Source organism: Natator depressus, chromosome 10 (assembly GCF_965152275.1).
Source record: "Natator depressus isolate rNatDep1 chromosome 10, rNatDep2.hap1, whole genome shotgun sequence".
Taxonomy (NCBI): domain Eukaryota; kingdom Metazoa; phylum Chordata; order Testudines; family Cheloniidae; genus Natator; species Natator depressus.
The window spans coordinates 20,077,591-20,149,679 of NC_134243.1; the positions used below are offsets into that span (position 1 = coordinate 20,077,591).

Below are 72,089 nucleotides of genomic sequence, written 5' to 3' on the forward strand. Positions count from 1 at the left end.
AGGTGAGAATTTCAAAAGCATAAACATTTCGGGAGCCAATTTATGTACTTGAGAATTTTTAGTCAAATCAGAAAAACAAAGAGCTTTGCAAGAATTTCCTTGACTAATTTTTATACCAGTTTAAGATCCAAGTGTCTGTGATTTGCTTTTGTTCACTTAGTTGGGGGGGATGAGAGGGGAGGGAAGGTGTTTGTTTATATTTTGTCTAAAGCTCTCAGATTTCCCAGAAAAATAAAAGCCCAGAGATTTGCAGACTTAATAAAATTTATTTAAATTTCATGCATTACGGTAGCTACAAGTGTAATCATATGAAACTGAAGGACAATAACTTGTGCTGTCCATACAATGTAGCCTTAAGTGAAATGAATGGGAATTCCACAGTTACAAAGAAACAAGAAGGATAAAACTCTTTAAAATTTTGAGTTCTGTAAACTGAAACAGTCGTGTGACTGTCAACTTCCAGGGAAGGCAACGGTCACCACTATTTCATTTTACAATTGCAAAATATTTAGTTTAAGGAAAAGTATTCTGAAGAAACTCTGAAGTTAATCCTTTAATCTAATAATGAAGATTTCCATTAATACTTTATTTCTCTCATTTCCCATTCACCCTCTTTCTTATTGTTTGAACCAGGATGGCAACAGGAGATAGTCCACTTTCACCTACAACAACTATGTAGGGTTTTAATATTTAGCTCCTTCAAGTTGTATTGAGGAAGCTTAATTTGAAACTAGTTATGGCTTTATTTTCTAAAGAAAGCTCTTCACCAGTCTACACAAGCTTAAATTGGCTTGATATGCAAAAATTTACAGACTGTACTTGATTCTGCACCTCCTAAATTTCAATATGTGAAAACACTTAGGGTCTTAAATAGTCTCTCTCCTTCAATTCAGAAAGATCTTTAAAACAGCAAGGATTATCCAGCCTTCTAACAGAGAATGAACTAAGTAACTTGTAGAACTGTCACTTTTTTTAACTGGCCCAGTTTTCAGACAAAATCTAGCTCTTATAAATACCAATGCAGGCATTATTGCCACAATTACCATGTTTTTGCAACTTCCATTGATTTACTGGTTGTTAGCATTTTCTGAAGGTAAAAATTTGATTATGCTGTACTTTTTATAAAGACATAGTATGTAGTTCTAGCATTCAAAACCAACTTACTGTGTCTACGAAATTATGTTAAGTTGACTTAGGTTTGCTGTAGATATAAACCAATGTAAAGCTAATAAAGTAGTGCCACATTTGCGGAAAGGTATTTAATTTAAAGAATGCATTAAACACCATTAGGATGGGGCAAAACATTCCTTTTATACAAACTTGGTCAATTGTCTAATTACCTCATTTAAAACGGGGGGGGCGGGGGGGGAGGAGGAGGGAGAGAGCCTCTGAGGAGGTTAGAAATCTCCAAGTAATCGAACATTTAGAATACTTGGAAAGTTAAAAAGCTAATGCAACAGTGTTACATCTGGATAAAAAACATTATTCAAAAGCAATTCCAATACCAAAAAGGATTTCAAATTGAATAGTTTATTAACATGGTAGTTGTCTTTGTAACATGTGTACACACACTCACACACTGAGTGATCTGCCTGGAAAAAAGATGTCTTAATATGCCAGGGGAAATTAAACATTAAAAATCCTTTAGATTTTCATAATTATAGGCAATTATGTCCACATCACTTACAAAGCTATTGCCGAATCTTTGCAAGGAAGCAGAATTTGAGAGAAAAAAAAAAAACTCTTTTTGGGAAATTCAACAGTGGCATAGCAGAGCTCTCAATATGAGAAAGCTGACATAATGTGGACCTTTGCTGTGAAATTTGTCTTTGCAAAATATGGGGAGAAGTTTATCAATGGGCAGAAAATAAGAAGGCGGTGTGAAGTAGGCTTTTGCAGAGTCAATTTTCCTCACAGTATTGTGCAGGGTCGTCAAGAAAAATGCTTAGTCCTTCTCTGGAACCAGTTTCAGAACTTTTCCAATTGCAATGGTCTTACCTAAACCAAGGAGAAAGATGCTTGTGTTAGGTCTTTATTGGTGAATAATGCACTTATATCTAGAAGTGTGAAAGCTTCTAAAACATACAGATTCCTCATGGTGTCAGAGATAATTATATATTAGAGGAAATTACTTTTCATGACAAGAGTACAATAGTGTGTTAATGGGAGCAAAAGTGCCACTCTCTCACAGGAGAGATCAATGTAGATACAAATAAATTGTTCTACATTCATTTGAATTTTTGCTTGCTAAGAGATGCTTCATCATAAGTGCTTTAAGTTATGCTTTTCCAAATTGTACAGGTTGAAGACACCATTCGTGCAAGTTACATTCTAGGACAAGGGAGTACATGGAAGAATTTAAGTAATCATTAAGGGACAGCTCTTAAGGAGCAAAAGCATGTTATTTCAGGAAGTAATTCCATAAGTTTTGTTATGGATGCATACAGCCGGAAGTCGAGAATGAATGGCAAAACAAAGATTGCATCAAGTCATAATATTTTGTCACCAAAAGGCATGTTTTGTCAGGTTAGTGAAAAGTTGTTTGGGAATACCACCTTTTCCTTCTTGTTTGTAGTTCAGCTAGCAGCTGGAGTATCAGTTAGCTCCTGTACTCTGCTTTACCAGAAACACCTGCTTCAAGCTAAATGGATTTAAATAACGTAATCTTAAGTCATTTTTACTTGACGGAGATGTCACGAGAAACTTTCTGTGCAGGTATTCAATACCCAGTTATTGGCACAGAAAAACTGGGGCTGGGGAAAAGGGAAATACTTTTCAGTGTCTGAGCCCAGCAAAGTTTGCAGAATATTATTAGGGCTTCAAGTGCTTAAAAAAAATTAATCACACTTAACAAAACTGATTGTGATTAATCATGTGTAAAAAAATTAATTGCGATTAATCACACTATTAAACAATAATAGAATACTATTTATATAAAGGCAGCACAAATGGAAGGAGGAAACACAGCATAGTAGAGAGACAGGTACACAGAGTGTGTGTGTGTGTGACAGATATGCATTGCCCCTGTAAGTACGCTGACCCCATTCTAAGTACACTACCTTTTTAAGTAGAAGAGCAAGTTGAGACAGCAGCTGTTGCCAGCAAGCTCCCTCCATCCTGAGCCCTGTCATGTCCCCCACCCTGCTCTGTGGAGATCAGGTAAAGGAACAGGGGGTAGGGGACACTCTGACATTAGCGCCCCGCCTTCCCCTCCAGCAAGCAGGAGGCTCCTGGGAGCAGCTCTAAGGCAGAGGGCAGGAGCAGCACATGGCCTGGGCAGCTGGGGGAGGGGATGGACAGCTGAACTGCCCAGCAATTGATAGGCTGCTGGGCGGCTGCCGCACGGGGAATTTAGGGGGCTGCCGGTCCACCCTGATTCCAAGCCCCCACCACCTAGCTCCAACGGGCTGCTCTTCCTGCAAACATTGGACAAAGCAGGCAGCTGCCAAACATTATAAGGGAGCATTGTGAAACTTTAAACAAGCATGTTCTCTAAACGATCAGCAACGAAACAACATTAACCAGGACGACGTTAAGTGAGTTACTGTATCTTTAGTATGCAATACCTGTGAATGCATTTCTACTATTAGCAGCAGCCCTGTTATCTCCTCTCTCTATATACCGTACAATGGCATATCTGTTGTGCAGCAGGAAGAATAAGGAACATTCTTCAACATCCGATGAAGTGAGCTGTAGCTCACGAAAGCTTATGCTCAAATAAATTGGTTAGTCTCTAAGGTGCCACAAGTACTCCTTTTCTTTTTGCGAATACAGACTAACACGGCTGCTACTCTGAAACCATTCTTCTACAGAGAATTTTCTACTAAGTATTGCAGTTAGAAAAGGGACAGCTAGTATTTCCATTTCCAGTTTCTCATTTCAGTATTTTCAGCGTTTGAGATTTCTTATTCTAAGAGTAATAAGATGGTGTATATATACAGAAGCAAACTTTAATAGTTGCACAAGTACTCTTACCCTCATCTCTTAAGGTAAAACGACCCATCTGAGGGAACTCTTTGAATGTCTCAAGGCAGATGGTTCCTGCTGTCCTTAAACGGGCAATGCATACTTGATCTTGTTTCACAAAACGCGGTCGTGTCTTACTTTTTTCTCCTGATTTTTTGTCTACCAAGCAGATTAAGGCCTGTACAAGAATGAGAGGTGTTAGCAAAACACAGCATCATTGACAATTATATTTTCCCCTCAGACATAAAGCCTCAGTATTCCCCAAGCCTCTTTAAAAGTACTGTCTACTTGAAATTGAGTCAATTTTGAAAAGGTAACAGTGGTTTACCTAACACTTGCTTATGAAACACTCACCCCCACCAACTTCTGTGATTTTATAATAATTTTTTTCTGCAAATACCCCTCTCCCTTGTTACTGCAGGAAAAGCTACACAAATTGACTATACTTGGAATACAGTGAAACTTACATATAAAATGCTGTCAAATGCACAAGTAAACAAATTGAAAAAGGGAGAAATATCCCCCCCCCTTTTTTTGGATAGTTTTAGGAAGATATTCAGACAAAAGTGTGACAGTGGACCATATCCTTTTATGATATCAAGTTTGAACAAACAGTAGCATTCAGGACTCCCAAAGCGTTCAGAAGATTTATACATGATGCTTATTATTTGCTGTGTTGTGTTAATGCACCAGGGTCCAATCTGGATTGGAGACCTGTTGCACTATTTTCTGTACAAACAATTGAAAAAAAAGTTCCTGCTCTGAAGAGCATGCTGTCTTTAAGTTAAAGCATTAATATAAACTCACTGTTATCTCGACTTCTTCAATACAGGTATGAATGTGCAGCACTGCATTATAACCAGGGCAGATGATGGATTTGTGCTCAATTATCACTATCTATAAAGTAATATAAAAAGTTATAGTAAACTGCATTCCTCACATATTATATTCTAAAGAGGCAGAGACTAACCAGTTAAGGGCTAGCTATCACACATTTTTATCTAGAACTTCATATACGTGGCATGTCATGTCACTGAATAAAACTTTTCAGAAGCAAACAGCCAACCCCTCACGCTTGTTGGAAAAATGCTGGAAAAATGACTGAATGTCTTATAATACAGAAGTATGCTTACTGAAAAATAACTGATCTATAAGTAGGAAAACAGAATTTTGCTTTAAGATTAGTGATTTCTGAAACTTCAATTAGAATATTCACATTCGGAGTACATTTGTTCAATTCACTCATGACTTTTTTTAAGCAATGATTTTAAATCTTGGATTAAGATTTATGAAATCACACAGTGGTTTTACAGTAGCTGTGAAATTTCTAACTAAATTTCAAATGGTATAGCCTTGTTTAGAGTCATTCACCATCATTAGATACAAGAACCAAGGAATTACAGAACTGTATTTCAGCTAGTGTACCTGGGCATCAAATGTGCGTCCAGAATGACAAAGGTTATTAGGGTCACAGAGTATAAATCCTGGAAGGATCTCCTCCTCTTCAATTCCTTTCAGTCTAATCTTTAGGTTTTCACCTGGGGCTACAGAATCAGTTTCTACATCATCGGAAAGGATTCCAAGAACTTCCACGTTGTGCTTAAAGAAAGCAAGATTTGGATTTTCTGATATATGAAATGTTTTACTTAACGCATGTCACACAAAAAAAATATATCACTAACACAAAAATGTATATTAGACCTATACAGTTTGTCAGCTACATCTCTGCTTCTTCAGTTTAAATATGTTGCACTAGGTGTATTATTATTAGGGCTGTCAATTAATCGCAGTTAACTCACGCGATTAACTCTAAAAAATTAATCATGATTAAAAAAATTAATCGCGATTAATCACAGTTTTAATCGCACTGTTAAACAATAGTATATCAATTGAAATTTATTAAATGTTTGTGGATGTTTTTCTACATTTTCAAATATTGATTTCAATTACAACACAAAATACAAGCGTACAGTACTCTATTTTTGTTACAAATATTTGCACTATAAAAACAACAGTATTTTTCAATTCACCTCATACAAGTACTGTAGTGCAATCTCTATCATGAAAATGCAACTTATGAATGTAAATTATTTTTGTTACATTACTGCACTCAAAAAACAGAACAATGCAAAACTTCAGCGCCTACAAGTCCACTCAGTGCTATTTCTCATTCAGCCAATCGCTATGACAAACAAGTTAGTTGACATTTACGGGAAATAATGCTGCCAACTTCTTATTTACAATGTCACCAGAAAGTGAGAACAGGCATTCACATGGCACTTTTGTAGCCAGCATTGCAAGGTATCTACATGCCAGATATTCTAAGCATTCATATGCCACTTCATGCTTCAGCCACCATTCCAGAGGACATGCTTCCATGCTGATGATGCTCATTTAAAAAAATAATACATTTGTGACTGAACTCCTGGGAGAATTGTATGTCTCTGGCTCTATTTTACTCCCATTCTGCCATATATTTCATGTTATAGTAGTCTCTGATGATGACTCACTACATGTTTATTTTAAGAACACTTTCGCTGCAGATTTGACAAAACGTGAAGAAGGTACAATTTGAGATTTCTAACAATAGTTACAGCACTCGACCCAGGATTTAAGAATCTGAAGTGCCTTCCAAAATCTGATCGGGATGGGGTGTGCAGCATGCTTCCAGAAGTCTTAAAAGAGTAACACTCCGATGCAGAAACAATAGAACCCGAATAACCAAAAAAGAAAATCAACCTTCTGCTGGTGGCATTTGACTCAGATGATGAAAATGAACATGCATCGGTCTGCACTGCTTTGGACTGTTATCCAGCAGAATCTGTCATCAGCATGGGCGCATGTCCTCTGGAATGTTGGCTGAAGCACGAATGGAAATATGAATCTTTAGTGCATCTGGCATTTAAATATCTTGCGACACAAGATACAACAGTGCCATACAAACCCTGTTCTCACTTTCAGGTGACATAGTGAACAAGAAGCGGACAGCATTATCTCCTGCAAATATAAACAAACTTATTTGAGCGACTGGCTGAACAAGAAGTAGGACTGTGAGGACTTGTAGGCTCTAAAGTTTTAAAACAGATTTTATTTTTGAATGCAGTTATTTTTTTCTACATAATTTTACATTTTCAAATAGATTGCACCACAGTACTTATAAGAGGTGAATTGAAAAATACTATTTCTTTTGTTTTTTTACAGTGCAAATATTCGTAATAAAAAATATAAATGAGCACTGTATACTTCATATTCTGTTATAATTGAAATAAATATATTTGAAAATGTGGAAAATATCCAAAAATATTTAAATAAATGGTATTCTATTATTGTTTAACAATGTGATTAACTGCGTGCTTAAACACGATTAATTTTTTTAATTGCTTGACAGCCCTAATTAGAAACTTCACAATTTTATGAAAAACTTGAGCACAGAAGGAAATTTCCTGGTATCACTCAGTTATTAAAATATAGTCTAGCACTTTTTCTGTCCAAAATTCCAATTTATACAACATTGTGATACAATGTATTTAAAATGTTAGTCTAGAGCAAGTTTCAAAAGGCTTCCATCATAGCAAAAGGCACATACATTTATGGAGAAGATCATACGCAAGAGATAAGTCTCATTCACTTTGGGGAGTATATACTGTGGTGTTCTAAATATGTATTATATATCATATTAGAACCAGAACTAATCCAAGTGTCCACAACAGTCAAGTTTTAAATTTCTTGAGAGCTTTATATTCAAAAGATGAAAAGCTAGTATGTGCCAAGGTAACATTTTCTAAAACATTTTCAGCACTCTGATAAAATGAATCATACATCAGAATAAATGAGTGCAGTGAATTTGTTTGCAGATCATATGAGAAGATTCTGTAGAGCTTCCTAAGCAGATTAATATAAAATCAGGATGCAGGTTTATGAATACTTTCAATCAAAACATCATATAATCTAATTTATAGACATCCCTTTATATCATAGCCTGTCCTTTGGTCTCATGCCTTCACTCACCAGTAAGGACCAGTGGGGAAGAATTAGATTAATTTGAAAAGGAGTAAGTGAAAAGAATAAAAAGATTCATCCTACCGGCCAAAGAGTAAAAGGTTTACCACTGTTCACTTTTGTAAGGTTTTAGCTCACTACTGCCATGAACCCAATCAAAGATATACTCAACATCCAGAAAAAAAGTTAACTGCTAAACTCAGATATTAAGCACTGATGTTCCCCCCATAAATTTTACAAGTTTCCACCCAACACTTGTCAGGGATGGTCTAGATAATACTTAGTCCTGCCAGGAGTGCAGGGGACTGGACTTGATGGCCTCTTGGGGTCCCTTGCAGTCCTATAATTTTATGATTTTAAAACATTGAATATTTTCAGAGGCAGTTATATAAAGCTGAATCCTGTTTGACACAGTGCCATATACGGAAGCGCTTAGTTCTGATCAAATTACTTACTGTAAACCAAATTGATTATAGCCTTAGAAACTTCTTAAATACGGAAGGTGAAAACTTGCCATACCTTGTTTGGCATCATCACAAGTTGCTGTCCTTTGCAAATAGAGCCTGATTCCAGCTTTCCCAGGACCACAGTGCCCATATCCTTTGTAAAAAATAAACACTATTTAAAAGCTTATTTTTCTTAAAATACTGCTCTACTTTACTGTTTAATCATAAATGTAGTCAATGCAGATGTAGTCAGTGCAAATGTTGCACTATTGCATTTAAGTTACTATTTTCCAATGAGAAAAGCATCTAAAAGCATGAAAGGGTCAGCATTAGAACATATTTAAAAGCAAATGTCACCCTTTTCAGTCAATCCAGTAGATCAAAAGGTAAATGACACCAGGCCCACCACATTTAAGACAGAACTACAGGAATCCTTTAAAAATAAAGTCAGAGTGGACTACATGGGCCATCTATTTGAAGGTAACAACTAATTTCAAATCCCAGTTTCGTTTTGTACCTTATATTTATCCACAATTGGCAGCCTGATTGGTCCATCAACTGAACGGTTGAAGTTTGGCAAATTATCCAGATATGGAATAAATGGTAATCCGCTAAAAGAGTAAAAATATTTATTTAAACAAACATTTCACTTTGGCTAAACTTTAAACTAACTGTATGGCTTATTCATTATAAGTCAAGGAAAGGATTTCAGCCAAACGCAGCAGAGGGAAAGAACTTTAACCTCTAAACAATGAAATCCTTAACACCACTAACTCGTGTATGTTAACATAGATCAACCGTGGTGATGCAAAGTGGTTATACTGCTTACATTCACACCATTTAATTTTAAAACCACATTACAAGCATTTTTTAGAACAGTTCATTAGTCCATTGAGACTCTTGCTAGATAGATATGCTAAATCTGTTCCAGGAGTGTGAACATAATAGGCTAGTTTTCACAGTGGTTTTCATTAACATGGTTTAATTGCCTTGAGCCATATCAGCAAACATAGCATTAAATAACTATGACCTGTGTCCACAATCTTATTAGGGTTCTACACAGACTATTCACATCGAACTGTTTTTCACCCTGGCCCCACACACCCAACATGAAATGACTGGAAAATTCAAGTGGCAGTACAGCACTTTCAAGATCTCACAAGGCAAGGAAAATACTCTGTTATGGTCTGTGGTAACCTTTAATTGAACATACAACAGAAATAGTGCTTTTGTAGCAAATTCTCTTCAACAGTGCCCAAATGATTCTGCTTTACTTCTTGGTCATATTATTTTCTATTTCCTTTGCAATGATAGTCTTCCCTCACGTATACGTTAGTCAATCAGATTGCTTCGGACTACAAGTTACAAACCTATACTTCCACCTAGCTTTATTGTATTACTGCCTATTAATGAACTATTACTATTTCCCCAACATGTTAACACTAAGTTACTTACATATACCAAGGACAGAAATCAGATTGCTCTTTAAGGTTTGCTCCAGTCAGTCCCGAGCAGGGCATAAAATGAATATCTTTTTTGGGATTGAAGCCAACTTTCTTCAAAAATGGCACCAGTTTCTCTTTACATTCTTCATATCTATTAAAATTGACATGCATCTCAATCATGTTGAATTAAGAAATTCCAGTAAAGTTCTATTTTTCTATTTGAAATCTAATATTACAATAAAAATTAAGAAATCTTGCTGATTAGATCAATATTCTGGATTTGATCAAGTTTTCTGGAAGTGACTTGCCAATCAATTTGCCACATGCAGCTACTTTAGCAATGTGTGCTTACTGCCCCCACCCCCAACAAGCTGAGGGAATAAAAAAGTTTTATATAAATGTGCTGAATGCCCTCTTAGCTTAGTTCCTGGAGTTATTCAAATTATTGTTGAAGTAGATGAAAATCTGGCAAACTGACTTAACACTCTCTCTCGTATATAATTTTTTTTTTTTTGAGAGAGAGAGAGAGAGAGAGAGAGAGAGAGAGAGATATATACACACACACTCTCCAAGTTTCAAGGCATTTAAAGTTTTCCTAACTCTCAACTGATATTAGAGGCTTGTGGCTTTGTTAGACATACATGCACAACAAACAGTTAAAATACATAATTATCTACTTTGCCAGTGGATGCTCTGCAGATTATGCCTGTATTCTCAGGCCCACCATCCTTCCAGTCAAGTATCAAATGAGGCTTTGGCAAAAAAAACAGCCCTAACTGGAAATTACTGTAGCTTGTAGCTCAGCTATAGTTAATTACATGAAAATACTGAAAAAATAATTTTTACTTCATAGAAACACTCACCTTTCATTACTCCAGTTTACAGTTGGATCATCCATTTTATTAATAAGAACTATTAAATGTTTTACACCTGCTGTTTTTGCTAACATGGCATGTTCTCTTGTTTGTCCCCCTTTTTCAAATCCAGTTTCAAACTCTCCTTTTCTTGCAGAAATAACCTAAATTTTAAAAAAGTGTTAAGTATTAAAAAAGAAACAACCCAACAACTTAAGAATTCAAATTATTCTCACTTCTTCTGCAATTAAATCAAAAGGACAATGCATGATTTACAGCCTTACATTCAATAGTGCAATAAACCCTGAACACACAAACATCATATCACAATCTAACTCAAAACCATTTAACAGTGCTGACATTAGAAGCTGAGTAACAGTGTACCTATCAGAACTAAATTACATACAAATATTACTTGATTGCTACATTAAGATTTGAAAATTTCAGAGACCACAACTGACCAGATATTCTTATAGATGTAATTCTGATCTAGCTATTTGTAGCAATACCATTAAGTGTAGATGTCCAATTTGTTTTTCTTACCAAAACAGCCAGATCAGCTTGAGAAGCCCCGCCAATCATATTTGGAACAAAGCTCTTATGCCCTGGGGCATCTAGGATTGTGAAGTGTTTCTTCTCTGTTTCAAAATAGGCACGGCCCACTTCTACTGTTTTACCTTTGTCTCGTTCTTCTTGATTTGTGTCTAAGGCCCAAGACAGGTACCTGCAAAAATACATTATTCTAGTTCTGCATTAAAATTTACTACACTAATATTTTGGTTTTCTTTAAAACATTGTTTATGAAAAACAGTCTTTAACTGCCTCAACAACACTGACAACTTTTAGCATTTCTAAGATCGAGGCATATAGATGTAAGATTTTGTACAGACAGGACACCCTTGTAGTGCTAAATCATTACTACTACAACATATAGCATTAAACTAATTATACTTCTGTGATGGCTAAGAAGATACTTGTATTCCAAATCCTTACTTTCATGCCTTAATTCCCTGAAGTTATGTTTTGAGCACATACATACACTTCATGCTTCTCCTCAGCTTAGAGATAAATTGCTATCTGAAGAAACTCCAACAGATTAATGGTCAACTTTATAATGGAAAAAAGTTTCAGTGCTTTCTTCCTTTTATGCACAGATAACAAAACAGGTTTTGACCTGGCACAAACAATCCTTCCTAGGGAATGTGCACTTTGTTAAGTTTAAAAAAAAAAAGTTAGTTATGAAATAAATATGACCTTAAAAATTGCATCAAAAAATTACAGGAAGTTGAGGTTTTAGTGCCTAGGATTTCAATTTTTGCCCACTCCTCTTAGGCGCAATTTTGTACACTCTTTCATATACATGCTCTTCTAGGCATTCAAATGCGATTGCCAGTGCAGAGTCAAATATACCTTTGCTTCAACTTTCTTTCATATTCACCACGCACTCCACTTCCAAGTCCCCAAAACTGTTGTCACAATATCAGAACAGATTTCACATGACTGGAAGTTCAGTTATTCTTCCCAATGCCTCAATTAATATCTTAATCCTTTAATGCTAACACCAGGTTGGTATACAATATTCCATGTGACAAACAAGGACAGAGTTAAAATTGGTATGACTACTGTAATTCTCTATTTTCTAACTTATGCATAAAAATCATCATAATTTCGTATTTATTTATTTATTGGTAAAGAATGGAAGAGTGTGCTGACCCAAACTTGGTGATGCAATTATAAAGTCCTTGTTTCAATAGGGAACCTTATAGTTTCAAATAAACGTTTATTTGACAAAGGTAAATGAAGAAAACACTACTCCAATCCATTGTTCATGTTGTGTCAAAGACTTGAGCTGTAGAGACAGTTGTTTCTTCAATGATGTTTTAATAGTCCCTATTTACTACTTGTATTATAAGTGGGTAGAACCTTGTCCTGGATATAAGGCAGAGCTGATGCCCTCTAGGAAGAACAAAAACTATGACACACACACACACACACACACACACACACACGCTGCAAAGACAGGTTTTGAGAGACCCAAACCTGAGATGATCTGTTCACCCCCAGTAATTGGTGTGCTACAGCATGTAGCAGGGATTGCTAGGATCTCCTGCTATACCCCTTTCAATAAACAAATTGAAAGTTATTTTCTTGACAGAAAGAAGAGATATTCTTTGCCATCTGAAAAGAACATTTCATGATCTCCCAAGGAGGCATACTACAGGAAGCCAGATCTTGCTTCTGAATCAGTTTTCTAGATCTCAAAGGTGAGCATGTAGACATGGATTCAAGCTTTTTGGGGGGACGGAGTGAAGAAGGGATGGGGAAAAAAGATAAGTACTTATCTGTATTGTAGCGGTTTGAGATTTGTGTGCAGACATGTACTCTGCTCCAGCTTTAGTGCGCCAGGCATGCACAATCTGAGTAGAACACACATATCTGCACCCACATCTCGAAGAACAGCAGTTACAATACAAGTAAACTTTTTTCTTCAAGCGGTAGCAGATGTATATTCCACTCAGGTGACTCACAAGCAGTTTCAGTAGGCAGTGAACAATGACTGCAGAACTTCTGTCCCAAAGTTTGCATCTGACCTAGATGATGTAGTGATAGCATAATGTTTGGTAAAAGTATGCATGGAAGACCATTTAGCATCCCTACAAATGTCCAATATTGAAGCATGACTGAGGAATGAGATCAATGTCACCTGGGCTCTCATCGAATGAGCCTGTAATGTCTGTGGGGTGTAGTCTGAGCTACTCCAAAAACCATGATCTGGAAATCTGCATTGAGATTGGCTGACTTTTCATCCAATCCGCATAGGAGACAAAAAAATATATTTGAGGTGGTGAATTAAATGGTTTAGTGCTTTCCAGATGGATGTGTAGTGGTGCTTGGCATTCTAACATATAGAGATACTACTCATCTGCATTTGAGTGTGGCTTAGGAAAGTATATAGTCAAGTAAATAACCTGATAAAGGTGAAACTACGAAATCACCCTAGACAAAAGCTTTGGATGTGGTTTTAAGGACACAGTCTTTGAAAAACTGACTAAAAAGAGGTTTGTAACTTCCTGATTTCTTGCAGATGTTATAACCACAAGAGTGTCTCCCTTCTCCCAAAAGATAGCCTACAAGTAGGTTGTCATCAGCTCAAATGGAGGAACCATGAGGGTGGCCAGCACAGTATTCGAGTCCCACAATAGGTTCATTTCCTTCACAGGAGGAAACAGGGAGACTATACCTTTCAGAAATCTCATTGCCATGGAGGAAGTGTAAAGGGTAATCCAAAATGTCCTGAACATGAGCCAACATGGGGTGAATTTCCTTAAATATCAACCAAACCGAAAAATGCATCCACTTAACCAAAGAAGTAGTTCTAATAGATGGTTTTCTACTATTAAGTAGGATCCTCTGAAGTGCTTCCGAGAATTACCTTTCTTTCTCCTCTCGCCATGTAGTGAGGTGTAGATTACTCAGTGCCGATGAACAGCCTGGCCATGGTACTGAAGCAGGTCAGAAGGAGGGGAAGAGATTTGGGTGGTCGAACAGACAAATTGAGAAAGCACATTGTCTTGGCCAAGCCAGCACACTAAGTATCAATTGGTCCAACTTCAGTTTGAGGATAATCTGAAAGGGGTTTGGAGAAAGGCATAGATCAGGTGCATTCCCCAGTACAGATGGAAGGCATTGGTTAAAGATCTTGCACTAAGTCCCCTCGGGAACCAAACTGACGGCTCTTCTTGTTGTCCTTTGTTGCACCTAGTTGATGAATGGGATTCCCCATTCCTTGAAAATGGGCTCACCGTGCTGCTTTTTAGAGATCACTCATGATTGTTGGAGAAAGTCCTGCTGAGATGGTCAGTCAACTGGTTTTGAGAGCCTGGTAAATGTGCTACCGTGGGTATGTCGTCTTCCTTGATGCAGAAATGCCAAAAATTTATTGCTTCCTGACAAAGTTGGTTGGAGTAGGCACCTCTCTACTTGTTCACATAAACACACTGCAGTGGTATTGTTGGTGAGTATGTGAACCATTGCTTCCCTCATCTGATCCTGGAAGGCACTGTAAATGACTTGAAACTCCACTACTTTGATATGACATGATGCTTCCTGCCCTGACCACAAACTCTGAACCTTTAACATTCCTAGATGTGTGTCCACAATGTGGGGGAGCATCAGTGACTACAGTTCTGGTTGGCAGAGGATGGGCAAAAGGAATAATACCCTGGTACACATTGTTCTGTTTTTCCTACCACTGTAGTGTCCAGTATCTCTGGAGGCCCTCAGACAAGCCTGTCCTATGACTCGCAGCTCACCACAGACCTACTTCAACCATGATTGAAGAGGATGAAGACAACTTCACGTGTTGAATCATGTAAGTAACTTCAGGCATACACGGACCATGGTCAGACGAGATTGGAGATCCAGACAACGAACTGAACTGTTTGCAATCATACATGTGGGAGAAAAGCCCTCAAATTCATGGTCTAGTAGGCCCCACAGAACTCGATTTGAGTTGGAGTCCAAGTCAACCCCAATCAATTGAAGAAGTCCAGTGTGAACTGAGGACTTGTTCCTCAGAAATGCCTTTCACTAGCCAATTGTCTAGGAACAGAAAGATATGAATTCCCCTCCTTCTCAGATAGGCTGCTGTTACCATTGTCATGCATTTGGTAAAGATGCACAAGGCTGACGATGGGCCAGTGGTGAGAACTGTGTACTGATAAAGTTGACTGGCGACAAGAAATCTCATAAATTGCCTGTGGCCTGGGAAAACTGCTAAATGGAAATAGGTGTCCTGAAGACTGAGAACAAACCCATCATTGTGATTCAAAGTGGGGGGAAAAGTAGCCAGGATAAACATGCAGAATCTCATAAACTTGAATTGTTGAGATTGCAGAGACTGAGGATAGGTCTCACCCCTTCCTTGGACTTGGGCATCAGGAAATACCGAGAGTAGAATACTTTTTTCAGATGAAAAGAAGGAACACCTCCGCTATAACTTCCAGAGCACACACAGTCTGGACCTGCTGAAGAAGCAGTTACACATGAGAGGGGTCCCTCAAAAGGAATGGGGAAAAGGCCTGATGTATAGTAAAGCTGAAGACATACCTCTCAATTTTCAAGCCTTTTAATGTGTGGCAAGTCACTGAAATATCTGACCACAAACAAAATCTGTGTTTCACATTTCAGTTGCACATCATGCCATATTTTAAGTTTAAAACTTGTTTTTAAAATATGTTCCCTCACTTTATAACTCAAAGCATTTCTGAAACAGGATATGGATGAGAAAGAAGGTCTCTGCCCAGAATACTCAGGATTTTGTTGGAGGGGCCCTACGTGGTTTTATCATGGGATTCTAATGGAAAAGGTGGTCCCTACATAGGCTTACCTCAATACAATTAATTCATGCCACCTTCTATCTCTCTACCTTATCCAAATACAATTAATTCAGGTCAAAATCTACCTCTCTGCATTACTTCATAGCTATTGCCTCTAATGAGGTCCACTTCTGCTGCACGCCCTCTCCATACCCTCCAAGAAGCAGGAGATGTTTCTGAGAGGGTACACAGCCACCCAGGAACTGTTGGTGGAGGAAGGAGGCCGCAAGGTGGCTCTTCACAGCCTGGGAGGCTAACAGTTCAGGGCCCTATTTCATTCACTCACCCCATTAGGTGAAGAGTTTTGTGATCCAACCTGCTCCCTCCCTCCCGAGCTTTCCTCCCTCTGACTCCTCTTTCATACAGTACTTATAGGGGAAGGGCAGAAATATGCAAGACCACCCCTTCTGTCTGAGGATGGTTTCCTTCTTCCATCACCCCTACCAGTCAGCTGCTATTGTGCAGCACCACAAATTAAGGCAATATTGTGTACGATATGGAAGCAAAATCTGCTCCAGCATGGAATGCACTGCATAATGTAGCACACATCAAATCCCTGGCTGGAAAAATTCTGGAAAAAACAAAAAGGAACCAAATACTATAAGGAAAACTTCAAAACAGTCTGCCCTCAGGAGCTAAAAAAGGATGCCATGTTATAGTCTTAGGTAAGATTCATACCAGGTTTCTCTGTTTTTCTCTTTAGCTTCTCTTTCATATTTCTCAAGTGTTCTTTTGTCAACCATTCCTGTTAAGTACCTGGGGCGTGAGGAAGGGGAAAAAAAAAAGAAAAAAAGACATTTTACATTAAGTACATGGCAACTAAATTTCTATTCAAATGGAGTATATCAGCAGTTCTCAAAGTGTGGCTCGGGACCCCAAAATGGGTCATGACCCCCTTTTAATGGGGTCACCAGGGCTGGCATTAGACTTGCTAGGACCCAGGTCTGAAGCTGAAGCCCGAGCTCCACTGCCTGGAGATGAAGCCGCAGCCTGAGGGCTTCAGGCCTAGGTGGTGGGGCACAGGTTACAGGCCCCCCCTGCCTCGCGTGGCGGGGCTCGAGCGGGCTCATGCTTTGGTCCCCCCCTTCCTGGCGTCATGTAGTAATTTTTCTTGTCAGAAGGAGGTCGTGGTGCAATGAAGTTTGAGAACCCCTGGAGTATATGATCTGATTACTCTGTAGATCTGAGGTATGGTCTGAAAATGGTAACAATGGAATTTCTGCTCTCAGAAGAGCAATTCCATAATTCAAAAAGTAAGGCATGACTATCTGTTAAGAAAGTAAAGGGCAAACAAGGCATAAGCCTACCTACTACATGAGCTCCACAGTTTAAAAGGTAAACAAATGACATTCTTAAAATAAAAAAACAGAAGGCTGTATATTACATTTTAAAATGCTTCAATTTAATAAATTTTAAAAGAGTACAAAATCTAATATATTCGTTTCACAGACATGACCGCCCAAGGAATGGTCTTCATTTAGAATGTCTTTTAATCAAGCAAGTACTATTTTTCAGGACTGTTTTAAAACAAGTGTTTAAAGGAAAATATACACACACACAGAGACATCCATAGTTAGAATACAACAGTTACAGAAGATTGGATTAGTCAAAACTTCCAATTTATTTGTTAAATCTTAAAACAAATAAATGTTAGAGACAATAAAACCACGTACAAGAGACACAAAATATAAAAGGAGAAAAGGAAAAGAGGTATCAGCAACTAAAAGCATTATATTCTAAACCAAACCAGATCATAAGTGACTGAGTCACTGCCCATAGAACTACAAAATGGTAATCGAAATCAGAAACCTTGGCATATAAGTTTACATAAAAGAAAAATGCTAACAGTTAGGTGAAGGCTAAAGACAAATACCTTTGACCAGCGCCTTTTTAAATTGGCAAGGAAAGGAAAATTGCATTTTTCCACAGATCTTTTGCATATTAAAAGCCTAGAGATCTATATTAGATACTCTTTGTATAATACTAACATATCAGTTATGTTGCTTTTCCTTAAAGCTTCAATCCGATCTTTTAATGGTAAGAATGGGTCTGTTTAGTTTAGAAAGGAAACTAGTAAGTGGGGAAATTATAGCAGCATTCAGAATAATTAATGGCTGAGAGAAGGTAGAGACCCTATTTACTTTTTCTCATAATAAAAAAGGGATATGCAACAAAATTTAAAAAGGCATACTTTTTTTTTAAAAAAAAACTACAGAACTAACTTATGCAACTAATTGACACAAAGTATCGACATAGAACTTTTAAAAATTAACACCTAAGTGGATAATGAGTGCTTCCAGTGACAGAGATTAAAATATACTCTTGTGGCTTAAGAGTGTGACATCGTGCGGCATAGTAAAAGCCAACTTCTAAAAGGCTGGCCTTATGAAAACACTTCTCCTATGGGAAAGGAATTTCAGATTTGTTCAGTACTTGTTTAATTTATATAAAGAAAACTGACAGTTTATAATCTGGAATTATTTAAAATCAATATCTGGATTTCAATATATGAATAATGATAATATCAAATGCTGAGCATATTCAAATCAAAGACAATGACTTACTAAATTAATAGACCTGGAGTGGTATTTCATTAAAAAAAAACAACAAAAAAAAAAACCAAAAAACAGATTAAAAAAACCAAAAAACAGTCTATGCTCACTAAAACCAATCATACTATTTACTTCCCATGCGTTATAATTCACAATATTAAAGACTGTAATAATTTAAAGAAATCTTATTTTTAAAAATTACGTACATTATTTGTCCTCCAATGGTTGATTTACCAGCATCTAAAAAACATACAAAACAAAGATACTTTAAAGTCATTCCATCTTAAGTATTAAAAAAAAATAAAATAAAATAAAAAAGAGAAAGTTAGGTCCATCAAACCCATTTCATGACAATATAGCATTGTTTTGTAGGACACGTTTTCTAGTAATTTGTCCTCCAGTACTTTAATGTAGATACTCCATTAAAATGTCTCAATGGAGTATCTACAACTTCTCTTGAAAGATTATTCCCCAATTTAAGATTTCATTGTCAGTACAATATATTCAGTCTGCATTTTTCCCATCACCCTTAATTATTATTTTCCATCTTTCATACTTTCATCCTTCACTTTTTTTGATTGTCTAAAAACACTTAGAGTGGGACAGTGGCATAGAAGTGTTTCTCTCAATTTCTGGTCAACTCCTCCATTTCTGTTGCTTCTCTCTGAATTCTCCAGTTTGTTAATAGCATTTTGATTGTGTAGCACCAATATTTCAGGTATGGTTTTACCAGAAATGGATTAAAAGAAAACATTTCCCTGCAAAGGATTTTTGTTTTTTTGCAGGAGAGGTTTTTGGGTAGTCTTCACCTAACCTACCAAGCCAAGAAAAATGCCAAGCAGATCCTCATCTGAGGCCATAAGTATGGATATTATTTTGACCAAGAGAACACAGGTTTTCTATACCCTTTTCTTAGATGTTACTTCACTATTTAAAAAAAAAAGCAGCATTATTAGAACAAGATGGTAGCATCACCTCAAAGCAGGATGCACACTTTCATTTCCCTAGAAGGGAGCAGGATTAATTTCTGGCATGGAACAAGAGCCCAGAAATTGCTCTACATATACAGCACCTGCTATGCAGTGGGCGAGAGAGAGGCCATCCAGGATCATTCTAAAGAATGTCATAAAATTGAACAGCAGCAGCATTTTTGTAAAAGAAAGAAAACGGTATTTCAGATATCAACTTTTATATTAAGTAGCATCAGAATATGATACTGAAAAAGCTATTAATAATCATTCATCTATGATGGGGTTATTCATGCAACCTAATTATTCTAGGCAAGTAAAGCCTCTGCCCCAAGGATTCAAATCTTCAGCCAAAATTGTACATAATAGCCTAGTTTATTAGATTCCAAAGAAATATTACTAATATTTGTCGTCAACCTTATTTAAAAATTATTCTGCCAATTCTAGTAACCTGTTAACCTACAAAGGGAGAGCGAAAGTCACAATTTCGATTCATTAAAGGGCAGAGTTATACAATAACTCATCATTGTGTTATCAGAAATCTCTATCCCTTGTCCTGCAGTTGTTTATCTGTAACTTACCTACATGCCCAATGAATACTACATTTACATGTTCTTTTTTAGGAGCACCTGGTGGTGCTACTACAGATTTAGGTGTTGGTATTTCCTCCTCTTCCTCCATCATTTCCTGGGCACTCTCCTCAGTATGCCCTGCATCTGCTGACGGGCCACCTCCCAGCTCTGCTTCACATGTTTCTTCTTTGTGATCCCATGATTCTTCAGGGGACATTTCTGTCTCTCCATTTTCTACTAGAATGAAATGAAGTACATTCAAATAAATTAAGAATGTAACTCAGAAAAGCTAGTCAATATTTTTACTCCAGCAATAACTAATTAAATTTTTTTTTTTTTTAAAGTCAAGATGCAACTTTTCTGCTCCTCAGATATTCAGTTTATGGATGTCCTACTATGCAAAGCAGGTACTCTCTGCTTCGTTTGAAATGGATATTACTGCTAGCATTCAAGCAAGCTTGTCTGCTGACATCAGAAAATTATGACTCTCAGGGATTGAAGAGACTTCTATTTTAACAAAGCAGCATTTTTATGGGGAAAAAGAAAACCCAAACAGACTTAGAATAGCATAATGGTCAACGACAGACTAATATTTGTACTGAAAATTGCACTGAAGACTACCACAATTTTAGCAGGAAAAGGGAACGCTGCATACAAATTCAGGAAAAATATGCCATCTTTACACTCAACACGTTATGACTTGTTTCGCTTACTCAAAAGGGAGCATGCCATGGCATGAAATATTGAGACTATTTTATAATTTGAAGTAGTGACTGTATTGAAGAAAGGAAGTGGAGAAAATGCAGCATATTCTTATTCAGTGTTCAAATAATCCCACTACACCTGCCACCACAAAATTTACTGCAGTGGCATTTTAGTGTCCCATTAAGTCTCTTTTCTGATTCAGGCACACAGCAGTGATACTGAGAGTTTTGTACCAACCAAACTGCAAAGGCCCAATTAAGGCAGCCTTCAATTTAGCTAATAATAAATCAACCCAAGTGATATTAGAAACTGTTAATGGCCATGTCTTACCAACAGGTTCTGAGACTTCCATACTAACAGCAACATTTGAACCTAAACAAAAAATTGAGGCATTATGTACATTTGCTTAATGTGAAGCCAGCAATATCAAACAAACAACTTTGGAATACCACCATGAACACTTTAATACTGCAATTACTAAAAATATCTATTTTTCTTTATCACATTTATTGGTGCTACAACAGATTTTCAAACATGAAAACCCAGTACCTTCACAAGATGTTGTTTGCTCCTCTTGAGAAGACTCTGCAGGTGCTCCTGAAACAAAAAAATGTTTTAAAACAAGAATCAGATGTTACTAATTTCAAGATTATCCCATAAAGACCAGAGTGCTATCAAATTTATCACGGCAACAAATAAAGCCATATCTAATAAAAATACTCCCTCCTCCCTGCAAGAGGACACTAAATACAACCTTCTAGTATGAAAGAATACTAAAGCTGGTATATTGTATTTTAAGAACTATGTCACATATGACAGTTTGAGGAGGATGTCCCCCTATGCCCCCTGCATCTAAGATAATGGTTCTCAAACTATTGTACTGGTGACCCCTTTCACATAGCAAGCCTCTGAGTGTGACCCCCTTATAAATTAAGAACGCTTGTTTATATATTTAACACCACTATAAATGCTGGAGGCGAAGTGGGGTTTGGGGTGGAGGCTGACAGCTTGCGACCCCCCATGTAATAACCTCATGACCCCCTGAGGGGTCCTGACCCCCAGTTTGAGAACCCCTGATCGGAGAGACTCCAAAGTAAATGTAGGGGAAGCAATTGCTGTACATGCGCATTTTACTTCACCATTCTTTGTGTGTATTCTAGCTATTTTAGATATTTGGGTGTTTAATACATTGAAATGTAACTTCACTATCTGCAATGAAGTAATCTTTTGTTTGTGAGGTCTTTCTATTGTATAGAAAAGTTATTCATCTTGTAGAATTTCTATAGTGCCCATCACCACAGTATCTGGATGTTTAATAGCTTCACTGCAAGATCAAATAGGAAATTGAAATGAGGTAGGGAACAAGTGAGCCCTTGTTTAAGCAAAGATCTGCCATAAATTACCAAACATAGTAAGTAATAAAAACAAGTGACTGGTAAATTTTTAAGCCTAATAAATTATAAGATCCTCCCTAATATCAAAGCTTCTCTCTAATGTTTTTTACATATTAAAGAGTTGAACCATTTGTAATTGGACCAGATTAAGCATAATAATTTATTGCATCCACACATGTTGAACTGATTTAAAATATTTTCCTTAATATTCACTTTGGCATCTTAAGCCATTTTAGTTACAATACCCTCTATCCTATAAACCTCAGTACAGTTCCAAGAAGAAATACGTTCTGGAAGATTTCACAGGGCCATCAGTGACCTGGAGTCAAGTTCAACCAAACATTTCTTGTACTGTTCCAACTGGTCTGCAGTAATGCAGTAAACTGGTCACGTTGAGTTGTAACTAATTACACCTACTCAAATAGCTCATTCCAACCAGTTACTAGACCATTTGACTCTTTGGAACATTTTTATATGTGAGTACAAAGTGTTCTATAAGTGTTCTGGGGGATTTAATAAGTTTAATTTTGGGGTAAAACAGACTTCAATGGCCTCTGTGAAACGACATGAGCAACAGCATCTCCATCCACATTGTTCCTTTATGTTTGGCTAGTCCCTTACCAATCCCATATCCTTTACTTGGCTGTGTTGTCACCCCCCCTCCCTCCATACTTAGCATGGAGCCCAGTCTCCTATACTACTTTAGTTATCTGAGCTATATTCACAAAAGACCTGAAAATTTTTCTCAAAGCATCACAGAGAGCAATGAAGAGAAACTGGACTCTCAGCCATGTGTTCATTGCAGGCTGTCATAGACTGGAGCAGTGCAGGAGAATCTGGCAGAATACTAGGACTATAAGACTTGCAGGAAGGGTAGGGACATGGGTCGTGCTGGGAGGGCCTAACAGGGCTGGTAGGCTCCCTAATTGGCTCTGTGTGGCTCCCAGAAGCGGCCGGCATGTCCGTGCAGCCCCTAGGTGGAGGCATGACTGGGGGGCTCTGTGCACTGCCCTCACCCTGAGCACCTGCTCCACAGCTCCCATTGGCCGGGAACCACAGCCAATGGGAGCTGTGGGGGCGGTGCCTGTAGGTGGATGCAGTGCGCAGAGCCGCCTGGCTGCACCTCCGCCTAGGAACATGTTGCTGCTTCCAGGGAACCCCCTAACCCCCCTGCCCCGAGGTAAGCACCAACCAGAGCCCTCACCCCCTCCTGCACCCCAACTCCCTGTCTTAGCCCTGAGCCCCCTCCCACACCTAAACTCCTGCTGCTGCTGGGGTGGGAGAGGTGCAATGGCCCAAGATTGTCCCAGCAGCGGTCAGTGCGGCTGGCCCAGGGGCTGCCCAAGAGGCCCCCAGGCCAGTCACACTGGCCACTGCAGAAGTCCTGGAAAGTCACAGAATCCGTGACTTCCATGACAGACTCACAGCCTTACTTATAGTACAACTCATCTGAATTGATGATCTGAGTATTTTTTATAAAAGTGGTTAAGACTCCCATTTTACAGATGGGAATCCAAGAAACAAAAATTGCCTTATTCACCCAACACTGAACAGTAAGTGGCATAGCTGGAACTAGACTAAGTCCAACTCCAAACCCCTTTTTCTAGATTACATCACTTCCCAAATTTCAGCTGGCAACTTAATAATGCATTCTCTGTAGTCAAGGCTGAAAAATCATTTCCATTACAATTTCATTTGCACATGCTTGTGATTTTTCAAGACATTCACCTTTAGGTCTGAAGTTTTCCACATGGTCTCTTGCCTGCAAATGAAAAATCTATCCAATGTTTATTGTACTTTCACTTGCCTTGAAATAGAAACACTATGATAAGTAGATCAAAGCGGTTTGTTTGTTTTTCCTCTCCTATAAACCACATGCACAGCAGCACACATCATTTGAGCAAGTTGGTAATCGGACAGAACATTTTTCATAGAAAAAACACCAATTCATCTAAACCAAAACTGTTAGAGTGATACCCCAGAAGAGCCAATATCCCAATGGTTAGGGCACTAACTTGGGATGTGGGAGACCCAGATTCAAAGTCCCTTCTCTGTCACATCAAAGATGAGCACCCTATTGGTTATTCTGATGACCTATTACCATGAGGCTATTGGTTATTCTGGGGTAGGTGTCTAATTTTTTCCTGCAACCAATTCAAAAGGTCTCTGCTTTCATCAGTATGCAGAACAGGAACATGTTTGAAATCTCAAAACTTTTTGCAGGATAGGAAAAGCCATTTTCTGTTCAGCTTCTCCCATCATAGGACTGGATCAAAAGCAAGCTTGCTGAAGCTCTGCACTACGGTTTCTAAACCCATAAGCACAATGGATTTGAGGAAAACAAGAAGAAAGCGACTCCTCCACAGAGAATTGAGATATTGGAAATGGGAAGTAGCACACAAAGAAGTACGGAATGTGGGTTGACCTAGTAGGAGCAGCACTGCTGCTATTATGAACTTCTATTAAGGTAATGTGACAAAGTCAGATCTGACAGCTATAAGAGAGTGGCTGAAGGCCTTAAAATGATGAAGGCCCTTTCCTCTCAGAGACACCTGAGTCAATTAAAGGCTAACAGTGACCTTTAAACACCCCTCTTCTGTTGAGATACAGGGAGGAGGGATGAGAAAAACTACAACAGGGTTAGTGGCAAAATGGAGAAAAGGCTTCTCTTGGGAGGAAGGCTGCTATCCTCCCTGTAGGGGAAATAACCGGCAACCAGAAACCAGCATAAGGCAAAACCCCGGAGAGTGGGCAGGGTATCTCCTTTTGTGTGTTGAGAGTTTTTGTTTTGCTTAAGAGAGCTACTTGTGTCTACCCTGAGGCTCACCTTGTAAATATTGAATAAATAAATCAGACAGAAGAATTAAAAACCTCTGGAGTAAGACTGATTCACTCCGGGCCCCCACTGTCTGAGGGAGAAACGCTGAGGTGGCAAAGGACATACCTTGCCACAGTAGTATCAGTCAAATTAGATTTGAAAGTACAATATAATATTGCAACAGGAAAAGAGCTAGTGCTACTCTGAGCTGCATCCACAGAAGTATTTCACAGAGCTAGGTGGTGGATATATACATTCTAGTATGACTGCAGCTAGACAATCAGTTCTGGGCACCTCAGTACTAAGGAGAAGATGACAAACTGGAGGAACTGTCTTGCAGTAAAAAACTGAAATATTTTAATATGTATAGCTCCACTAGAGCAGGAAAGGGATAACACAAACATCTGCAAATACATAAAAAAAATGTGAACACCAGAAAAATGTAATATGGTAGAAGATATAATTAGGAATAAAGGAAGCTAAAAATGACCTACCCTACAAAGAAAAAAGAAAAGGTTTGTGCATATTGACTTTGCGATGTAAACACCTTTCAGAAAACAGCTCCTCATTTTTTAGAAATGAACATTCTACCTACCCTGGAAGATTATGGTACTAGGAGGTTGGTGCCAAACATATAGGAAAGCAATATCTGATTGAGGAGAAGAGTTTGACAGACTTTCACTATGTGCTCTGTGTAAAAATGAAGAGGTCTACTGAAGAAAAAAAATCCTTTAAGACAGACACCTAAAAAGGTAACAGGGTAACTCAAGGAATTCATAATGGTCAATGTTACACTTTACAAAAAGACCCTGGAAAATGGCGTCTCCTCTGATGAGCTCCAAACAATTCCTAGGCCTAGCTGAGGCAGACTGTCTGAATGACTCAATGTGGGGTTAGGGTATGAAAAAAGTTGAAAGCCTATACTGACCAACTTGGGAGATATGTTCAGGGCAGGTTAATTCAGCTGGTTAATTCAGGTTAATTCACTAAGTCCAGACTTCATCAGCTGGAGAGAAGGTCACAAGAACATAGCACCACTGAAGGTAAAGTGACGCAAAGGAGGTAATGGGGAAGGTCTTAAATGATATTTCTTGTATCTTGTGGTCTTCTGTTTTCTCCGACAATACTCTAGCAAATACCTATGGTTTCTCATACTTCCTTAAGTTTTCCACAAGCCATATGAAGTGTCTAGACAACATACTATTAAGGGTTTACACTTTTTACAAGAGAGTTTACTAAAGCAGTCTTTAGTAGATCATGTGTTACATCCGCTATCATATACAGCAGACCTAAGTGAACAATATGAAATTTTTATCCACACTTCTAAATTCTGCCTGAAAATTCTAGCTCTTCATTATTTGTGGCAGTCATTCTGGTAAGAATCTTTACAATAAAGGTGTCATCAGCTTAGCAGGAAATCCAATTTTATCAGAATGTCAATCTTAATTCACACCAGGTGTTACAGAAGATCACCAAACACTGCAAAATTTTGCAATTACACATAGTTTAACGTAACAGAATTTGGTATTATGTATCATCTTTCACATTCTCCCCCACCCATTCTCAAAGCACGTTACAGTAGGCATTAAACATTGGTATTATAGTGACTGTGGAATGTGGCAGCAATAGCTAAACAGACCGTACAGTCTTCCTAGATGTTCGAGATCTGGAACATTGTTCAGGATAGTTTTATCACCACTTGATCTTTCCAAGAACAGACACGGGATCTTTAAGGGTGGACAATCAGAAAGGAAAGGATATAGTGTATTGCAGTCACCGTTTGCATTAGGTAAGAGCTCAGTTTCTAGAGCGAGCTGTGACTCTGCCGAAGAGTAAGTGTGCTCAGATTTAGCCTGTATAAAACTGCATTACAACAAAATGGATCATGCATCCTAGTGTTTTAAAGTGCTATTCTAGTGTCCCAAATAACTTTGCAAGAATGCACCATGTGGCCTATATAATCCACATTATTCTACCATAGCTGACATAGATCAGTTGCTTATTATTTATATTCTATTTTGTGCTTCTATATATTTCTGTTGTACAATAGCCCCAAGACCTTGGAATACTGAAGGGAGAAGAGAGGTAGGGTTCTAAAAACAAGTTATGCTCCACTTTCTGAAGTACGAACTTATTATTTTGTTCTTGTGGAGAACGATGAGGGTAAGTCAGCAAGTTGATAGCATTAGCAGTTTAGAGTACTAGCAAGGTAAGTTTCAGAAAGCTGATTTGGATTGATATTTAAATTAAAATGAAGTTAGATTTTTATGTCCAGAAAAGATACAGCTTGTGGAGACGGGCGGGGGGGGGGGGGGAAGAGAGAGAGAGGAGAAATAGTGGCTAAAATATAGGAATACAACTGCTAGTAGAGTCAGTGTAAGCTGGGATACAAGAAATAAATATAGCTGAAAACTGCTCAGTGACTGTTAAGCTTCTAACTACAAAGTCAATTTTGTTCTTGACTATATTTCATGCTCCACCTCTTTTGAACTGCTCCTCTCTTTTATGAGGTGGTTCTGGAATTCCTATTCTTTCCCTTTATTTTATTTACATCTGCCACTTTAAATGCCCTGCATGATAGCAACCCTTCCTTTGGTTCAGAAGGGCTTGACGTGGTTCAATAAATAGCCCAAAACTTCCTCTTCAACAGATAGGGGGAAGGAATCAATGAATTTTTCACTTCATCCAATAAATGAGAGCCCAATTCCACAGTACTCCTATTTCCTTCTGGCCCAAAGAGCAAGAGACTGATTTTGGTCCTAAAGTTGATGTCACTAGGCTACTGGTACAACTATCTTACTTTTGTCCATCTCCTCTCTGTTTGCTTGAGTCATACTCATTTCTTATCCCCCCACCCCTTTCATGGCCTCTGTAGATTCTCATCCTACATCTGTGCAGCCTTTGCACACAGCATATAACTGATGGAGAAAATCTGACCTGTTCTTGGTCACTTTCCCTCTGCTGCTCCAACAGCAGCACAAACACCATAAACTTCTTCATAGCAATTCTTGAAATACTGGAGGATGAAGAAATGCAAGATGCCCATACTGACTATAAACCGAGTAACCTTAGGACTTCATCATTGCTCTATGCTTGTGATTTGAATATCTGATTTGTGTACCATATTTACAAAATAACCATATGGTTTCAGCTGTTCTCATACAATTATTACAAATGTTTACCCTTCCTTGAAAAAGGAAATTAAATTAACGATCTGACTTAAAAGTATAAAAGCAGGAGAATCACAGCCAACAGTAAAAATAGTAAGAGACTCAGTTAATATAAGCAGTATTATCTAGTTAAGGACAGTAAGCACAAGAGCTGTTCAAAATATTTCACATGAACAATATTTAAAATTATAAAGAAAGAAAAACATTTTCCAAGAGAGTTTCTGAAATTCACTTCAGGTGAATAAAGCAGTTTGTAAAAATATCACTTACACTTGGGCCCTAAATGACTTTTTGAAAGTCTTGCTCTCTACCTCAAAACTTCAGGCCTTGTCTTCCCTAGGAAAAGAAACATGTTCTTTACGTGTGATAACAAACAGGAGGCAAAATCCCAATGAAAAAAAATCAAGCAGTTGTTTTAATGTGAGTTGGCAGGTTGAGGTAAAAACCATAGGCTCCCCCACTCCCCCATTAACTTTTACCTGCCAACATGTGGGAAAACTACAAACTGCCTTGTCCTCACTAGGCTTTTACCTCATGTTAGTTACCTTGCATTAACTAGTATGTGGCAAGACCCCCATTTCTTGTAGTGAAGTATCTTACCTGTTTCACTAAAACCTACATGTTACTACACAACTAGGCCTTATGAAAGCCTGTGGATCCTCAAAGAATACCCCATACACCCCCAGAGATCACTTCCCTTAAAATCAAAAATCAAGGCTCAATTGGTAGCACTCTTGCCTTTGAGACAGAAGATCAAGGAATCAAGCTCAGTATTAAGACAGTTCAGGGTTACAATTCCAACCTTCAAATAAAACATCTCATATCCCAGAGGGATTATGAGACAGATTTAACATTCCATGGCACTTAAAATAGAATCAAACTGAGTATCTTAACACTGACACTCACAAAGTTAGTTCTAATGTCCAAGCTATTACAAAGAATATAATATGATCTACATTTATTTGCCAATACTACATTGTACTTAACTCCTTGCTTTACACAGCTAACTGGGGTACCAGAGTATGGAGACACTGTCTAACTTCAAATTATATTCTAAGAATTACTAAAACTTGAGCAACTACATTTTGATGTAGGCATAAAGGCCTACTTAAAAACTTCTTGTCACAACATATCTATAAAGCAGCAAGAGATTATTGCAGACAAGTTAAACTCACTCTCTTTTAACCTAATATTGTTATAAGTAATAGGCAACATTACCATAAAATTAGATTAGAGGAAAAAAACCTCTTCATTTTAACTTCTTGTATTTGGCAAAACTTTGTTTACAGTGAGTTTCATTATTTTGCCCTGTAAGCTTCTTCTTTTGTTTGTATTGATATTTAAACACAACAAACTAGGGAGAAAAAAAAACCCCAAAAAACCTTAAAACTAGGAAAATGAAAATGTAAAACCCCAAATGTGCAAGGGGGATTAAGAAAGTACCCAAAATCACTTCTGACTGTTTTTTAAAACTGAACTTCAAGTTGACAGGGTCCCATTAAGTATCCAAGTTTGAAAATGCTCGCCTAATGTCAATCAACATAGACTTGGACTTGCTGCTATCTAGATGAAGTCAGGTTATCACCGGATTCAAGATTCCATTTTGTGCTAATTTAACATTTTTATACTCTGCACAAAGAGATGAACTGTTCACAAGTAATATGATACAGATTTGCCTCCATGTGACCAATCAATAAGACCTCAGTGATGCTGAAAACATGTACATGAAGTACATTAAAGTTTGTGGAATCAATTCTGTCTGTGAAAGACAGCTAATATGTGAATATTATAAATATACACATTAATGAACTGTATATAAACTAAGCCACTATATAATTTTGATCTGAGTACTGAACTGTTGGCCTCGGGCAAACTCATAATTTGTCTAAAATGCAGAGGTGTTAATCTGCAAAGGTGCAGAGTGGGAGCTAAATTGAACAAAGACTGGTGGTCACTATGCATATGATTTTGGAAAGATGTTTAAAGAGCAGATGGCCTAATGTTCACATAAGTTATACAAAGCTCGAGAAAACAAGACACGTGCCAGACTAAACTATTTTTGAGAAAGTGATACAACACATAATTTACCACCTTATTTCCAAAATGGTGGGCTTTGACAGAAGACAAAACATGTTATTTAATGTCTGGTTGAGAGCGGGTCATGGGTGACCTAAGGGCTAGCTGGCTGAGGGAGGGCAACCCACACAAGACAATTAGAGTTGACAGGTTAGGGAAACCAGAAAGATGGAAGTTCCCTTGACTGAGAGAAGAGATGTTTCAGGGTAACAGCCGTGTTAGTCTGTATTCGCAAAAAGAAAAGGAGTACTTGTGGCACCTTAGAGACTAACCAATTTATTTGAGCGTAAGCTTTCGTGATCTACAGCGAGTGTAGCTCACGAAAGCTTATGCTCAAATAAATTGGTTAGTCTCTAAGGTGCCACAAGTACTCCTTTTCTTTTTGAGAGAAGAGAGTTTAGTGTTTGAAACTGAAGGTCTCCAGCTGCTCCTAGATAACCATCTCCAAAGAGTGTTGAAATGACAGCAAAGGTATGTAGAGAACCAACCCACCTAAAGGGTGTTTGACCCTTGACTGTTTTCAACCATGGTCTGCAAAACAGTACTGTTTAACCTTTTTGTTGAGTCCTTGCTAAACACATTCAGAAATTTGCTTGAAGCAACCAAAAGCCATTGAAAAAAATGTTAGTGCCACTTAAAGTAACTCAACATCTTGGCTTCCTCTACAACTTTTGCCCTCCAGTTTTTGTTCTCATCACCTTTGTATGTAAAATTCTCCTAAATTTTACATACCACAACCACAGCAATCTTTAAAAGCCATTTTAAAGTGAGTCAAAAATACAATACACACACAACAAACATCATGACTACACCAATTAGGTTTTATAGAGTACTACAATAAAAAAAAAAATTACTCAAGACAAGAGTCTAACTCACTTCTGTTCTCTAGTTGCAAAATACATGACTTTTGTTTCCATACCCATTTGTCTGATAAGATTGCCAAACAACAGTTTTAACCCTAAGGAACACATCCTAGATCAGTGGTTTTCAACCTTTTTTAGTTTGCAGATCCCTAAAAAAAAAAAAAAATTCAAATGGAGGTACGGAGACCTCTGGAAAACAGACAGTCTGTGGACCCACATTGAAAACCACTGTCCTAGATAAAGCATTTTCTTTTAACTGCTTCCTCACTCCTTAAAGCATAAACATCTCAAATCCTCTAAAGATACAAAAGTAAGGAACAAAGCATGAGCCCAGAAAATCACTTTTATATGTATTTAGGAAAAGCAATAAAGCATGATGAGAATTAAATATATGCTATAGAATGGTGAGATTAGAAATAGTGATTACTTGTGGACAGAATTGTTCTGACGCCCATACACCATAAACTGTAGTTTTAAGATGTACTTTCAGCTCAAATTAATTTAGTTCAGCTTAACACTTTAGAGATGGCTACATAAAATAAGTTTTCCCAAAAGCATAGCTTGTCTATAATATACTTGAACATTTAGTGAAAGACAGTGTAGGATGGCATTCAATCTTAGATGAAAACAGAGAAAGGTTCTCAGCTAAAATTCCAGGTGGAACCTCATGAAGTATGACTTTGGGTAAGTCAACCTTCTTGTACCTTACTCAAACTATTAGTTGAACTGGATAAAACCAAGACCTCATTAAAAGCTAGATATTGCATTTGGAATAATTCTTAAAGGAGAAAAATGACAGTTTGGCCAAAGAAACTAAGTAAAATGCCATTTTATGTATCATCTGAAGGTGATTTTGCTTCCAAAGTCAGGCATGTTATTGTATTTATGACAAACAAAAATTCTAGTCACATTAAAAGTAACAAAGGAAAGTGAGGAAATAAAAATTATAGGGAGACACTCTTCTTAGTGGACTCAATTGCAAACAGCAGAAAATCATATACAAAACAAAGGCATAACAGTGCAAGTATGCCACTAAAACCAGAATTTTTCCTGGATTAAAAAAAAGAATTTTTAGAATTGGCTTTCCTAAATATCTTCTGTGAAAGATGATTAAACACTCAAATGGCTATTTAAACAAAAACTACCATTCTACTCTATTAAATACATTTTAAAAATATAAGTAAATTTATTATTTATGAAAGGAACCAATAATCCTAACACATTGTAACATGGTTATTTAACCAATTATATCCCACCACCTTAATTAGTTTACACCCAGCAAAATTAATTATACAGCAGACTGAAACAATCACAGAACCAGACAGAGATTATACAGACAAACAATAGGGAAATGGGGACTACAGTAATAGAACACCACAGAAATGAGGATTTCACATCCCAGCTATTGATAAGTGAGTTCTTGCCAGACAGGATGCTATCGAACTAAGTTTCCTTTTACATCTTCTAGGCACTTCCCTTTCTCTGGAGGCGATAGGCATTATCAGGACAGGATTGTATTCCTAACAGCCCAATAGCATCTTATTTCAATGTGACTAGTTTGGAACGTGAGGATGTGACCAGTGTAGTGTGGTCAGTTCTGTGCAATTTTCTCGTTTCAGTTCTGCTAATGTACCTTGTTCCTGACCTGCACCATCCTTTTGAGTCGGACTCTCCTCCTGAAGAGACTGAATATGTTGTGGTTTTATGAAGGAGTGTTACAAGAACCTAAATTTTAGGCCACTTAACTCATTTTAATTGACATCTAACCAGTGATGAGCTGCCAAAATCTTAACTGGTTCCCTCCTCACCCCACGAGGGGGTCATTGCCCACCCCGCCCCCTGGGACTCCTGCCCCATCCAACCCCCGCGTTCCTTGATCCCCCCCCCCCCAGGACCCCTACCCCATCTACCTCCCCCCCCCCCCCCCAGGACCCCTACCCCATCCACCCCCCTCCCCTGTCTGCCCCCAGAACCAGGCAGGAAGGTCTTGTGGGCCACAATAGTGGGTGCCCACTCCACCCCTAAGAGCCAGAGGGACCTCCCGGGGGGCGAGGTGGGGAGTCCCAGCAGTGCTTACCTGGGGCAGCTCCCAGGAAACATCCGGCAGGTCCCTCTGGCTCCTAGGGGCGGGGGAGCGGCCGCTCCCCCCACTGATCACATCAAAAGTGGCGCCTTAGACACCGACTCTGTGGGTGCTCTGGGGCTGGAGCACCCACAGGGAAAATTTGGTGGGTGCAGAGCACCCACTGGCAGCTCCCTGCCCCGCGCCCGACCCCAGCTCACCTCACCTCCGCCTCCTCCCCTGAACGCGCCACCCTGCTCTGCTTCTCCATGCCCCCCACCAGCTTCCTGCGAATCAGCTGTTTGGCAGGAAGCCTGGGAGGGCTGAGAAGCAGGCGGCGGCTTCACACTCAGGCTGAGGGCGGTGGAGGTGAGCTGGGGTGAGGAGCAGTCCCCCTGCGCGCGCCCCCTCCCTTCCGGGTTACCTGCTGCAGCGTGGGCGGCCCTCCTCACGCCCCTCGCCCCAGCTCACCTCCGCCTCCCTGGGCCTGAGTGCGAAGCTGCCACCTGCTTCTCAGCCTGCCCCAGCTTCCTGTGCCAACAGCTGATTCGCAGGAAGTGGGGGGCGTGGCGGAGAAGCAGAGCGAGGCAGCGCATTCAGGGGAAGAGGCGGAGCGGAGGTGAGCTGGGGGTGGGTACTCTGCACCCACCAAATTTTCCCCTTGGTTGCTCCAGCCCTGGAACACCCATGGAGTCAGCGCCTAAGGGGCCACTTTTGGCCAGCTAAATTTAGAAGCCCTTTTAGAACTGGTTGTTCCTCGTGGGGAATTTTAAATTTAACAACCGGTTCTAGTGAACCGGCTCCAGCTCACCACTGCATCTAACCCTTTAATTTTCTCTCTAAAAGCCTGGCACAATAACCATTAATACCCCTCCAGAACATCACACTTAGATTGTAAGCTAGAGCTTACAATCGTAAGATTGTAAGTGCAGCAGAGATCATCTGTTTATTCTGTGTTTGCACTGTGCCCAGCACAATGTGGTCCTAGCCCACCACTAGGGCTTTAACATTTTACTGAAATGCAAATAATAAATAATAATACAGATAAAAAACGTGAATAAAATTGTTCCACAAGCTGGCAGGTGCTGACTGCTGCAGAACACGTAAGTGCCTGAGGAAATGGGAAAAGCCAGAAGGTGTTGCTCAAACAACCTATTCAGCACCATTTGCTAATAATGAGCTGTACTGACCGATTTCCAGGGCAAACTCCACCTCCTGGCCAGAAGTGTCACAGATGTTCATGTAAGTAGGAGACTGCAACTTAATGGGGTAAAATAGAACCACACGAGAACCATCTTGGTTCCACCAATATCTTGGTCATCAATTACTTAATGTGACTAGGTACTCCCAGTCTCAAAGGTCACAGCAATGATGGCCAGTTCAAGGAATGAGATAAGAAGATAGTTTGGAACTGCAAAATCCTCATAATGAAAGAAGGTTGCTCCAAGATAGACAAAAGTGCTTTTACTAGACAATGGCTTATTATTATGAGAACCCAAGCAAATATTGAGTAAGGTACCAATTTAAACCTTTGAAACATTGAGAAGGTATGACTATTATACAAACTAGGAACTTCAAATCAGCCAAAGATGGTATTGCTACATAGGAAGTGTATTCAGCAGCTGGAAAGAAAGGAGTGAAAATTGTCCACTCTGAAAGACTAAGGTCATGTACTATGGCTCTACAGCTGCATAGTTGCAGCTATGTCACTGTAGCGCCATAGTACAGATGATTCCTACATGGACAGAAGAGGGTTTTTCCATCAATGTAGGTAATCCACTTCCCCAACCTAGCCATATCCACACTGGGTGGTAGGTCAACTTAACTACAGCACTGAATGGTGTAAATTTTTCACACCCTTGAGCAACATAGCTAGGTCAAACTAAATTTTAAGTGTTGACCACATCTAGGAAGCCATACTGATTGGCTTTCCGTTAAGTCTCCTCTAGTCTCTATCTGGAAATATGGAAGCTCAGTAAAGGGGCAGCATACAGTATAGGAAATGAGGGAGGAGGCTAGGTGAGGGAAAGTATTAACAAGCCTACCAAAAAAAAAAAAACCCTACACCACACCTACCAAGGAACTGCCAGCCTCATAAAAAGAACCGGGGAAAAATAAGTTACTGCACATGCCATTATTCAAATATTGGTAACAGTATTTCTAACACAACCAGGAGTCCTTGTTCATAGTACAGAACAAAGCTCTGATGGTTCTCCTTTAGGAGAAGATGATGTAAGTAAACTTTTTCATATTGTTTAAATTTAAAAGATTCAGATGGATTATGTACAAGACGTAAAAATATTTGTTGAATTATTTTAAAATGTGAATTCCAAGTTTCATATTAGAGTGAACTTCAAAGATTTTTTCAAGGGTTCATAATACAAATTCTGATATAACTTCAACTATTTGCAGCACCTTTACAATTTACATTTAGCTATGAACATTAAAGTGCATGGATTCTTTGAATAGGAATCAAGGAGTCTGTCCAAAGCTTATCCAAAGAATATTTTAAATGGTATCGTACAAGGTCATGCCTATTGTCAGCGGCCCACATCATACGTATTCTGAAATTTACGATATCAGAAAGTATTCGGTATAAAACTAAGTCAGATTTAATGAACATAGAGCTTTTCACTTAATTTTTTAACAGAAGGATATTAGTTTTTAATATTGATATTGAATATTTTACACACTTTTCTACAAACCAATAAGTCAAAGATTGGTTACTGATTTCAATCATCATCATTTGGAAGTTAAATATTAAGGCGACTATGATATTCATTTAGATACTAAGTCAGCATGCATAATTAATAACTCATGATCTCTTGCTGGCTATGGCTTATTAAACACTGTATAACAAATTGGTGACTACGAATTACTGCAACCCTGATATCTGAAATAGAGGGCTGTCTCACGTGTTAATATCAATAAAGGAAGATTTCAAAAATAGATAGTGAGATTTTAAATGTCATATTCAAACAAGTTTCAAAATCCTAAATCACAAGAGTGACCCTGTAATCTATGAATAAGAATTTATGAATGACAAACTGCTGTAAAATTAATCCACATTCTTGACATTTGGAAGGCAACTCCTTCAATTTGGAACAGGTATTAATAAGTAGCTGTTGTTTAATTTCACCCCATTAATCCCATGCATATGCTATTTGCAACATACCGTGAAATCCTTTGAAATGAAAGGCAATATAGAAATTCAAGATATTAAGGTAGAGCACTGCCAGAAAGCCCCCCTCCCCAAATGTGTCACACTGGAAAGATTATTAAATGCTTAAAATGATCCTCTTCATAAAGGCATAAATGATCTCCCTGAAACTGTTGGTGGCAGATACAGGGCCAATCTCCAAGCCATGTCATGTCTACTATGGCCCAGACCTGTGACCTGTTTCCCCTCCCCCTCAATCCACTCCAATCTCTCAAAAGTATATTGACCTCTAAGGCGCTTTTTGACCCATCAGGATGAAAAGCAAGATAAAAAAGTAATATAGAGGAAGGTTGGGATATAGATAGTATATGAAACACGATACTAATTAAAACTGAATTACCCCATTTTGCATCTCTGCTTCTTGACAATACGGATATCTTTACTGTGCATCCTTGTGCAGATTCTGAAGTTGTACCCTATTGTCTCCTTCCTAAAACTGTTCAGCACATTGCTCCAGTAGCTAAACTTTGCCACGAAGTGCCCTTCTGCCCGGCTCCACTATAACTCCACCCCCACCTCTGTGGCTGTATCCTGAGTCACAAAAAAAACATTTCTATGCTGTCCTAAGGCTCCTCTGGCTAGATTTTGCCATGTGATCCTCAGCCCCTCTTCCTCTCCACACACACCAAGATTATGCTCAAGTTCCCCATGTACCACCAACCTCTCTGATGTCCTTTTCCTCCATCTACAAAGTTCATTTTCAAAGCTCCCCTCCCGATTCCAAACCCCAATTCTCCTCCCAGACTCCAATCCCTTGCTCCTAAATTTCCCTTCAGCAGCCTCACAGTCCATTTCCCTCCCACAGGCCCAACGAGTATTAGCCCCCAGGTCTCTCCAACACAACCACCCTACATGTTGTCCTCACACCCAGTATGGCCCCCAGCAACACCCACACATCCTACTTCCAGTGATGCCTCCCAGGCGCTCCCCTTCCCTCCTGTCAATGTTATTATGCCCAAGCCCCACCATCAATCTTTTCCTCCAGGCTCCACAGCCAAGTGTTACTCCCCAAGGCTTCGGCTTCCACACCCCTCCTCCAATGAGATTCCCCCAATATCCCCTCCAACCCCTATTCCCCCCTTCCCCAGCCCCTCCTACCTGAATGTGCCAGGGCCCTACTCACCACCAGGCCCTCCCGCCGCGTTCCCTCATTTCCTCTTCGCCCCCGGGGCTGCGTTTACATCCCCCCATCCGGCGCACGTGCCCCGCCCACTGCCCCCTCCCCGCAACGTGGCCCCGGCGGCGGTTACCGTGGGGCGGAGGCGGCGGCAGGCCAGGTGGGGGGGAGGGCGGCGGTAGTCCAGGCGCCGCCCCGCCTCTCAGGAAGGACGGCACGAACTCGGCAGCGTGGACATTGGGCACGAAGGGCTTGGCGTTCACGTTGAGCTGGCGGCTGAAAGCCGCATCAAGGAGGAGCTCCTGCTGCTCGGCCTGGGCCTCTGCGGCCGGCGGGGCAGACCCAGGGTCGGCGCCGCTGCCCGACTCGTTGTCCGCCTGGTCCCAGCAGTCGGGAGCCGAATCGCTGCTACTCCCGCTGCCGTTCCCGTTCGCCTCCATTTTGTGGCTGCCCCACAAACCTCTGCGGCTCCGAAGCCGTACGGGAGAAGGCGGCGGCGGCAGCACCGACTCAGCACTCCCTCACTCCAGCGACTCCGCGTGTGCCCCACCGCCCTGCGCAGTGTGACCTGCCAGAGTTCCTGTGCCTCCTCCCGACAGAATCATTCGCCGCCATCTTGGTAGTTATTTCTTCCCTGGTTCCCTTTGCGTAACATGAGTGTGCTGAGGTGTAGGGACTACGATTCCCATTAGGCTTTGCGCGCATATATTTGTCTTCCCCCTGGGAGAGACGGGAAATGTAGTTCTCTTGGCCTGCTGGGTCACATTTCCCGGCGGGCTTTACGCACTATTATCTCGATTTTGCTCCTCTTTCCCCTCCCTCCTGCCACAGAGAGACGGGAAATGTAGTTCGCGGGAGCGATGCTTGAAGGAGAACACCAAATCCCAGCAGGCACTGCGTGTGAATTTGCTTTGTTCAACTTTTTTTTGCCACCGCATAGAGGGATGGGAAATGTAGTTCTCCCCCCTTGACCAGCGAGAACAACAACCCCTCCCATAACTATCCCACAAGTAGGAAAGGTGGGGGGGCAGCTGGTGACTTTCAGTGGTGATAGAGAGCTATGTTAGAGCTGCCAAGTTGGAGGGGCTCAACTTCCCCCCTTCCAAGTTCAGGTGAGTGTGTCACATGAAGTAACCTCATATGCACAATTCTACAGGTGTTCCTGGGGATGTGGGATCTCTGTCCCCTAAACACAAGCCTTTTTCAGTCCACATCCGCAGGCTCCAATTAAATTGGAAATATGGAGCCCTCTGTCTCCCATGGACTTAAGCTGGACTGGTGGAGGCCCAGAGCTCCTGAAAAAAGGTTTCAGAGTAACAGCCGTGTTAGTCTGTATTCGCAAAAAGAAAAGGAGTACTTGTGGCACCTTAGAGACTAACCAATTTATTTGAGCATAAGCTTTCGTGAGCTACAGCTCACTTCATCGGATGCATGTTGTGGAAAGTGTAGAAGATCTTATTATATACACACAAAAAGCATGAAAAAAAATCTCCTCCCACCCCACTCTTCTGCTGGTAATAGCTTATCTAAAGTGATCACTCTCCTTACAATGTGTATGATAATCAAGTTGGGCCATTTCCAGCACAAATCCAGGTTTTCTCACCCCCACCCCCAACACACAAACTCACTCTCCTGCTGGTAACAGCTTATCCAAAGTGACCACTCTCCTTACATTGTGTATAATAATCAAGGTGGGCCATTTCCAGCACAAATCCAGGGTTTAACAAGAACGTCGGGGGGGGTTTAGGAAAAAACAAGGGGAAATAGGCTACCTTGCATAATGACTAAGCCACTCCCAGTCTCTATTCAAGCCTAAGTTAATTGTATCCAATTTGCAAATGAATTCCAATTCAGCAGTTTCTCGCTGGAGTCTGGATTTGAAGTTTTTTTGTTGTAAAATAGCGACTTTCATGTCTGTAATCGCGTGACCAGAGAGATTGAAGTGTTCTCCGACTGGTTTATGAATGTTATAATTCTTGACATCTGATTTGTGTCCATTTACTCTTTTACGTAGAGACTGTCCAGTTTGACCAATGTACATGGCAGAGGGGCATTGCTGGCACATGATGGCATATATCACATTGGTGGATGTGCAGGTGAACGAGCCTCTGATAGTGTGGCTGATGTTATTAGGCCCTGTGATGGTGTCCCCTGAATAGATATGTGGGCACAGTTGGCAACGGGCTTTGTTGCAAGGATAGGTTCCTGGGTTAGTGGTTCTGTTGTGTGGTATGTGGTTGCTGGTGAGTATTTGCTTCAGATTGGGGGGCTGTCTGTAGGCAAGGACTGGCCTGTCTCCCAAGATTTGTGAGAGTGTTGGGTCATCCTTCAGGATAGGTTGTAGATCCTTAATAATGCGTTGGAGGGGTTTTAGTTGGGGGCTGAAGGTGACGGCTAGTGGCATTCTGTTATTTTCTTTGTTAGGCCTGTCCTGTAGTAGGTGACTTCTGGGAACTCTTCTGGCTCTATCAATCTGTTTCTTCACTTCCGCAGGTGGGTATTGTAGTTGTAAGAATGCTTGATAGAGATCTTGTAGGTGTTTGTCTCTGTCTGAGGGGTTGGAGCAAATGCGGTTGTATCGCAGAGCTTGGCTGTAGACGATGGATCGTGTGGTGTGATCAGGGTGAAAGCTGGAGGCATGTAGGTAGGAATAGCGGTCAGTAGGTTTCCGGTATAGGGTGGTGGTTATGTGACCATCGTTTATGAGCACTGTAGTGTCCAGAAAGTGGATCTCTTGTGTGGACTGGACCAGGCTGAGGTTGATGGTGGGATGGAAATTGTTGAAGTCATGGTGGAATTCCTCAAGGGCTTCTTTTCCATGGGTCCAGATGATGAAGATGTCATCAATATAGTGCAAGTAGAGTAGGGGCGTTAGGGGACGAGAGCTGAGGAAGCGTTGTTCTAAATCAGCCATAAAAATGTTGGCATACTGTGAGGCCATGCGGGTACCCATAGCAGTGCCGCTGATCTGAAGGTATACATTGTCCCCAAATGTAAAATAGTTATGGGTAAGGACAAAGTCACAAAGTTCAGCCACCAGGTTAGCCGTGACATTATCGGGGATAGTGTTCTTGACGGCTTGTAGTCCATCTTTGTGTGGAATGTTGGTGTAGAGGGCTTCTGCATCCATAGTGGCCAGGATGGTGTTATCAGGAAGATCACTGATTACCAGCAGGAGAGTGAGTTTGTGTGTGTGTGTTGTGGGGGGGGGGGGTGAGAAAACCTGGATTTGTGCTGGAAATGGCCCAACTTGATTATCATACACATTGTAAGGAGAGCGATCACTTTAGATAAGCTATTACCAGCAGGAGGGTGGGGTGGGAGGAGGTATTTTTTCATGCTTTTTGTGTGTATATAATAAGATCTTCTGCAGTTTCCACAGCATGCATCCGATGAAGTGAGCTGTAGCTCACGAAAGCTTATGCTCAAATAAATTGGTTAGTCTCTAAGGTGCCACAAGTACTCCTTTTCTTTTTGAAAAAAGGTTAGGACCAAAGCAGTGAAGCCAACTCTGATGATTTTTATGGCTAGTCTCATGCTATTTGGTGTGTTTTCTTAAAGCTCCAGCTCCTGGAGTCAAGTGATTACATGAGACTCTTTCTTTTTAATTTTTTTTTTTTAAAAGGGTAGCATAATGTAGCTCTTGGCTGCAGAGAAAAGCCTTAAAAAAAAGCGATCCGAGTACATCAAAGGCTTAGACCCTGGAAGGCAAATAAAAAGAACTCAAAATATTTTTTTGAAGTTTTTATGATTTTTAAGGCAATGTCATGGTTGGTTGGTTTGTTTTTTAACACTTTAGGTTGAGAATACTTACAGTGTCTCAAGTTAGGTAACCATAATGGAAGCACTAGAAATCAGTGGCTCTTTCTGTAAAGTGAGTATAACACTACTTACCAACCTCACTGTGTTAACTTGCGGCTTAATTCATTAAGGCTTGTTAAGCACTTTGAGAGCCTCAGACTCTATAGAAATATGAAGTTTTAATGTGCTGTATACTGTACCAGTTTAAGAAAACAGAAAAACATTAGAACCACAGAAAAATATTATGCTACATAACGCTGTATTACACAGACCACAGCTTTGATCTCACAGACCCCTCATAGCCTTCATACTTGCTAAGTGAAAATTCCTCAATAATTTATCCATCAAAATTTAAACCTTGACAAGAAAAAACCCTCTTCCTTTTCAAACGGTCATCTTGATGTCACCAGATTCCATATGCTCTCTTGCCATCATATTCTCCCTCCTGTTTTGAACGTGTACCCACGCTAAGGGTGTGTCTATGCAGCAAGTAGACATCCACTGCTGGCCCGTGCCAGCCACTGGGGCTGTTTCATTGCTGTGTAGACTTCTGGGCTCTGGGACCCTGCGAGAGTGAGAGGGTCCCAGAACTCAGGCTCCAGCCCAAGTTTGGAAGTCTACACAGCGATGAAACAGCCCCACAAACCTGAGTCAGCTGGCACAGGCCAACAGCGGGTTTATCTTTGCCATTTAGGCATATCCTCAGTGGTTAATTCCCTTGGCCAAATTATTAAATATTCTTTGACATTTTGTGAATAAATGGAAGGGAATTTGCAAGTATTTAAATTACTCTATATAACCTCTCTCTCTTTCTAGATATATAGTATATATTACTCTATATAACCACTCACCACACAAAGGGCCAGCTTCCTCCAGGACACAACCAGCTTCTTCCAGAAACTCCATAAAATTAACAATCTCACTGAGAACACCATACTTACCACCATGGATATCACCTCTCTGTACACGAACATCTTTCACAATGATGGCATTGCTGCCTATCTCAAATATTTATAAGACAATGGAAAATACTCAGATATCCACCCAAACTCATCTGTTTCATCCTCAGCCATAACAATTTTACATTCAACAACAAGCACTTTGTCCAAACCATGGGAACAACTATGGGTACTAGGATGACTCCCCAAATTGCCAATCTCTTCATAAGCCTCCTTGAGGAAGAATTTCTGGGCAAATGCACCATTAAATCAATGGTGAGATACATCAATAATATTTTCATCCTCTGGACAGTGGACCTAAACACCCTCATAATTTTCCACCACATCTTCAACAACCACTACCTATCAATTAAACAATCTCTAGAACACTCCCACACTAGGATCAACTTCGTGGACAACACAATCAGCTCCAATAATGGAACACTACAGGCAGCTATATTCAAGAAACCCATGGATCAGCACACCCACCTACACAGATCCAGAAACCACCCCAAACACACCAAGAAATTTGTTATATATTGCCAGGCACTCAGATACCACAGAATATGCTCTGAGGAGAAAGTCTGGGATATATATCTTAACCACGGGTGGCACGTGATGTAGGCTTGGGGAGGCTAAGCCTCCCCTGACCTCGTGCTGCCGGGGGTGGGCAGTGGTGGATTATTGCACGGGGCCACAGGACCCGTGCCAAGGGGCCCTGGCCAATTTGGGGACCCCAGAAAAATCTCCCTTCACCACGACCCCAGGGCTCGAGGAGCTCTTGCTCCCCACTGTGGCTCTGGGGCTGTGGCAGCAGCACGGAGCTTTTCCAGTCATAGGGCCACAGTGGGGGTGAAGGTGGGGCAGAAAGGAGTGAGTGGGGGCAGGCCCTCAGGGGAAGAGGTGGAGTGGGGGCAGAATGGGGCGGGACTGCAGGGGAAAATTCACCTGATGCTCATGATCTTAACACTCTTAAAACTGCTTTCACGAAACAAGGATATTCCACCAGAGAAGTAGATTTCATCATGGAATGTCTACCCAAATATCTTGAGAGAACCTGCCTCAATATGGAAATAAAACCCACTCCAACCTCTAGTTGTCACCTACCACTCCACACTGGAACTTATACGGGGTGTCATTAAACAAGTACAACCCATAGTCAGTGGGGTCCACAGCCTGAAATAAATCTTTCCTGAACCCCCTCTTCTGGCCTTCAAACAACCCCCCAACCACTCTCCCCTCATCATCAGAAGCAAGCTTCCCACAGACCAGGACACACTAACTCAAAGTGGCACCAGACCTTGCCAGAACAACAGATGTAAAACCTGTAGACATATTTTCACTCCAACGATGATCAATGCCACCCCCAGAACACACCTTTTAAGTCCCATAAGTCCGACACATGCCTATCACAATATGTGGTAAGCCTCATCCAGTGTAATAAATGGCCCAATAACAATTATGAGGGTGAAACCAGGCAATCACTATGCTCTCAAATGAACTAACACAGAAAAATGCTAAAAGACAAAAACACCATATAACCTGTGGGTGAACACTTTTAACAAACATTCACTCTATATCTGACCTTTCAGTCCTCATCCTCAAAGGAAACCTCCAAAACACCTTCAAAAGATGAGCCTGGAAGCTTAAATTTATAACTTTTCTAGACACTAAAAATCATAGACTGAATAGAGACACTGGATTTATGGCTTATTAAAACAATCTATAACCCATTAACCCCTACCCCCCCCAGCTTTTTACTTCTCTTTTCCCCCTATGACTGGAGAGATGTTAACTGGTCACTTCACCTTGAATGATCCCTTGAAATATGTGTTTACTTATTCTAAACAATCTGTTCCATCTTGTATTTAGCTGTGACACTCGCAGTACATTTCCCAGACCTGAAGCACCTTGTTTATCTCTATAACCTTAGGAATTTATACTTATCAATATATGATCGTGCAAATTATGTATTTTCTTATTTGCAGTTGTAAACAAAATATTTTACAAACTGTGAGAATGAAAAAAAACTCTGCCTTTTTGCTTCTTTATAATGTACAAAGTAGCCCTAAATTTTTTTACACTTAGAAATATTAGTTCTTGATTTCCCTATTTTACCTTTAAGGACTCTCTGGACAACTAATGAGATTATAATATGTGGGACTCAAACTAGGGGCATATGTTGTGTCTCCATCTTCCACAAAGTGCACCTTACATTCCAGAATCACAGCTTTAATTTAAAGTAAAGTTTTTTAAATGTCAGTCTCTAGCCATTTTGGTTGTGAAGCATCCAATGAAGTGAGCTGTAGCTCACGAAAGCTTATGCTCAAATAAATTTGTTAGTCTCTAAGGTGCCACAAGTCCTCCTTTTCTTTTTGTGGACACAGACTAACATGGCTGCTACTCTGAAACCTGTCCTGATGCAATGATGTTTGCCTGAGTTTCAGAGAGCTTGAAACAACAGCTATGGGAGGTAACAACTGTCTCAATTAATTTTAATCAGGTGTCCAACGAAGATCATTTAAATGTCAGTGTTACAGCTAATCAAGCATATAGAGAAAGGAGAGGGACAATCATATTATAAAGATCTGCACAATCTCCTGTGAGTGACATCTCATTTTGGCACCACCAATGGGAAGTGATAGAGTACCACCATGTATTACTCCTTTGAGAAGTGGCCAAGCCAAGGAGTTTAGGCTTGTTCAATAGGGCATCTGAGCCACACCTAGTGGGAGGCAAGCCCATGATCATATTTTGAACATCTCCCCAACTATATGCTGTGAGTACATTTCAAGGGGGTGGAGCTTCATTTGTAGGCAGAGCGTGAAGTACCACCATTGTTATTTTTCCTTCTGCATTTGATCCCTGTAGCGGGGTAGCTACCCCGCTCCTAAAATAGAAGGGGTTAAAAGCAGCCCTGGAGAGGGCTGTGGCTGGGATGGCTGATTGAGGAAGCAGCTGCAGCTGGGCCATGCCCCAATCAGGCCCCAGCTGGCCTGTATAAAAAGGCTGTGAGCCAGAGGCCTAAGGAGTATCTCTCTAGGCTGGGAGAGAGCAGGGTCTGGCTACCTGCCTGACAGGGTACTGAGGGTAGTGCAGTGCTGGGGAAGGAACAGGCTGAGTGGGGGTGCTCCAGGCTGGCAACTCTCCAGGCTGTAGGACCTGGTCCAAGGCCCATAAAGGTACTAGGAGGCAAAGGAAGGCAGCAGGTCTGAACCCCCTTGCCTATGATGAGTGGCCTTTACACTGCAGTCTGCCCCAGGGAGTGGGGGCTTGGTGATGAGTGGCAGTAGCCCAGACTGAAGCAAGGTGGGGAGGGTTGGGGTCTCCCCAGGAAGGGGAGACCCAGAGGCACAGTGTGGGGGGTACTTCCAGGGGGCAGAACCCCAGAGAAAGGGGCACTGGGGTCTGTGAGGGACATGGGGGCCAGAGCTGTGGCAGATCTCTGGCCTGCAGAGGGCGTGCCATGCTGGAAAAGAGCTAATTCCCGACAACCAGCAGGAGGTGCTGCAGGGGTGAGTCCGTTCCTTTACAATCCCACATAACAGAGGAGGCAAAAGATTGAAATGCAAATAACTAGGTCATGAGTTGTTTGAAAGTGAGTAAAATGGGTACTAAAAACAATAAACTTCTGAAGTATGTAGACTTAAAAATCTACTCTCCTATGTTCCTCTGCCAAGTGCAAAGCTCTCCCTAGCATGCGAAGGGACAACTCCATCAATTTATGAAGAATCTAGAGTCCCATTAAAGTATTATGGCTATCAAAAAAATTCCAATTGTGACCTGATGCAGCGCTATTTTCCTGAGTATGCAGTAGGCATTTCCAGGATTTCTGTTGCTGCTCGGAGATTTCCTCAAGAGTGAGATTAAGGAGCCACAAATCTGTTTCACCACTGGACTAGTCAGAACTTTGTAAAACTGAGTCATCTCATTTTTACTCAGCTGCCATGTGGGACAGTTACGAGCAACAGGGGACAGTCTAGGTGCTAATCATATGAGAGATGGACCTGGGGAAAAAAGGACCCCCCTCACCTGACGACAACCAGAATTCTGAGGAAGAGCAGAGTAGTGGACGTCACTTTCCCTCTCTTTGAAGCTGCCAAAAGTAGTACCACCCCTGAATAACCATGGGGGTCTCTGGGTTTGGAGTGGGAAAAGAGTGATCCTTCTTCTTTCAGCATCCAAAGGAGTTTGGGGGCAAAAGCCAGATACCTAATAGGCAGAAAACATATGAAAAATAGATCTCCTGAGCAAGGAGTTATGGGTAGGAGCACCCTGGAAGAAGTCCCAACACCCTCCACCTTGTGGGAAGGAAGGCTTGGCTTCTCACCAGGACTTCTCTGGTGCTCCAACTTTCCATGAATCTTTGTATTGGCTTCTGGGTAATAGGTGACGTTTTCTGGCTATTTGGTATTGGTAAATTTTTATTTAATGGTTTCCCTTTAGTTGTGGATAAACCCTTATTGGCTCAGTTTTATAACTATTGCATTACCAATTGGTAAGCCTATTTTTATGTGAGTTCTGACTCTACCAAGAAGTCAAGTGAGCTCTTACCTTCAACCAAATGCCATACATGAAAGGGATTTTCTCAGTTCTTTTGCCCCATTTAGAAAGACTTCCACAGTCTCTCTTTTGTTAACATCTTGGAGATGTGTCCCTTCTTCTGGCTACCTCCTTTGTGGGGAAAGAATTTTAGTTCTGCCAGTGTCTGCCTTGAGATTATTACTTCACACAGAGCTTATGGGCAGCACTGTCTTATTACATATGTTTTGGCATCCCTTAGAAGGTTGGACTTCAAAGCATCTGAAATACAACTTGGATTTGGCAGCCTAAGTATCCCTAAACTCTGTTCTTGCTTCTTCTCCATTGTTCATGGGTGTTTCTCTCTCTTTCTGTGTGTGTATGTAAGTAAATGCACACAGGTTTGATAGTTTTCAGAGTATATGGTGCCAGAAGTCTCAGACATTCTGTACGGAAGAAAAGTTACTTGCAGTGTCAAGCCTGACATTTATTCCCTAGATACTGTGATCCTCAGACATAATTTCAGAAGCTCTTGTGGCCCTCCCAGGTGTTCCTAAGGGTGTGCAAACCTGTTCTGCAGGCTTCTCCATGCATAAGAGGTGAGTAAAGCGAAACCCTAAGGTTTTAACTGAGCTGGTATCTTTCAGTGTTTTCAGCCTGGAGTATTAGGTAGTACTTAAAAACAAGAGCTAAGGAGACAAGTAGCATCATGATCACTTAGCTGACTAATATCTGTTGGAATATAAATAGTGATGTTCTATTGAGGTGTCTTAGCAATATAAAACATTTTACTTTTTCAAATAGTGCCTTTGTATCATCCAGCCATTTAAACTAAAATTGTAAGTAAAAGCTCTTACGTATTTTTTTGCTGAAGAATTTTTTTATTCTAGAACCATCCATGTTTGCTGCCAAAATTCTTGTAATGGACTGATGCCATTCCTTAAATTGAATTCGATTATTGATTTACATACATATTCTGTCATCATTGCAGCATGATTGCTTCATTAGGTTTTCTTCATAAATGTAAAAGGACCCATAATGCAAGGGAGATGAAAAAGTTTAAAAGGTCTTTCAGTAATAATTAGCCTGTATATAGCTATCGTAGGTACTCATGTGGCCTTCATTACCATAATATCTGAGCACCTCACAATCTTTTAGTATACTTATCTTTGCAATCACCTAGGAGGTAGAGAAGCACATCTCCAGTTTACAAGTGGGGAACTGAGGTACAGAGAGACTAATCTACACTGCATTTGGGAGGTGTGATCATAACATGTGTAGATCAAAGCTAGCTCCAGTCACAGGTGCCAACTTCTCATGGCGCCGGTGGGTGCTCGCCCCTCCCCCACCCCCATTCCACCCCCTTCTTCCAAAGTCCCCACCCCAACTTCACCACCTCCCTACCCCTGTTGGACCCCTCCCCAAATCTCTGCCCCGGCCCCACCTCCTCCCCTGAGCGCGCCGCGTTCCTGTTCTCTCCCAGCACTTCCTGCTCAAAACAGCTGTTTTGCGGCGGCAAGCGCTGGGACGGAGGGGGAACAGCGGGCATGCTTATGGAGGAGGCAGAGCAGAGGTGAGCTGAGGCGGGGAGGGGACGGGAGCTGCTGGTGGGTGCAGAGCACCCACCAATTTTTCCCCGTGGGTGCTCCAGCCCCAGAGCACCCATGGAGTCGGTGCCTATGGCTCCAGTAATAGCAGTGAAACCTTTGTAGCACAGTACCCTTGGTATGTACTTGAGGTGCCACACCCATGCTGCTGGGGTTTCGCTGGTATTGTGAGCTAGCTATAGAAATTATAGTGGGGCAGAGAATTGATCCCTGGTTTTGTGGGTTCCCAGCTCTTGGAGATCAGAAATTCATTCTACAGCAATCAACTATAGGACACTATCCTTGTCATATTAGTAATAATACTTGGCACTTCTATAGCATCTTTCATTCAAGGCTCTACAAGTACTTTAAACTATTAAGTGTCACATAGACACACCTGTGAAGTACCTCTGCTACAGTTATGTAAACTGAGGCAGGATAAGGCAAAAGCCTTCAATCTTGGTGCTAAAATTAGGTAACTAAATCCACATTTAGGTATTTAAATAAGTAGCCTGATTTTTAGAGGTGCTTTCAAGTCAACAGGAGTAGTGAGTCTGAAAACAAGACTCAGCCCTGGTCTACGCTACGAGGTTAGGTCGAATTTAGCTGCGTTAGGTCGATTTTACAAGCAATGCGTCTACACCAGTGGTACCCAAAAGTGGAGTGCGCAAGACCATCTGTGGGGGTGCACGGCAGGAGGAGCGCCACCAAAGGAGCACCTGGTCTACACAACCAACCCCATTCTGTCAACCTAAAGGGCTCTTAAAATCGACTGTTGTACTCCTCCCTGGCGAGGGGAGTAGCGCTAAAATCAACTGTGCTGGGTCGAATTTGGGGTAGTGCAGACACAATTTGACGGTATTGGCCTCCAGAAGCTATCTCAGAGTGCTCCAATGTGATTGCTCTGGACAGCACTTTGAACTCCAATGCACTAGCCAGGTACACAGGAAAAACCCTGGGAACTTTTGAATTTCATTTCCTGTTTGGTCAGCGTGGCGAGCTCAGCAGCACAGGTGACCACACAGTCCCAGAATCGAAAAATTGAGCTCCAGCATGGAGTGAATGGGAGACACTAGATCTGATTGCTGTATGGGGAGAAGAATCTGTGCAGGCTGAATGCCGATCAGAAAGAAGAAATGCTTATATATGTCAAAATTGCAGAGGGCATGGTGGACAGAGGCTACAACAGGGACACACAGCCGTGCCACTTGAGAGTTAAGGAGCTCGGGCAAACCTACCAAAAAACAAAGGAGGCAAATGGTCGCTCCAGGTCAGAGCCCCAGACATGCCACTTCTATGATCAGCTGCATGGCATTCTAGGGGGGAACCCCACCACTAACCCATCACTGTCCGTGGACACCGGCAAGGGGGGAGTCTCACGCAACAGAGAGGAGTTTTTTTTTTTTGCTGAAGAATTGTCACTTTTAGGTCTCTAATCGAGTAAAAGTATTTCTCCATGTTTATTCCCCCCCCCCCCCCCCCCCAGTTCCTCAGATGTTCTTGTCAACTGCTGGAAATGGCCCACCTTGATTATCACTACAAAAGGTTTTCTCCCCCCTCCCCCGCTCTCCTGCTGGTATTAGCTCGTCTTAAGTGATCACTCTCCTTACAGTTTTCAGAGTAGCAGCCATGTTAGTCTATATATGCAAAAAGAAAAGGAGTACTTGTGGCACCTTAGAGACTAACAAGTTTATTTGAGCATAAGCTTTTGTGAGCTACAGCTCACCCAGGTCTCGGTCTTGTAGCGTTCATAATTCCTTGCCACCAGTACCATGGCATCAGCTTGGGGCATGTTGCGATGTTCTTGTGGTGTGCCAAACATGATGTTAACAGTGCAGGAGTGGTGAACTTGGTGCTGCTGTGTGATGACGACAATGGCAAAAGGAGACCCTCCTCTGTCTACGTCCTCCAGGGCCTGAGTCAGTGACATTTCTGTGTTGAGGAAGATCAGATCCACCACCATGCCCAGATCCCGCACCTTCCGCCCCACTGACTCGGCATATTCCTTTGTCTGTTTATTGACCACTATCACAGAACAGTCCACAGGCCTCTCTGAATCAAAGCACCTCTTGATTTCCCCAAAGTACTGCCGGTATAGCTCCTCCCTGTGTCGCTCCTTGCGTTTTAGACGCTCTGCTGCACTCAAGGGGGCTCTGTCAAAGTGGTCTCTGTAATGGTCATATGGGTCCTTACAGTGTGTATGGAAACACCCATTGTTTCATGTTCTCTGTGTGTATAAATCTCCCCACTGTATTTTCCACTGAATACATCCGATGAAGTGAGCTGTAGCTCACGAAAGCTTATGCTCAAATAAATTTGTTAGCCTCTAAGGTGCCACAAGTACTCCTTTTCTTTTTGTGAATACAGACTAACATGGCTGCTACTCTAGACCTATCAACAGGAGAGTTTTTGACATCTGTACAAGACCTGGTATGTCTGAAGCTGAAATATCTTGATCTAGAACAGTTCAATTTTAACTGAATATTTTACCTTCAGCTCTTTTCCACTAAGTAATGTACAAGTGTAAAGTGCACCATTTGTTGTTGACATTTGCCTTTATTGAACAAATAGATGCTCTACCTGAAAATCCTAATCTAATCTGAAAATCCAGATGAAGTAGCTGATGTTTGTAAAGGAAGCTGATAAATGCCCCTTCCCTTAAAAAAGGACCATGGCAGCTAGTATGAATTTATGACTAATGTCAGCTGTCCTCTTTTTGATGAGATGAGCATCCTAGACCATCCACTTGTGCTAAGATCTGTTGAGGAAAAGGATGGTGAGGCCTGAAGCCACCGTGGCTGTATGAATCTCTCCCGTGAGCTCTGTTCAGAAGTCTCACATCCCATCAGCTTTCAAACTTTCTGCAGAGTCTGTTTGGGTGACGGCAGCCAGAATGGCGCTGCCTTTTAATTTAATTCAATCCATTTTGGTTTCTGTTATGCTAGGAATTTTGGCTGTATCTGTGAAGCTTTGGGGTTTCTTTTCTTTTCTTTTATTTCCAGTGTTCAGTTCAAATACAAACAGATGGTACAAAGTTGACTCCTGTTATACTAAAGCAATATATACAGAACAGCACATTATCACTGCTGATGAAAATATGCCTTCAGATAGTATTTGGCCTTAGGGTATAAAGCATATTGTGAGACTGGACATGCCTTCATTGTGCAGCCAAAATTTCAGGGGCAAAAATTGCAGTGTTTGAGATTATAATAAGAGACTCAATATAGATTATAAGAGAAAGTAAGACCTCTTGTTATTATGAAGGTGACAGTACAGATCTCAGCCTAGGGTAAATTAACGTTTCTATTCTGGAAGAGAGACATGTGGAGAGTCCAGAGCAGCCTTGCTCACTAACTCACGTTAATTCCTGAGGTAAAAAACTATAATGTAGACAAGAGCCAGCACAATTTCCAACGTTTTAATCTGTATATACAATGCAAGCTGTTATGAAGTGTTTCAAATCATGTTTTAAAAGCACCTGTCTTTCTTGTCTGGGTATGCCCTAGGAGTGTCCTCACAGATGTCTGGGAGCAAAGGCATGGATGGCGGGGAGCTAATGGCTGCATGACTCATGAATAAGCCATGCTGCAAGGTGTCAATGAATTTCTGGGGAGTAGTATGGGATGGAGGCCTCTTTAGGTTTCCCTGTAAGTCCTTAAGCTCCACAGGGCTTCCAGGTGTACCTCCTGCCTGTACATGAGTGTTCAGCAGCAAAGATAGTAGGCATCTTATAGACTGCAAACTCTTCCCCCTGAGGAGGGGATGCAACACTAATTCCATGCAGACACATTCCTCTCCCTTTCTTCCCTCCCAGAATTTTCAGTAGGAGGGAGCATAGGTCTTTAATTCCTACTACTGTAGGATTGTTCCCTACTGTACAAGGTCTCTTGTTTTGTGCTGTTTAATTTAGAGATTTCAGTTCAAAATCTGATCTTTATTTTACAAAGAAGATAGCAACAATTTCCCAGAACAATAGTAATTTAGGCAACAAACATTTTAGAGGCAAATGGAGGTGTGTAGGTTTTTGGAGATAGTAAGATTAATTATGCAAATATCACATGTTCATCATCTGCAGTTAGTTTAGTGGTAGGATGAAAATTAACAGCTATTGTGACTCTTTATTCATAATTGACCCAATCCAAATTTCTTTGGATTTAGTAGGCATTGTCTGGTAATATATACTTATATGGCCCTTCCCCTTGTCTGAGCATCTCACAAACATCAATTATTTTAGCCTCACAACACTACTGTAAGGTAGGAAAGTATAATTATCCCAATTTTACATTTACAGATTGAGAACTGAGGCGCGGGGGAAGAGAAGGGTTTTCAGAAGCAGTTAGGCACCAAAACTCCTCTAAATATTTTCTTTTGTAAATAGAGAATTTGATGCATAATGACTCTTCGTGCCTTTGAAAATCTTCTCCAGCGAGACCAGGTGGTCAACAAAGCAGGGTCAGAAGGCCTATGCTCCAGGGAGTCTGTGGCACAGCTGGAAATTGAACCCAGGTCTCCACAGTCCCAATTCGGTGCCTTAACCACAAGACAGTGTTTCTGAAAAGGACAGTAAATTTCCTGCTGGAAAGGAAGAGGATTAATCAAACTCCCTTATATAACTCATCAGGAAAGTAGTCTTGCCAGTTCACAAATGAGATCATAGTAAGAATTATCATTAAATGTTAGTCATAGCTTACATTTAAGTAGTGCCTTACATCTACAAATGCCTTACAAACTGATTCACAAATTATAATAATTTAGGAACATTTTATCCACCCTTCAAATACAATTTCTTGGGTGAAATGCAGCAGCTGATTAACACTACAGAGCAATACTACATAACACTGTCAAAGAGAAAGGGAGTTTATGGATCCAGAATATTCCAAATTAGATTTGGCCAGGAGACTTTCCTGATAAGTGCCATAAACGATCAGGACCTTGGTTACGTGTCTCATCTGAAAGACAGAATCCTACAATTTGTATTTATTTAGTGGCGGCAGTGGTTGGGAGAGGATGCATTCTCAATTACATGGAATTAAAAATACAGAGTGGCAGTTTTTCACAGCATAATATGCAGATTTTTGTATGTGGAAAATAAGTTTGAAAGGAGTAAAAATTTCTTTGCTTCTCAGGAAAAACCTCACTTATCAAATATTCAAGGTAGAATTGACCAGTTTGTTTTGGGATACTACAGTGATGAGGACCCATACTCCTACAAATAGATAGCTCCACAAACAGAGAGAAAACACACTCAAGTGAAGCAAAGGTGAGCTAGGTCAATTTAAGGAGAGTTAAATTGCAGTATCTCTTTATATAAGATGACACTAAGATAAAACACAGATGCTTTAATATATATTAGGCTTTGTTCTGCAATTGTCGTCACTAATTGCTGTGGAAAAGTGTTTTATAAGACAATACACTTAAGCAACTGACAGAGATTGAACTAATGCCAGAGCTTCCACCTGAAAGGATGGCAGTTAAAAATTGGAGAGACTTGAGAGAACTAAAGTGAAATTAATTGTAAAACCTCTGATAAGCCAGAGAAACTGTTTTTACCTTTGAAAGAATAGCAGATGCATGAAATGCTATTGGAGGTTCAATTATGGAGCCATAAGAGCAGAAAGAATTTATTGCTTGGCTATTTCTAATTGAACCTTTGAACAGAAAATCCTGTCTACTCAAAGGGACAGTAATCAATACTTAATGCACCAAAAATCTGTCCTGCGTTTGTTAATTTTGTCTTGCTTTAAGCAGAAGCACATACATGTCTCAGAGTGAAAGTAATTGGATTAGTAAAATAGAATGATAAAAAGGAACTAGTTAAAACAAATCAGCACAAGAATGTTTATGCTAACAAACATACTGGCACTTATTTTAAAATGTAGCTGTGTTTCTTTTGCAGGAAGAAAGTATGCAGCTGTGTTCAAGTCTGTGGACAGGGTCTGGCTGAAAGTCAGTATTGGAGTGATGCCCCAGGTCTATCAGGGCTGAGCCCCAATAGTTTAAGGAAGATCCCATGACAGGTTAAGTGAAAGTGAAGCTAAATTTTAGCATCTCAAAAAGATGTTTAGCATGTAGAAGACATAGGATTATTTTTTTTTTAGTAATATGGAGTAGCGTGAATATTAATTCACAATGCATGACAATAGTCTTCTACAAAAATGACAGTAAAAGCACATAAACTGCCTGGATTAACTAGAAATGGGTCATCTCAGTCTCTTCATGCTAGTGTTCATGATGATGATGCCACTCATCTGTCTAGCTGTCTCCTCCTCCTCATCTGGAAGCAATGCATGGAAGATTATCTTTGCAACCACAAGGCCCAATAACTTTTTTTTCAAATGAAAGTGTATATGCTGCAGACACTATTATAACCATCAGAAAAATGTGGTTTTATAGCATTCTACCAAGTACAACTCAATCCAAATTTATTTGGCACAACTACTGTATTATTCATTGTTCTGATAAAGTATAATACTACTGGTGTACATGGCTCTTTACAGATAAATGAAAAGATGTCTGTGACCCATAGAGTTTACAATCTATGAACACTGCTTTTTCCATACCATACACTGTTTTCTGTAATTCAATTCCAAGTTAAATAAGCTTTCAGTGTGATGATTGCAGGAAGTTTTCTGATGTTTAGCTAATAAGTGTTTGCACCATTGGTATTTTAATTACTATATTTAGAGAGCATTTCTGTGTCTAGTTGTTTTGGTCTTTAATCTTTTTTGAAATACCAGATGTAGCAACATTGTAAACAACATCACTCTCTTCAAAGCAGTGCTCTAAGGCCTGGTCTACACTAAAAAGTTAGGTCAACCCAGCTACTTCATTCAGAGGTATGAAAAATTCACAGCCCCAAGCAACACACTGTACTTAAGCCAATCTAGCCCCGTAGCACTAGTTGAGGGAAGAATTCTTCCTTTGACCTAAGTACTGCCTCTTGGGGAGGTTGATTATCTACGCCAGTGGGAGAACCCCTCCCGTCGTCATATGCAGTGTCTACACCGAAGCACTACAGCAGAGCAGCTGAGGCATTGCAGCTGTACCAGTGTGATGTTTCAAGTGTAGGCAAGCCCTAATTAAAATGTAAAATCCTGTTGCTCTTGATCCTACTGAATGCCTGCATGACATGCTGTGCTGTGCTGTGCTTAAGGAAGGGTACTGTTCTTTCTTGTATGTAAAAGTTAATTAACATACAAAATCCTTTACAGTCTTCTTTCCTTGTTTAAAACCAAAGTGTGCCCCCTCTCTCCACAAGACACAATTCACCTCTCTACTCCAAACCACAGAATTAAGAAACACATGGTTGTTGATAAAGGAAGTGAGATTTCTAAAAACACTTACTTAATCAAGGCAGTTTTAAGGCTTTTCATGATATTACTGTATGTAGCATCTCCTGTCTTCCACAAAGCTTTGCTAAAAAGGCTACAGAAAATGTGGAAATCATTAGGGAGAAGGAGAAACATTGAAGATTTTACTGGTTTGTATGCCAAACTTACCTAGCTTTTAGGACTGCTATAATGATGGGATTTACATGGGGCTGTATTCCTGGGGTACTCTCTACAGTTAGATTTACAGAATCTAATGCTGGTATAATATAGGTGAAGTTCACCCTCATATAAAGGGCTAGCATAAGGCCCTATTTTTGAGGCCCTAAGTGCTGCATAGGCCTTGAGTTGTTTCTCTGTGCAGGGGTGAATTTCAGCCTGAATGTTTTAACTGCTGATATAATATTTTGTTACTCTTTTGGATTGTCCATTCACAGTTTACGTGGCAGAAATACATTCATATTATCTCAGTGTTGAAACTCCCAATAGCTTCTTTTCACACTCTAAAGACTTAATTCTCCTCACCCTTATCATATGACTAAGTTCTTTCGACATCAGTGGAACTGCGGCCACAACAACATGAACTGGATTTGGAACCAAGACTCTAGACTGAGGGTTTCAGAGTAGCAGCCGTGTTAGTCTGTATTCGCAAAAAGAAAAGGAGTACTTGTGGCACCTTAGAGACTAACCAATTTATTTGAGCATAAGCTTTCGTGAGCTACAGCTCACTTCATCGGATGCATACTGTGGAAACTGCAGAAGATCTTATTATATACACATAAAGCATGAAAAAATACCTCCTCCCACCCCACTCTCCTGCTGGTAATAGCTTATCTAAAGTGATCACTCTCCTTACAATGTGTATGATAATCAAGTTGGGCCATTTCCAGCACAAATCCAGGGTTTAACAAGAACGTCGGGGGGGGGGGGGGGAAGTAGGAAAAAACAAGGGGAAATAGGCTACCTTGCATAATGACTTAGCCACTCCCAGTCTCTATTTAAGCCTAAATTAATAGTATCCAATTTGCAAATGAATTCCAATTCAGCAGTTTCTCGCTGGAGTCTGGATTTGAAGTTTTTTTGTTGTAAGATAGCGACCTTCATGTCTCTGATTGCGTGACCAGAGAGATTGAAGTGTTCTCCGACTGGTTTATGAATGTTATAATTCTTGACATCTGATTTGTGTCCACTTACTCTTTTACGTAGAGACTGTCCAGTTTGACCAATGTACATGGCAGAGGGGCATTGCTGGCACATGATGGCATATATCACATTGGTGGATGTGCAGGTGAACGAGCCTCTGATAGTGTGGCTGATGTTATTAGGCCCTGTGATGGTGTCCCCTGAATAGATATGTGGGCACAGTTGGCAACGGGCTTTGTTGCAAGGATAGGTTCCTGGGTTAGTGGTTCTGTTGTGTGGTATGTGGTTGTTGGTGAGTATTTGCTTCAGGTTGGGGGGCTGTCTGTAGGCAAAGACTGGCCTGTCTCCCAAGATTTGTGAGAGTGTTGGGTCATCCTTCAGGATAGGTTGTAGATCCTTGATAATGCATTGGAGGGTTTTTAGTTGGGGGCTGAAGGTGACGGCTAGTGACGTTCTGTTATTTTCTTTGTTAGGCCTGTCCTGTAGTAGGTGACTTCTGGGAACTCTTCTGGCTCTATTAATCTGTTTCTTCACTTCCGCAGGTGGGTATTGTAGTTGTAAGAATGCTTGATAGAGATCTTGTAGGTGTCTGTCTCTGTCTCAGGGGTTCGAGCAAATGCGGTTGTATCGCAGAGCTTGGCTGTAGACGATGGATCGTGTGGTGTGGTCAGGGTGAAAGCTGGAGGCATGTAGGTAGGAATAGCGGTCAGTAGGTTTCCGGTATAGGGTGGTGTTTATGTGACCATTGTTTATTAGCACTGTAGTGTCCAGGAAGTGGATCTCTTGTGTGGACTGGACCAGGCTGAGGTTGATGGTGGGATGGAAATTGTTGAAATCATGGTGGAATTCCTCAAGGGCTTCTTTTCCATGGGTCCGGATGATGAAGATGTCATCAATATAGCGCAAGTAGAGTAGGGGCATTAGGGGACGAGAGCTGAGGAAGCGTTGTTCTAAATCATCCATAAAAATGTTGGCATACTGTGGGGCCATGCGGGTACCCATAGCAGTGCCGCTGATCTGAAGGTATACATTGTCCCCAAATGTAAAATAGTTATGGGTAAGGACAAAGTCCAGCCACCAGGTTAGCCATGAAATTATCGGGGATAGTGTTCTTGACGTCTTGTAGTCCATCTTTGTGTGGAATGTTGGTGTAGAGGGCTTCTACATCCATAGTGGCCAGGATGGTGTTATCAGGAAGATCACCGATGGATTGTAGTTTCCTCAGGAAGTCAGTGGTGTCTCGAAGGTAGCTGGGAGTGCTGGTAGCGTAGGGCCTGAGGGGGGAGTCTACATAGCCAGACAATCCTGCTGTCAGGGTGCCAATGCCTGAGATGATGGGGCGCCCAGGATTTCCAGGTTTATGGATCTTGGGTAGTAGACAGAATATCCCAGGTCGGGGTTCCAGGGGTGTGTCTGTGCAGATTTGATCCTGTGCTTTTTCAGGAAGTTTCTTGAGGAAATGCTGTAGTTGCTTTTGGTAACTCTCAGTGGGATCATAGGGTAATGGCTTGTAGAAAGTGGTGTTGGAGAGCTGCCGAGCAGCCTCTTGTTCATATTCCGACCTATTCATGATGACAACAGCACCTCCTTTGTCAGCCTTTTTGATTATGATGTCAGAGTTGTTTCTGAGGCTGTGGATGGCATTGTGTTCTGCACAGCTGTGGTTATGGGGCAAGTGATGCTGCTTTTCTACAATTTCAGCCCGTGCTTCCACCGACGTGCACTCTATGTAGAAGTCCAGTCTGCTGTTTCGACCTTCAGGAGGAGTCCACCTAGAATCCTTCTTTTTGTAATGTCGGTAGGGAGGCCTCTGTGGATTAGTATGTTGTTCAGAGGTATTTTGGAAATATTTGTTGAGTCGGAGACGTCGAAAATAGGATTCTAGGTCACCACAGAACTGTATCATGTTCATAGTTCTGTGGTGACCTAGAATCCTATTTTCGACGTCTCCGACTCAACAAATATTTCCAAAATACCTCTGAACAACATACTAATCCACAGAGGCCTCCCTACCGACATTACAAAAAGAAGGATTCTAGGTGGACTCCTCCTGAAGGTCGAAACAGCAGACTGGACTTCTACATAGAGTGCTTCCGCCGACGTGCACGGGCTGAAATTGTGGAAAAGCAGCATCAGTTGCCCCATAACCTCAGCTGTGCAGAACACAATGCCATCCACAGCCTCAGAAACAACTCTGACATCATAATCAAAAAGGCTGACAAAGAGTTCCCAGAAGTCACCTACTACAGGACAGGCCTAAGAAAGAAAATAACAGAACGCCACTAGCCGTCACCTTCAGCCCCCAACTAAAACCCCTCCAACGCATTATTAAGGATCTACAACCTATCCTGAAGGATGACCCAACACTCTCACAAATCTTGGGAGACAGGCCAGTCCTTGCCTACAGACAGCCCCCCAACCTGAAGCAAATACTCACCAACAACCACATACCACACAACAGAACCACTAACCCAGGAACCTATCCTTGCAACAAAGCCCGTTGCCAACTGTGCCCACATATCTATTCAGGGGACACCATCACAGGGCCTAATAACATCAGCCACACTATCAGAGGCTCATTCACCTGCACATCCACCAATGTGATATATGCCATCATGTGCCAGCAATACCCCTCTGCCATGTACATTGGTCAAACTGGACAGTCTCTACGTAAAAGAGTAAGTGGACACAAATCAGATGTCAAGAATTATAACATTCATAAACCAGTCGGAGAACACTTCAATCTCTCTGGTCACGCAATTACAGACATGAAGGTCGCTATCTTACAACAAAAAAAACTTCAAATCCAGACTCCAGCGAGAAACTGCTGAATTGGAATTCATTTGCAAATTGGATACTATTAATTTAGGCTTAAATAGAGACTGGGAGTGGCTAAGTCATTATGCAAGGTAGCCTATTTCCCCTTGTTTTTTCCTACTCCCCCCCACCCCCAGACCTTCTGGTTAAACTTGGATTTATGCTGGAAATGGCCCACCTTGATTATCATGCACATTGTAGGGAGAGTGGTCACTTTGGATAAGCTATTACCAGCAGGAGAGTGAGTTTGTGTGTGTGGTTTTTGGAAGGGGAGGGGGGGGTGAGAAAACCTGGATTTGTGCTGGAAATGGCCCACCTTGATTATCATACACATTGTAAGGAGAGTGATCGCTTTAGATAAGCTATTACCAGCAGGAGAGTGGGGTGGGAGGAGGTATTGTTTCATGGTCTCCCTGTATATAATGTCTTCTGCAGTTTCCACAGTATGCATCCGATGAAGTGAGCTGTAACTCACGAAAGCTTATGCTCAAATAAATTGGTTAGTCTCTAAGGTGCCACAAGTACTCCTTTTCTTTTTGCGAATACAGACTAACACGGCTGCTACTCTGAAAAGTGAAACTGTTTGAGCAGCATATTCCAGAAGACTTGAGGTCTTTCTGAGAGTAGCCTTCACTGATTTGAGATCTACCATACCATTATCTCAACAGAAGGGAAAACCTATAATGGCAGCAGGCCGTAAAAGAGACTCAGTTTGGGAATATTTTAATGAAGTTCCTCTATCTGTGGGTAAGACAGGCATGCGTGCAAAATGCAAACAGTGCAACAAAGAAATGCAAAGCCTGGTGATGTTCTCCTCCTAATGCAGCATGGCAAGAAAATCCTCCAAATATTAATGATTAACCTGCTGAATTGGAGATCACCTCCCAATGACTTCATAAATATCTGCTGCAATTACCTTTGGTAAGTGAAATAACCAAACAATCATTCATTTTCTGATCTAGCTGTAAAACTAATCTGAAAAGTTTTCAAAATAAATCACTTTAAAAATGTATAGTGTGTACCTTCTAAAAATGAAACCTACATCTATCTCTGAGCTGTGAAGAATATGTGTTAAGGTTATAACAACCAACAAGAATGCACTTTTATGCAGAAATTCATGATTAAATTGAGTCTTCCTGACTAGTGATTTAAATCATGATTTAAATCAAATCCACCCTGGAGTTTAGATAGTTTAGTGCCCTTTTTCCTCTGTAGAGAAGCAAAGTGTGTGTGTTGTAAAGGGCTTGTCTAGTTTTTGTAAAGTCCAGCCACAAGGAAATTTGTGTGGAAGGTTGTTTTTTTATGGGAGTCTGCAACTCTGAGAGCTCATTCTTGATCTTTTCCTGTTTGCTGTATAGGATGTTGATCAGGTGGTTCCACAATTTCTTTGATAGTGTGTGGCACCATAGTCTGTGTGTTATGTTGATTGTAATGGATTTTTTACCTTCAGTCCTTTTGATATGATGTCCATCTGTTTGCATTTAGAAAGAAAGATGATGTCTGTCTGTATCTACACAAGTTTTTTCATGAAGTTGATGGATTTCCACTTCATACAGCTAAATTCAGTGCCTTGCATGGTGACAGGTTTCAGAGTGGCAGCCGTGTTAGTCTGTATCAGTAAAAACAACAAGGAGTCCTTGTGGCACCTTAGAGACTAACACATTTATTTGGGCATAAGCGTTTGTGGGATTTCACCCACTTCATCAGATGCATGGAGTGGAAAATACAGTAAGCAATTATAAATATACAGTACATGAAAAGATGGGAGTTGCCTTTCCAAGCTGGGGGTCAGTGTTAACAAGGCCAATTCAATTAGGGTGGATGTGGCCCATTCCCAACAGTTGACAAGAAGGGGAGAATATCAACAGAGGGCAAATTACTTTTTGTAGTGCTAATGAGTCCCTCTAATATCTTTCCCCACCACACACCCAAGTTGAAAGGGGTTTACTGTTTTCTGTAACACGATGGCTGCCTTCCTTTAACACCCCCTTCCCATCCTCTGCCTTCAGCTTTGTCCCTTTTTCAACAACTGTAATATTTCTGATTTTTAAGTATCAGTATCACTTTTCTTGTAAACTGTCCCAGAACACATCAGTATTGTTTGATTTTCTTCTAATGGTTTCATAAAGATGTCAGTGTAAAAGAATTTTTTATTGAAATCTCAATAGTTATTTTCTTAGTTCCATTTTTTATTTAAAAAACAGAATCCTATCCAGTATCTGTAGCTGTGCTTTCCAATGACTCAATAATATAGGCCTAATAATGCCTTTTGCAATGTAGATTTTGCAGTTGCTTTCTTTTTAATTGTCTGCAGGGATTGAGTAAGACAAGATATTTTTGGCTGGCCTGATGATCTGAAGAGGCTCTAAACAATAAGTTAACGGGAACCTCAGGCCCAAATTCAGCTTTGAATGACATTTGTACATTCCCATTGGCTGAGTAAGGACAACATCCATATTATGTGTGTTGCATTTCAAGTGGGATGGCAATACTGTCCATTTACACTATTCTGACATTAAATAGATTGCTACCAGAATGTTTATGTAAAACCCCACTCTTTTAGTTTGAGTAATGTTAAATAGATTGGTATCCTACCAGTGCCAGGATGTCAAGGCTTAACACTGTATTTTGCTTCTTTGCAAATAAATAATAATAAATAAGGTGGAAAACTCCATGTTCTTCTGACAATAGGGGAATAAATAAAATTTTAGTCTCATTCCTCAAAATACACTTTTTTTTCTTGCATCTCAAAAAAGGAAGAATTATTTGTTTCTTGAAATGCAGTTCATTAAGTTGCAATTACACTTGAAACCCTGGTAAAATTTCCCCCATGCCTGATTTTTTTAAGCAAGTGACATATTGTTTGTCAATTCTAGGAAGGGTAAATGGTTCAGAGGTCAAATGTAACAACTTCCTAACAAGATGAAAGAAACAATTTCATAAAGTATAATAAATTGTCACTGGGTGTCACTCTTGAGTCAGCCTACAACAGTTTCAGAAAGATTTTAGTATAAGTTTTATTCTTTACAAAATAGGTGATTGCTTTGCTTCTTTCCTTTTTTTGGGGGGTGTGTGTGTGTATTTATTTATGATAGTTTTCTGACTAATAATATTAAATATTTTCTCCATAGGAAAGCTGAACTCAGCTTCACTGAAAGATCACACCATATCAGTATGACTTCACAGAATTGTATTGTTCAGAGAAGCTGAATTCGGAGATTTCGAAGTTGGTTACACCAGTGTTGCTTCAGAGAAACCTTCCTGATTTCAGTTTCAAACACCTACACTTTGATTTGCAGGTAAAGATTTTTTTAAATATATTGGCCCAAATTCATTCTTCAATCTTTTGTGAAACTCTGTTGACTTCACTATCATCTCATACCATAACTAAGGAATGAAATCGGATGTGTTAGAGATATTGTTTGTTAGGAGTGAAATTCACCCCTTTGCAGAAGGCCAATACCTGGCCTAGGCACCATTTAAGCCCTCAAAACAAGCTTAAGCAGGTCTTCAGTAGCACATAAGCCTTGTGCTGGTGGTCTGCACAGGCCTGAATTTACCCATTGGAGAAGAATCAAAGAGTCCCAACACTTACTAACTGATAACGCTAATAATGTAAAATAGATGTAATTGTTAGTATTAAACCGATTTATCTGGCAAATAAATACGATCCCCATAGGACTAGTTATCCCACAGCAGTACTTCTAATACTGACTGCAACAATCTGATGTGCAGCGGGTAAAAGCAAGCATGTTTTTACTCTGTTGGCCAGTTTCATTTGTTTACTCTAGAATTTTTTTTAACCCTACTTCTGGAGGGGAGCACACAGTAACCACATCTCCTTCTTGGAAGGCAACTTCCACTTTTCTCCCATAGTAGCTACGACATGAACAAATACTGTCCATCATTCCTCACCACACATACATTATATCCCCAGTGTTCACAATGGCAAAATTGTGAGCCAGTTCATTTCATGTGTCTTTTCTACTAGTCACAGTATAACACACTCACTTTCTTTCTCATACACTCTCTACACATGATGGTGTGATATGGCCCTTAAAGGAATTAATAGGTATCACATAATGCATTGCATTAATCACTTTACTTGTCTGAATTTGCTAGGAAACAGCGCCATACTCTTAGGGTATGATCAGGTAATGAGAGTTAATTCTGATGATGTAATGCTTCTATCTTGTGTTTCATTGGTTGAGTTATTGGCACTCAATATCCTGTTGCATCTCTTGAAGGTTCACAAAGAATTAATCTCAATAAACCCAGTTGTTATTTTTGTAATATATCTCCAGTTTCAAAATACTACTACTAGTCTAAACATAACAGCTAGGCCATAAAAATAATTATGTTGAAAGGGGTGAATTTTTAACCCAACCTCCTCCCTTCACCAGTTTTCTAAAATATAGGTTGCACAACATTCCTGCTAGGATGGAAGCAGCCTCTAATTCTAATATCACATTACCTACTGCTTTGCAGGCACATTTTCAGGATGTAACTCTTGTTGGCAATGGTGTGGAAATACCTACATAATATCCAACCAAGGAAATTAACTTTTTCTGTCCCTAAACTCTACTTACAAGAGTTGACTTGTCCCAGCATATTTTAACACTCGCTTTTGAGAGTGAACTCTGCAATATTTTTAGTGAGTTATTTAAAATATTTAATAAGAAAAGGTGCTGTGTGGGCGGAGAAACAATTGTCAGAGCAATTCTGCTGTGGAGACAAATATTTGGAGTATGCATTTCAGAAGTACTTTCCAAATAAGGACTGTATAAAAAAATATTGTCATTTCAAAGCTGCTCTATTGGCAGGAATTATGGGTTTATTTTTGTGATGTGAGTGTCTCTCAGAATTCCCAGGACAAGACTTTTTAAAAACATATAGGAGATACATTTTCACATATGATTGTAGGTCTTCTCCATTTTCTTGTATGGATGCTGCGTAGTCTGTACAAAGTTCATCTTGGAGAAGTGAACCGTTCTGGAGTGATATTTCATAGCAACATGAAGCAGGTGAGGCACACTGAATAGGGCTATTTAATACTTTGGACAGACGGTATGTCTGCAGGATCTTGAGCAGGGCTGAGTGTGCTTATATTTGGACTCCCTGATGCCTGAAGAGGGTCTTTGAAAGACTTCAAATGGAGCAGTTCTGGATCAGTCATGAGACAGTGTGGACAAACAAGCAATACTAGCAGTGTGCAAGGGATAGAGGCACAGGCACTATCCCACAATATTATCATCTCCTAACTCCCACTGTATGGTATATCTCATTTCTACATCCTTCCAGACATGGATGCTTGATTAACCAGGTTAACTAGACACTGTATGGCAGGGGTCGGCAACCTTTCAGAAGTGGTGTGCTGAGTCTTCATTTATTCACTCTAATTTAAGGTTTTGTGTGCTAGTAATACATTTTAACGTTTTTAGAAGGTCTCTTTCTACAAGTCTAGAATATATAACTAAACTATTGTTGTATGTAAAGTAAATAAGGTTTTTAAAATGTTTAAGAAACTTCATTTAAAATTAAATTAAAATGCAGAGCCCTCCAGACTGGTGGCCAGGACCTGGGCAGTGTGAGTGCCACTGAAAATCAGCTCTCGTGCCACCTTTGGCACGCATGCCTTAGGTTGCCTACCCCTGCTGTATGGTTTAGTTACTAATAACCTTACACTTTGAAAAATGACTTCATAATCTTGAATAATTGTCACAGCACCTAGCTGCAACCTTCACTACCTCCAGCCTGCAGTCTGCTTCCCTTTGTCCGTCTCCTTTATTTGCTGTCATCATGTATCTGATTTCTGTGACCATTAACAGAACAAGCCTGGTATCTGTGACACTTGTGTGCACCGCTGCCTTGACACAATTGTTTTTTCCGTGGAGAGAGAACTAGATTTCCTGGTGTTTTTCTGACGACACCTCCCAAACTTCTCTGACACTGACAGATTGCTTTGCACTTGCACGTGGGATTTCAACCTAGTGATTTCAGCTCTGTAGAGCCACTTACCATTCTCCCTCTTCCTTGCAGAGACTTTAGTCCGTTTGTAAAAACAGTTTGACACCCACTTCTTGCCTGCACCTACCTGAATTTTATACAGTACCTTTTGCACGTTTAGAAGGGATGCATAAGGTGGTGCAGTTACATGTCCGAATGTGGCTATAAATGGGTCTGAGTGTCAGGGATTCTAAGTGGCATAGCTTACATGCTGAGTGTTCATTTGAGCAGTGCAAGAAGGGCATTTTACCCCCATCACTCCCCAACTTTAATTTACATCTTCTTGTGGGGGCTCAGAATTAATAGTGCAGGGATTTCAATTGTTGGGCCGCTTGTGTGATATTAAGTAATTCCTCTCCAGTTAACAAAGGCCCTGAATTTTATGCTCACCAAAGGTCCTGGCCTGTCCTCAAGACAGAAAGCCTTTGTTTATTTACAAAACAGATATAGCGTGGATAGCAATACATGTTCCCTGCCACCCGCCATACATCCCTAGCAGACTCAGCCCGGAGGGAGAAGGTAGTTCAGTGTTTAGTCTGTCTAGTGAGACTGCCAAGATGAGTGACAAGTATTATTAACCACTCTGAGGCACAGACAAGGTAAGGCCAGTATTTTCAAAATAAAGCTACTTTCTACTGAAAATCTCTGCTGAATCAGAGCCTGATGTTGTATACCACCTCAGGTGAATTTGTTTTATTGCTGTTTCCAAGAGGCATTTATAAGGTTAATTATAACTAATGACTTCTGGAGCATGTACACTTGATTGCTGGAACTCAGACAAAGGTTAGAATTTGAATGAGTGTATATGCATAAGTTATGTGTGCATCTCTGCTTCCATCAAAGTCTTCTGAAGATTTTAGTTTTAAATTACATGCTAGGTGTTCTGTTTAATATTGTTCATCATCAGCCAGTGCTTTAGCCTATTTCTTTCTTCATGATAAGCACTTAATATTTTGCAGAATGTATTAAATGTTGTATATAATTCAAACATAACACTATTTTCTACATTGCCTATTTTTGATTTCCAGTTATCCTGTGATATCATTAGGTTACATTCTTCCACCAGAAACCTTCATTAGTGTTGACAATCTGAACCTAACTCTTACTTTTTTCTACATAATGTTAGAGATGTATAATGACTGAATATCAGACAGATATCGCCTGTGTATTTAGTGAAATCTTTTTGAAGACAGTTTAATGCTCAATCAGAGTAATTGTATACACTCGCTTCAGTCTTGAAAGAAAAGCCATTGACATGGTTGTACTTAACTGTTGGGGAGTGGGGTGTGAACACTATAAGAAAAGCAGCTAAAACAAAGAAAAATACTTTCAGAATTGCTATTTCTCTACTCCCTCCAAAGTATGAACAAAAGTGTGAAACTGTGGTTAAGGAACTGTGCTCATTCATTTATTATGCTGAATTTTATGTGGTTTCCTTGGACCACATTTGCTAAAATATATAAAAAAGCATGTGGCAGGTGTGAATACAGTTTAAGAGTTTGCCATTTGAGGGCTAATGATTTCACAGGAATTTTGCCAGAGTAAAGACTGCAGGATGTGGTCCTGTTAAAGCCCTCTTCATGTATGTATGTAATGCTATGTTAGAACATGCTGCAAAGAGCTACTTCAGAAAGGAACTGACTAATTACTAATATTTAGTGGTACCAGAAGTGCTGATGTAAGTAAAGCCAAAAACAATCATAAAAAGGAAGCTACAAAAGAAACACGCAACACAGGATAAGACAAAAGACAAATATTGTTTATTTCTATTGTCTAGTTCGATTAAAGTTAATTCATATCGTGCCCACAGTTAAAGTCACTGTCCCACACATCTCTCCACTGAATTCAGGAAAGCCCTAAAACACATGCTTAAGTCCCGTCATATTGAAGACAACATTTAAGAACTTGCTTACATTTAAGCAGACACTTTAGTCCCATTGTCCTTTCTTGAATCAGGGTTCCTATTTATTTACAAAACAAGTACATCATAGGCTCTTGCAACTGCAAGTTTCCCACACTGCCTTGTCAATGCTCTGCAACTTTGTTGTGCAGGAATCATCTTTACTGGTGAGAGAGTAGTTCAGTCTCCATGCCCATTCAGCCACTGACCTTTTCACTGACATTACTAATCAGGGTGCCAGCTAATATACTATGGTAGGGATGCTTGTGATAAACACATCCATCCCCTTGGAACTGGACTGAGATTCACCAACTTATTTCACACAGCTCATTGAAGAGCCATCTGCAGAGGTTGGATTGATCTGGTGCTCCATGGTACACTGTGCCAGCAATTCTTTGGTGGTGCCATGATTTTCTGAATCCCTCAGTGCTGGCTGGCAAGGGAGTTTCAAAAATATCCTGATTCTGGTATGTACATTTTGGTTCACCAAATAATATCATATGGGGTCTTAAATGAAACCCAGGGTCACACTGATCTTCAGTTTCCTTGTGAAATGTATGTATGAATACTACGTAAGGAGTTATGTAAGTACTCTGAAAATATAGTTCTTAGATTCTGTATCATGCAGAGGTGGAGAAATAGGTTTCCTGTCAGACAAAAGATGTTTATTTGTCTGTCTCTCTGTCAGCATGTGGAATCAGGATTATAAGTGGCGGCACACTTACATAGGAAGTCAACAAAGTGATATGAAATCAATACGGAAGTGCACACAGCAGGGGAAGAGACCCTTTTCTTGAAATACATTTTTAAAGTCTGGTGGACTCTATTTGGGGAACAGTGAAGACACTCTGTCATCCTGTGTCTAGGAAGTAAATAAGCAGCGTATTTAACATTAATGAAAATGAGATCTCAACCAGGCTTGCAGAAGACTTTGGGGTGAAATAAACTTCTTTAGAGGAGGTTGGACTGTTAAGCTGAGGGCACTGGCAAAGTTACAGCGCTGGCAGTTACAGCACTGCTCAGAGAGCGCAGAAGGGAAACCGCTGTGGTGTGTTCACACTGACAGCTGCCTGCGCAATAGCGTGTTCACACTTGCGGCACTTGCAGTGCTATTTGGAGTGGTGCACTCTGGGCAGCTATCCCAGAGCACCTCTTTCTCTTTTGCCATTAAGACGTGTGGGAACGCAGAGGGGTTTGCAGGGCATCCTGGGTCCAGTCCCAATGCCCTGTGATACATTGCTTCGCATCCCAGCAATCCCTGTGCTTCTGTCCACATTTGGCGCCATCTTTCAACGGTTTGTGTACTGCACGCCTCTTTCGGGCTGCAGAAATGGATCCTGAACTGCTGACCAGTATGCTGCTCATTCTAACATGTCACGAGTGGCAGTGGAGTTATTCCTTAAACTGCAAAGGCAAGAGGAGTGCGACCTTGATCTCGCCACGCGAAGAAGCTGTGACACGAGATGGCTTGTGGCATTCACAGAGGTGCTGACCACAGTGGAACGCCACTTTTGGGCTCGGGAAACAAGCACTGAGTGGTGGGATCACATGTGATGCACGTTTGGGATGACGAGCAGTGGCTGCAGAACTTTCGCATGAGGAAAGCCACATTCATGGGACTGTGTGATGAGCTTGCCCCAGCCCTGCGGCGCAAGGACACAAGAATGAGAGCTGCCCTGCTGTTGGAGAAGCACGTAGTGATTGCACTGTGGAAGCTGGTTACTCCAGACTGCTACCGATCGGTCGCTAACCCAGTTCGGAGTGGGAAAGTCGACTGTTGGACTCATGTTGATGGAAGTGTGCAGGCCATTAATCGCATCCTTCTCTGAAAGATGGTGACTCTGGGCAATGTGCGTGACATTGTGGATGGCTTTGCATAAAGGTGCTTCCCTAACTGTGGAGGGGCGATAGATGGCACGCACATTCCAATTCTGGCACCAGACCACCTAGCAACAGAATACATTAATCGCAAGGGATATTTCTCAATGGTTCTCCAGGCTCTTGTGGATCACCGTGGGCGTTTCACAGATATTAACGGAGGCTGGTCAGGAAAGGTGCATCACGCACGCATCTTTTGGAACACTGACCTTTTCAAGAAGCTGCAAGCAGGGACTTTCTTCCTGAACCAGAAGATCACCGTAGAGGTAGTTGAAATGCCCATTGTGATCCTGGGAGACCCCTTAGTGCCATGGCTTATGAAGCCATATATGGGGCAACTTGACAGCAGCAAGGAGCGGTTCAACAACAGGCTGAGCAAGTGCAGAATGACTGTTAAGTGTGCATTTGGCCATTTAAAAGCCCACTGGCAATGCCTGTATGGAAAGCTGGACATGGCCGATGACAATATTCCTACGCTTATAGCCGCGAGCTGTACGCTCCATAATATTTGTGAAGGGAAGCGTGAAAGCTTCACTTAGGGCTGGACCACAGACGCTCAGCACCTGGAGGCTGAGTTTGAACAGCAAGAGACCAGGGCTATTAGAGGGGCACAGCACGGGGCCATGAGGATCAGGGATGCCTTGAGGCAGCAATTTGAAGCTGAAAGCCACAAATATTTGTTGCTATGCTCGGGATTGCAGTGCTTGTAATTCTAGGAGATGATTGGTGCACATGCTAGAAGAAGTGGCCTTAACATAATTGTATGTTACTTTGCAGTGCTCTTTTTGCTTTCGATTAATAGAATAAAGATTGCTTTCAAACAAACACAATTCTTTTATTAAAAGACAACAATCTGAGGAGAGAGTCAAACGAAAAAATTCATCAGCAGGGAGGGAGATGTAGGAAGGGAAGGTCTCCAGAGGAGGAGGGGTCCTGGGACAGCTACAGATTTGTATATGTCCAGGGATCATACCTAACCTTCTCCTTTGGAGTACAATGCAGCGGGTACTGTACTTCAGAGGGCCAAACTGCCTAGGGATGGGTGTTGAGTGCAGTGGGATGGGAGTCCGCATTGCTGGACTGTGAGGAGGGAGGAATGGAATGCTGCGGGTAGAGAGTGGAACCAGAAGGTTGATAACAGTGTGGTGGCAGTATGGGGGGTGCATGGGAAAGAGTTTTGCAACAGTGGCTGTAGGGGAGGGCAGGCACGGAGCTGCTCGGTCTGAAGAGCTCGTATTGCCTGGATCATGTCCACTTGGTGCTCCATAACATTTAAGAGCCGTTCCGTGGCTTCTTTCTCGTGTGCTGTGTTCTCCTTTCTCTCTTCTCGCTGTCCTGCCACTCCTTCAATTCCTGTTTCTCGGTGGTGGCGTGCATCATAACCTCACAGAAAAAGTCCTCCTTAGTTCTTCGTGGCTGCTTTCTAATTCTGCGCAGCCGTTGTGCTGCCGATAACAAAGAGGGAGGCTGGGCTCCCAAGGTCATCTCTGTGAAGTTTAAATGCAATATTTTACAGAAGCAGTATTGTTTGCAATACAGACAACACTGATTCAGTGCTTTAAAACACAGCCAGTACTCTCACACCTATCACCAAATGGCTGACCCCAGGCAAGCACACATGAGCCACAAGACCCCCAAAATGGTGAGTAGCCACAGGGGCAGGGTAAATCACTCTTCCTGGACCCTGCTGGGCATGTGGCTTTTGGGGAGAGCCAGCACTGTGCGGCGGGGAGCTGATAATCATCCCTGTCCCGACACTTTCTACAGGATGTGATAATTATGGAAGATATCTCACTGCCTAGAGTGAGCCTAGGGAATCAAGGGAGGGTCTTCTCCAAGCCTGCGGCTTCTGCCCTGGCCCCTATGTGGCTTGCCTGTGTGCAGCAATGATCCCCCCACCCTCCATGATGGCACAGTGGCGCGGGAAAGTTACCGTTAATGGGGCAAGAAACAAAGCAGCTCTGCCGAGGAACCTGTGGCAGTGGATTGCCCAGTATCTCCACAAGAAGAAAAGGAGGACTTGTGGCACCTTAGAGACTAACCAATTTATTTGAGCATAAGCTTTTGTGAGCTACAGCGCACTTCATCGGATGCATATTGTGGAAAGTGTAGAAGATCTTTTTATACACACAAAGCATGAAAAAACTTAGGCTTGAATAGAGACTGGGAGTGGCTAAGTCATTATGCAAGGTAACCTATTTCCCCTTGTTTTTTCCTACAACCCCCCCCCCCCCCCCGATGTTCTTGTTAAACCCTGGATTTCTGCTGGAAATGGCCCACCTTGATTATCATACACATTGTAAGGAGAGTGATCACTTTAGATAAGCTATTACCAGCAGGAGAGTGGGGTCAGGGGAGAGAAAACCTTTTGTAGTGGTAAACACCCATTTTTTCATGCTTTGTGTGTATAAAAAGATCTTCTGTACTTTCCACAGTATGCATCCGATGAAGTGAGCTGTAGCTCACGAAAGCTTATGCTCAAATAAATTGGTTAGTCTCTAAGGTGCCACAAGTACTCCTTTTCTTTTTGTGAATACAGAGTAACATGGCTGTTACTCTGAAACCT

At 40.9% G+C, this 72,089-nt stretch overlaps 1 protein-coding gene across 6 annotated transcripts; it reads right to left on the reverse strand.

Annotated features, from left to right (window-relative positions):
* Window positions 1-1,361: 1,361 nt before the first annotated feature.
* GSPT1 (G1 to S phase transition 1) lies at window positions 1,362-38,179 on the reverse strand. Of its 6 annotated transcripts, none has more exons than XM_074965414.1 (15): window positions 37,739-38,177; window positions 21,435-21,482; window positions 21,216-21,257; window positions 20,190-20,414; window positions 18,847-18,880; window positions 16,767-16,844; window positions 11,254-11,434; window positions 10,720-10,874; window positions 9,867-10,007; window positions 8,929-9,022; window positions 8,485-8,565; window positions 5,392-5,565; window positions 4,774-4,863; window positions 3,976-4,144; window positions 1,362-1,998 (listed from the first exon to the last, which is right to left on the reverse strand). In XM_074965414.1, exons 1-15 carry the CDS (start codon window positions 38,043-38,045, stop codon window positions 1,946-1,948), a joined length of 1,872 nt encoding a protein of 623 aa, XP_074821515.1. In that variant the 5' UTR covers window positions 38,046-38,177; the 3' UTR covers window positions 1,362-1,945. The 6 variants fall into 6 exon arrangements, with proteins under 6 accessions (XP_074821515.1, XP_074821514.1, XP_074821520.1 ...); XM_074965413.1 differs by having other exon boundaries at window positions 20,190-20,417; XM_074965419.1 differs by lacking the exon at window positions 37,739-38,177 and adding an exon at window positions 37,587-37,674.
* Between the last annotated feature and the right edge of the window lie 33,910 nt (window positions 38,180-72,089).

What these genes read in the sequence shown, in the direction of transcription:
- GSPT1 (XM_074965413.1), bottom strand. Translation starts at nt 38,045, where the DNA reads ATGGAGGCGAACGGGAACGGCAGCGGGAGTAGCAGCGATTCGGCTCCC. An exon ending in GAGAAAAACAGAGAAACCTG is followed by an intron (nt 11,435 to 16,766) that starts GTATGAATCTTA and finishes GTATTTTTGCAG; the next exon opens with GTACCTGTCTTGGGCCTTAG. An exon ending in GACGCACATTTGATGCCCAG is followed by an intron (nt 4,864 to 5,391) that starts GTACACTAGCTG and finishes ATTACTTTATAG; the next exon opens with ATAGTGATAATTGAGCACAA.